General features: G+C 38.3%; 1 protein-coding gene across 1 annotated transcript; it reads left to right on the forward strand.

The window, feature by feature from the left end:
* Positions 1 to 741: 741 nt before the first annotated feature.
* Positions 742 to 25572, forward strand: Slc36a3 (solute carrier family 36 member 3). Its single transcript, XM_015492709.2, has 10 exons — positions 742 to 1382; positions 4745 to 4835; positions 6824 to 6912; positions 9004 to 9099; positions 11675 to 11759; positions 12806 to 13024; positions 15327 to 15425; positions 16004 to 16170; positions 18952 to 19121; positions 25149 to 25572. The coding sequence occupies exons 1-10, from the start codon at positions 1231 to 1233 to the stop codon at positions 25436 to 25438; spliced, it is 1458 nt and encodes a 485-aa protein (XP_015348195.1). The 5' UTR covers positions 742 to 1230; the 3' UTR covers positions 25439 to 25572.
* The last annotated feature ends 25019 nt before the right edge of the window (positions 25573 to 50591 follow it).

Below are 50591 nucleotides of genomic sequence, written 5' to 3' on the forward strand. Positions count from 1 at the left end.
AACAACCCTGCCTCTCAGTACCCATTTTTTCTGTGTTAGCATTTCATTGCTGTGACAAAAATACCTGAGATAATCAACCTAAAAAGAGGAAAGATTTTATTTTAACTCACAGTTTCAGAGTGCCATGGTTAGTTGGCTCTGTCATTTTGGGCCTGAGGTGAGGCACGATTTGGGGGCCTGTGGTAGGAACACATGGTACAGCAAAGCTGCTCTCTTTGGGACAGAAAGAGAGGGGGAGGGCACACCCTCCCTTTCAAAGGTGCCCCTGTGACCTCACTTCCTTTTACCAGGCCCAACCTCTCAAAGGCTCCACTAGCTCCCAATGGAACATCAGCTGGGGACCAGGCTTTGGGGGACATTTAAGATTTGAAGCATACCACTACCCAGTCTAAAATTGCAACCCTCCCCCTACTCCTCATTCAGCTTTTCTGCATAATTTTTCTTTTAGCAGCTAACATATTCTCGACATGCTTTTCTGTTTATTGACTGTCTCTCCCAGTCTCATGTGAAAAAACTGTTGTAGGTTTTCTACCCAGTTACTAGTATATATTAGGTACTCAATAAATATTTTTGGAATAAATAATTTTTTAAAAGTTGATTTACACTTCCTTCCAGATAGGTGGAAGTCCATACATTCCTCCTGTTTAGAAATTCTGAGCAACTGCCATTTGATTGGACCTTATAAGCCACTCTTCATTTTTACCCAGAGAAGGTGGTCTTAGATGATGCTATACAGGACCATCCTGCATCCTGGGATTCTGCAGCAGCTTATTGGCCAGACAGCCTCCATTGTGAGGTAACTCTGTTTTCTTCCTAGCCAGAGAGCTATGCACTGAGTCTGGGTCCACGTCCAGGCACCAGAACCTCCAGTCAAATTGTACCTTCTTCCTCCTTGTCACCTTGTTCACTTTGCCCGACAGCCGTGAGGGCTAAACTGGGAGAGGCCAAAAGCCCAGGCAAGATTCCTGGCAGGTATCCAAGCAACTGCAAGAGGACTGAGCATCATCCCGAGATGGGGCTCTTATAAATCTCCCAAGAGCCAGGTGGGGCTTCTCTGCCACTGCTTCCCTGACTCACACGCTCAGTCTTTAGCCAGGGCCAGGCTCCCTTGGGAATTGGGAGCCAGCATCTCAGGTCTGTAGCTATGGCTTCTCCAGAGAAAGACCCATCAGAGGCCTATTCAAGACTGTACTAGGACTAGACCCCCTGAGGCTCTGCCACCTAGCCACCATGTTGAAGAAGTCACTGCTTGGAAAGGACTATAACAATGAGCTGAACTTGGACAATGGGTCTAAGTCCCCCTCGAAGAGCAGCAGCAGCAACAGCAGCAGCAGCTTGACCCCAGAAAATGCCCCTCCTGCTGAGGAAGACAACGCTCTATCGTAAGTGGCCACACCCCCTTCCAGACCTTAGGGCAATGCTGCTTTTTGGCAGCTCTGGACCAAATTCTCCTACTTTTCTCTCCTTTACACACCCATGCTCCTGGAACAGGGGTGTCTAGGTGAAAGAGGAAACCTGTAGAACCTAAGAAAGCTGACCCCATAGTTCTGGGGATCACGCCAACTTCCCAATCTTTGCAAAAGAATCCAGATAGAAGAGCCATCCCCAAGGTGAACTGCTGGATTCCAGGAACAATTTCCTGTCTTGGGCTGGAGGCTCTTTTTTCTTCTCCAGTTCAAGGTTGCTTTCCTCTCCTCAAAATCCCTGCCATCTCTCTCTCTTTCTCTCTCCCCTGCCCCCTAGATCTCACAGTAAATATGTCCTACCTCAAACTCAGACACAGGGAATTTTTCTCTAAGACTTTTATTGCTAATCAGACTATTATCTTGTAACCAGATCAGATAATAACCATGAGCTATAATGATACTGTTAAGTGATAAGAACCAGCATTGATTAGAATACCATGTCTTTTAGGGAGAATTAAATTGGTGCTTTTTTAGATGGCAATGTTTTATGTTAGATTTTAAAATGCTATTTGTATAAAATACACAAGTACTTTCTTGACATATCCCGTCTTTGAAAGTACACACATGTGACTACACACATGTACACACATAACTGGCAGCAGTAGCTGTCTCTGAGGAAGAGAATCGGGAGACTGAGAGACAGAGATAGGAGAGCGCTTCATATTTATTATACAGGTTTTTATTGTAATTTATTTTGTTTTAACTTTTGAATTACTTTTTGGGTTACTACCTAGCTTTTTCATAAATATAATTAATCGACAATATCACTTCTAGAATTTTTTTCTAATGAAATCACAGACAGTATTCATGACCATTTTTATTGAAGCAATGATTACAATATTGAAAATCCAGAAACAATAAGAATGGTTAAAATGCCAGGCAAGGTGGTGCATGCCTATAATCCCAGTGACTTGGGAGGCAGGGGCAGGAGAATCATGAGTTCAAATCCAGCCTCAGCAACAGCGAGGTACTAAGCAACTCAGTGAGACCCTGTCTCTAAATAAAAAGTACAAAAATAGGACTGGGGATGGGGGCTCAGTGTTCCAGTGCCCCCAAGTTAAATCCCCGGTATATCAAAAAAATGGTTAAAGTATGGTGTAAACATATAATAGAATATAATACAGTCATTACAAGTTATGGAGGAGATCTCTAGACATGAAAAAATGTGTAGCATGTAATATTCACAGAGAAAAGTATTTTAGGATCCAGTAAGTTCTCCTTGTAAAAATCTGTGTACTTTGAAGCAAGTAGGGGTGCCTAGAGGAAGGCTCATCATTATGAAAGGTTATTTTCAATTGGTGGGATTTGGGAAGTTCCTTTTATAATGGCAAGACATTATTTTTCAATAAAACATATAAAGTGTATTTTTAAAAAAATGTTCCAGGGAAGCTTCCAACCCGACCCAAGTTTACTCTCCAAAGTCTTGATGTGTACTGCTGTTGGCTAAGGTGCAATGGTTTCTCCAAAATGTCTCACCTTTCCCAGGTTTAAGTGGGGCAAGATGCCATCTGTCACAGGAACAGGGAAGAGATGGAGGGAGGAGGGCAGGAACTGGGAGAAAGTGCACATATTTTGGAAAATTTACAATGGAATTGACAAAAGAGAAAAAAACTATATACAGCTTTGACATATTTTCCAATAATCGCTGTTATGGAGAAATAAAAGTTACCTCTTGGAGTGAAGGGACGAGATGACCCTGTTCTTAGGTACACAGACTGATTAACAAAAATGCAGGAAGTCAGAGAGGCTCTGTTCTCACCCCACCCCCTCCCAGGTTGGTATGGCAAACCTGTACAGAGACCTCATAGCCCTTTGCCTGGGCTCCCTAATAGATGGGACAGAATCCAGGAATCATGAGCACTGTGTGACCTTGGGTGGTTTCTCTCTGCTCTTCTGATGGCCTCCTCCAGGTGCCCTCTCATACCAGGTCAAAGGGACACCTCTGTCTGCTTAAAACAGACCTGTTTTCTTTTTCCTATTAGCCCAGCTCTGCTTCCTCTTGAAGGAGGCCCTTGCTGACAAGTAAGCACTGTCCAGGGTGGTGGCGGTCACCCCTGTAAAGCACTTCAGGATTCCAAGATCCATCAGGTCACTCTTCTGGTTCTTACAGCGCTCCTGGCACATAGGCAGATAAGAAAACAGGGGATTTCTGCAGCTAAGGGGCTTCCAAACTAGTAACTAAACACAGTAGGTGGACGTCACAGCAGAACTCAGAGCCCAGGCCTCCTGCCTCTCAATTCAGTGCTCTTGTACTCATTTCCCACTTTTTTTTTTTTTTTTTTTTGCATCAAGGATTAAACTCTGGGGCTCTTAATCATTGAGACACATACACAGCCCTTTTTATGTTTTATTTTGAGACAGGGTCTCCCTGAGTTGCTTGGGGCCTTGCTAAGTTGCTAAAGCTGGTCTCAAACTTCTGATCCTTCTGCCTCAGCCTCCCCAGTCTCTGGGATTACAAGAATGTGCCATCATACCTGGCACTCACTTCCTACTTAAGTTTGGTTTTGATTCCGTTCTCATGTTCCTCTTCCCACCTCTACCCTGATCCATATTAGGATTGGAGCTGCCTGGGCAGGAGCCCTGAGCACAGATGTCAAGAACATTTACAACCTTGGCGCCTTGCTAGCACCTGGTAAATACTCTGTAAGCACAGTAGTAATTGATATTAAAGTTTATCCACATCTGTACTGGGAGTTCAGTGGTTAAGGGCTCGCCTAGCAAGTGCAAGGCCCTGGGTTTGATTCCTAGCACCACAAAAACAAAATTATCCATATCCAATATGTAGCATGGATGTATTATGTAGCAATATGTGGATATATAAATTTCAATTAATTTTAACAGTGAATATTAGTTGACTCAATGGATCAAGGAATGAACAAACTAGAATCAGTTTACAGGTGGTGGCAGTCACCCCTATGTGCTTAGAGAATTATTGTGCTTTTTTTCTAGTAAATGAGTTAAAAATTACCTGGTGCAATAAATATTCTGTAAATAGAGGCCGTTTTTACGAATTCTTGTCTGTCTAGGTGCTAGATGTATAGTAGATCTCAATAACAGAATGTTCTCCAGAATGACAGCAATTTGGGGTCATTTTTTTCTTTAAAGCCTAGTGTGTGTTGAGCCACCTGAGCTAGCACCAGCTCTGGATCTGAGATATCACTGAGCTGTGGGTTGTCCTCTTCTCAACTGGCACCCCAGGAATGCTGGGCAGAGGCTGATCTGGGCCACCCTTCCCTTCCCCTGACACTCTCTCTTTTCTCCCTCCTTCCCCACCACAGGCTGTTGCAAACCTTGGTCCACCTGTTGAAATGCAATGTTGGCACTGGGCTCCTGGGGCTTCCCCTGGCCATAAAAAATGCCGGCTTACTGGTAAGAGACATCGTTGGTCCCTGGGGGCAAAGGGGACATGTACCTCTAAGGCTACTGCACAGTTCATCAGTGAATGATCTGGGGGTGTGCTCTATAACAGGAAATGCACCTATCAATCTCCTGGAGCCAAACTGAGCATCCCTGGAGGGGAAGGAACGCTACTCATAAGGTGCTGCCACACTCATTCAGACCCCACATTGCCCCTGTCTTCCCAGTTCCCAGGAGTATATCTCACCAGCAGCCAGGGCCCTGCAGGCATCTGAGTGTGTGACTTCTGTTTCAAACCATTTGAATGGTATAGGAGAAAGTGGCTTGGCCATGAGGGCAAGGATGTCTCCCACTGCCCACACTGCCTTGCACTCCTTGACCTCTTGTTTCTGACTTTGGAAATTTGCCTCCTTTCTAAAACTGTCCTGTTTACATGAATATTAATACAGTCCTCATGAATATTAATACTTTCCTTATGAATATTAATGATGCTCTCCTGAATATCAATACTGCCTTACCTCCTTTCCTGCTACACATGTATCTGCCTCACCTGGAATTTTTAAAGGTGAGACATATTTATTTATTTATTTATTTTTATTGGTCGTTCAAAACATTACAAAGCTCTTGACATATCATATTTCATACATTAGGACATATTTATTTTTTAATAGACCTATCTCCTGCACCTAACGGAAGGCTCTGAGGGCAAGAACTGTCTGATTTCCCTTTAGACCTTCTCTCAGGCCCCACTGTAGAGACTGTCACACAGGAAGCCCCGATTAATGCCTATTGAATTGAATTGATACCAAATAGGTCATATCCATTTAGTTTCAGGGAGATTTCCCTTCTCTCCAGGCCTGGTAAGTGGCCTCATGGCTGAAGAAGGCACAGTGAGACCCTTACTTCCTCATATAACTTCTGATATGTAGGGGTTCCAACTCAGAGGTGGAACTCTCCCCCTTGGGATCCTCTGGCTTCTCAGTCATCTGCAGAAGAGTAGCAGGACCACAGAACCTTCAGCAAAAGTGTCCTTGCCAGTGTGGTATATGCTTTTTAAGATGGCTCTTTTATATTGTTGAGTTTTGCCTACTAAGAAGAGTTGGATGATTTCTTTATTCTCTGTCTCCCTGCCCAGAACTCCTTACCAGGATCCAGTTGAGAAATGTTTATTGAGAGCTACTATGTGTATTCTTAGGCCCCAGGAATACAAAAATGAACAAGACAAGAAAGTTTCTGCCACATTCAGGCTACATTCTGCTGTAGACTAGTGATGCTCTTTACCCCTCACTTGTTTCTTTATGACAGATAATGTTATCTCATCAATAAAGGCAGGAGTATCCAGAATAAAGGAGGTGAGAGAGTCCTTCATTACCTTCTGCCCTTCTGATCAGATCTGGAAGATTATGATCTTCCATCTGGAATATTGACAAATTAGACACAGTAGAGCAACAATTTTCAAATGGGGATATTTTGTGCACCCCCACCCTCATATTTGTCACCTAGACATTTTTGGTTGTTACAACCTGTAACTGTCACTGACACCTAATGGGTAGAGGCTCAGGATGCTGGTCAATATCCTACAATGCACTGGACAGATCCTTAAAACAGTCATCTGCCCCCAAATGTCAATAGGGCCCTTGTTGATAACCTCTCTACTAGAGGAAAAGAATTAAGTCACAAAAGGAACTTGTGAGGGCTAGGCTGTGTAAAAGGTTGAAATCATCGTAAGAGACTACAGCAGGGTGAAACTGGAGGCAGATGAGAAAGGCCTGGGGTGTATGGAGAGTGGTGAGATCTGGGTCACAGGTAGAATCCTAGCAGCCACTTTGTAGCGGTACCAGGAGGGACATTCAAAGCACAGCATCCAGGGGACAAGGACATCCATGCACTGTCTCCCACCCTGGCAAGGAGCCCTAGTGCCCAAACTGAGAGAGGGCCAGGGTGTGGGCGTGGCCAGTTTGCCCATCAATCACCACCCGGGGCCTCTCCTCTCCCTTCAGGTTGGGCCCATCAGCCTGCTGGCCATCGGAATCCTCACAGTGCACTGCATGGTCATCTTGCTGAACTGCGCTCACCACCTCTCTCAAAGGTGGGTGCTGCTCCTCTCTCACCCCAGCACCAGGCCCCATCCACTGGGGAGTTGAGTTTCCTTTGATCACTGAACCAATAATTAGGCCACTTCTCCAGGCCACCAAGCTGCTCTGGATCCAACAGAAGTGGTGGAGGGTGGGAAAGAATCCAAAGAAGAGACCCAACTATGCTGCCGGCTAGCTGGAAGGCTTGGTCAGTTTCCTGTACCCCTCTGAGCCCAAATCCCCTCACCTGGGAACATTAAAAGTGATAAAAGATGGTAGAGCACTTGACAACAACCACGTGAGGCAAGACACACCGACGTCTTTCTGTTCCTTTTAATCTCCCCACCCCAATACTAAACCCTCATCAGGGTAATTTGTTCCAGGAGAACCCCTGTAAAGACAAGCCAGTAGACGCAAAGACCTAATTAGCCACGGAATGCAAAGGGTACAACAACTTCAGTTATTGAAAGCACATAGTGTGTCAAGGTGTATGTGTTTGAAATGAATGCAAAAACGACTTCAGAAAGAAAAGACAATAGTCACGAAAAAAAAAATAATGCTGAGATCTGCAGAGTGTTCAAATCCAAAGCTTTGCTTCTTATAGTAAATCTCTAGAGTAGGCCTTATTTTTCAATTCAGACAGGGATTAGTGATTCGGTAGATGAATTGATTTATTCCCATTTTATGGATAAGTAAATTGAGGCTTAGATGCCTTGCCCAGGGCCGCACAACCAGCGGGTAGCAGAGCCAGTGTTGGAAGGCCTGTCTGACTCCATTCTTAACCATGTGGTCTTGAGCTTCCTGGGTCATTATGTCCCCAGGTAGGCTTCTGACTTTTTCTCGATGATGTCTCTTCCATTTTTCTTTAATGCAGAGGCCCCCAGAAGGGTGGCCTAAGTGCTAGCTGTAGCCTTCAGATATATTTTTGGGGTGCTTTCACAGTTTTTCTTTTCTAAGCCAATGTTTAAAAATTTAGAGATTTCATATTTAAGAAAAAAAATAACAAGAAACTCATCTGCTTTCTTCTCATTAGTCAGATGACCTGGTACTTCCGGGACTTCATTCCTTCCTTGTCCTTCTGGAGTCGAGTCCCAGTTGATCCTGTTGAGAACTTGCCGTGTAGCCACTGACCTCACTACTCCCTATTCTTACATCCTATGTCATCTACCGAATCACTAATCCCTGTCTGATCCCCAACCTTCAGACTCATATTTAACAGACCTGTGCAAACTGAACCCATTTGTGCATGAATGCCAATCTCACTAAATATCAGAAATAACAATATCTGATAATAACAATAAATAATAAAAGTGTGTTTCCAACATATCCTGATAGCCATCTCTCACTGTCTCCTGCTCAAAGCCTAGTCTGCATGTGGAAAAGCTGAACCCCAGAAGTCAGAAGAGATTAGACTTGCTCAAGGTCTCCAGCTCATGAGGGAATGGCATTTGCCCCATTTCCTGTTAAGCCTAGAGCCCTGTCTCTGTCCTAGCAGTCCTGAAATGAATGCTGTGTATCCAGGATCTCAGCAACCTGCTGCTGCTCCCACCTGCTCCTCTCCAGGACCAGGACAGTCCTACAGCAGGGCCTGTCCCACCCTGAGAAAGGGAGAGAGACAGGGAAAAGGGACAGGCTGGAACCTGGCCATCACATCCTCCTGCTGAGCAGGAGCCTGAGGGTGGTGTGTGCATGGGACTCTGTCCATGTAGGCGTCTCAAATGTCCTGATAACTGGGCAATGAGAAGGACCAGAATAGTCGAGAAAGGACGCATCCCTGGCTGGCCACACCTGCTCTGCCTCCTTCCCCATCTCCTCCCCTGACCATGTCCCCTCTCTCCCGCATGGCAGACCTAAATCAACCACTGTTTATTCAAAACAAAGAAATCCATTAGGATCCACTTAAGGATCTGTTCTTAAAAAGATAACTGCCAAAAGGAAAAAAGAATAAAAAGCAAATCTCTGAAAGTTGTATAAAATATATGATTATCAGAAAATTAACAGAGCGCTCTATGCTGACATACAAATAGATCATAATTACTCACTCGAGGAGCAAATTGTAACTCCAACAGAAACATTCTAAGTTACACATTGTCCTTTCCTCCTAGATTGCAGACGACTTTTGTGAACTATGGGGAGGCCACAATGTACAGCCTGGAAACCTGCCCCAGCCCCTGGCTGAGGTCCCATTCGGTGTGGGGAAGGTAGTAGTTGTGGATGTAGAAGTAACTGTGAGATGACAATCATCACAAGCCTCATCTTTTTGTTCTTTATTTCTCTTTAAAGTTTTAAGTGAATATGTTCTTAGCCGGGCATGGTGGCACACACCTGTATAACCAGTGGCTTGGGAGGCTGAGGCAGGAGGATCACAAGTTCAAAGCCAGCCTCAGCAACTAAGCAAGGCCCTAAGCAACTTAGTGAGACCCTCACTTAAAATAAAACATAAAAAGAGCTAGGGATGTGACTCAGTGGTTAAGCACCCCCAGGTTCAATCCCTGGTACAAAAATAAAATAAATGAACATGTTCTTTTGGGAAACTACCAATAGAAAATATCTTCAATAGCTCCATTCCCTACCCGATTCTTTACTCAAGAGGTAGTCCCTGAGATCTAGTTAGTAAACATTCCCTTTGACTTTTTCTTTCTCTAGGTTTACATCAATATATGTATGTGAATGGGCATATTAATTTGCACATTACTTGGAATCTTTTCTGGAAATTTGCTTTTTCATCTAATAGTATGTCTGTATTTATTTCTCATTGGAACATATAGATCCACCTCATAATTTTTTAGGGCTCCCAAATGTGGATATATACCATAGTTTCATTTGATCATTCCCCTAATGGTGAATATTTAGGTTGTCCCCTTGCTTGATAAAAAAGTTAGAATGGTTTTCTGATCATCCCAACAACCTTGGTGAGGTAGACAGGGTCCCGGAAAAATGAAGTGACCAAAGCTCATAGAGATAAAATAGCATATTCAAAGGCACAACCATGAGTAATGGTGGAGTAGGGACTTGAAAACCTCACACTGCAACCTTTTCCAGAAAAGTCCTTTGGGAGGTAGTGGGGTCAATATTGTGGCTGCCACCATCCCAGGAGGTCACTGACCTCCCCTAAAATAATCACTCTGATTTTCAGAAAGGTGAGGTCATGATCAGTTTTTGATGACACCCTCAATGATAGTTAGGGCAGGAATGGCCCTTAGAGATCACTAGATTCACACCTGTTAAGACAGAGAATAAAGGAGCTCAGAGAGGGACAATAAAGTTGCTCAGGATCACACAGGAAATTAGTAGCAGAGCAAGGACTAGAATCCAGAATATCTAGCCTCGCACTCATCTAGTTTCCATGTACTATTTCTTTGGAAATCCAGTGATCCAGAAGGAGTTGGAAACATTTGGGAAAATATTAGTTCAACCAATAATTCATAATTTTTAGTGTACTAGGAGATACCTAGGGAGCTTGATTAAAAACTGCCCATACTGTGTAGACAATCATTAATGGATGCTCAAGCCATTCAGGTAAAAAGTCAGTTGGGAATTTTATACAAGAAGAAGGCACAGATGCCACCTACCCCAAGTACTGAACACTCAGCTCCTGTGTGGATGTGGGACAGTCAGACACGATGTCTCATCATGGATCACAGCGAGGTGTACGGGGCACTGCATGTATATTCTTGCCAGAAAAATAAATTAAGGAGCTTCATCTGATTGAGTCACTGGATCTGGTATCAGTTTATAGGAAGCACAGGGGATAGAGAAACCAGATAAATGTCACGAGGAAGTCCTCAGCCGAGTCTAGAAGACAGATCTACTACAGGACACAGGGTCTGACATCAAACAACCAAAAAATGAACAGCTGCAGGAGAAAGGAAAAGCAGGATAGGAAGAATAGAGCAATTTTACAAACTTCAGAAGAGTTTTAATAAAATGCAATGTATAGGGCCAGGGATGTAGTTCAGTGGTAGAGCAATTGCCTAGCATGTGTGAGGTGCTGGGTTTGCACTATGAAAAAAATAAATAAAAATAAAAATAAAACAGCCATAAAAGATATTTTGGAGAGAATTGTGATATCTAAAATAGGGACTATGTATTTGAAGATATTAAAATTCATTTTCAGGATATCAGTCTTAAAGAAAATATGCTGAGGTGTGTAGGGTCAAAATGTTATGGCATCTGCAAATGACTTTCAAATGATTCTGAAAAAAAATCAGGTATGTGTGTGTATGTGTATGTGTGCACGCACACACGCGCATGTGTGCATGCATATATTTGCGTGCAGATGAGTATGTACACATATGAAAAGATTTGGGGCCAAAACTTAACAATTGATATATTTAGCCAACATATATATGGATGCTAATTATATTCTTCTATGAACTTTTCCTGAGGGCTTGAAATTTTTCAAAACAAGAAAAATTGGGAAAAAAATCTAAATCCACAAAAATAATTATTTCACCAAATAAACACTTTAAAAATAATTTTAGGCCAAGCACAGTGGTGCATGCCTGTAATCCCAGTGACTCCGAAGGCTGAGGCAAGAGGATTGCAAATTCAAAACCAGCCTCAGCAACTTAGCAAGGCCCTAAGCACTTAGTGAGACACTGTGTCAAAATAAATAAATAAATAAATAAATAAATAAATAAATAAATAAATAAAAGCGCTGGGGATGTGGCTCAGTGGTAGAACATCCCTGGGTTCAACCACCAGTTCCGAAATAAATAAATAATAACTTGAATGTTTGTTTTCTCACTCTATCTCCCTCTTTTTCTTTCCCAGGTACACTGTCAGCTTCTTAGTGATCATCACCCAGCTGGGCTTCTGCAGTGTTTATTTTATGTTTATGGCAGACAATTTACAACAGGTAAAGAAGCCTCTTCTGGGCAAAGGGAGAGAAAAGCAGACCTGCTGCTGCTAGGGCTACATTAGCAAAAGCAGAGTATTTAAGTCATGGGAAGAGACAGCTTCATTTCCACTCCTGGATTAGATCATGACTGGGAATTCTTTCAGTCCTGAGAATCATATTCTAAAAGGATCATAAAGAAGCCAAAGCAACTTGAAAAAATTTTTAGCCTGAAAAGTATGGGTAAAGTATGGGTACATTAGGTACCATCTCAGGTTGTCATGTAAAAAAAATGACTAACTGAAAATAAGGAAAACCAGTGGCTAACTTCCTGTTATTGCCTACCTAAGACATATTGTAAGTCAATCTCAGCCTCTTGTGGAATAGAGGAAGTGTACCTAACAGCCCAAAGAACTGTGGCAAGTCCTATAGACAGACTCTGCAAGCAGATAGGCTTTGCTCAATATCCAGAGCTTCCTGACTTGTAGGGCTCTCTAAGGTTGAGGAGGATGTGCTTGTGTGATAAATTTTCTTTCTCTGGCTGCATGAAAGAAAGTCATTTGGTGGGAAAGAAGAAGTTGGGCTAGCTGACAAAGTACCCTTCAACCTTGAGGTTTCATGACTCTAAGAGTTCCTGGTTCATGTTGATGGATTTGGTAAATAAAAATACATAACACCCAGTTAAACTAGAATGCATTTTGCACACACACACACACACATATACATGAAAAAATACATGACATTCAGTTAAACTGGAATTTTGGATAAGTAGGGATATATACATTTTATTTACATTTATATATGAACATATATGCAAATAATTAGAATATATAAATAATTTATATATAAATATATATTTCACTACTTATCTGAAATTCCAGTTTAACTGAGTGTCATGTATTTTTTCATGTAGATATTTTACTATATATAGATATAGATATGTCTTATGCGCTATTTGGAATGTATTTATACTAAAACATTATTTGTGATTTTCTGAAATTCCACTGGAGCTGGACATCCTGAGCTTTGTCTTCAACTGCCATACCTTCCACTGTGTTCTCTTTCAGATAGTAGAAGAAGTCCATGTCACCTCCAACACCTGCCAGCCCAGGAAGTTCCTGGTGCTGACCCCCATCCTGGACATTCGTATCTACATGCTGACAATCCTGCCCTTCCTGATCATGTTGGTGTTTATCCGGAACCTCAAGGTGCTGTCTGTCTTCTCAACAATGGCCAACATCACCACCCTGGGGAGCATGATCCTGATCTTTGAGTATATCATCCAGGTCTGTGCCTGAAATCATGGAAGAAAGGTGTCAGGGTCCAGGGCCTCTGAGACACCTGGGATGGGTTATTGTCATGGTGGGCAGGTGGAGGTGAGAAAGTTCCATCCTCTGCTCTGAGCATCCCCTGCCAAAGTGATATCCAGGAACATTTCTGCCCCACAAACTCTAAAAGCTAATTATCTCTGTTAGCAGCATCCTGTCTTCCTCAACACCAGCATGGATAACATTGAATAACAATGAGTCATTCAACAATTCATAGGTCCTTACTACCTTCTGTGATCCCAGGCATTGTGCAAGGAGCTGGGGACTCAGGGGTAAGTGAAAATAGGCAGATAGGGTGTCTCCTCTCATGGAAGTCACATTCATTCTGGGAGATTAACATTGATTAATAACCAACAAAAACTGTAATCGTGGTAGGTGACAAAGGATGCATGGGTGATAAAGGAATTTGATCTACTTAGTACCATGTACTTTACCTATCTAACTTACTGGATTTCACAATACTATGGTTTTGGAAGTACTGTCTTTATTCCATTTCCAGACGAGGAAACTGGCATTCAGAAAGCAGTCTTTCCACTACCTCCAATCAGTTTGCCTCTGGAGCTCTTGTGCTCTATCCTCATCATAGGTCCTGAAACTCCACCATCCCACCATTGCACTCATTTCTTTGAGTCTAGAGTCTTTGGCGTTGTCTCCTTTTCCTATTGATGCTATAACAAATGACCACAAGTCCAGGGGCTTAAAACATCACAAATTTATTTTACAGCTCTGGAGGTCTCCTGAGCTAAAATCAAGATATCCATGAGTCTGCACCTTTGCTGGAGGGTAGGGGAGAATCCATTTCTTGCTTTTTCTGGTTTTCTTGCCTGCATGCTTTGGCAAGCAAGAAAAATTAAAGCCGGAAAATCAGACCGAGTCTTTCTCATGCTGCAGACTGTCTCCTTTGATTCCCTCTTCCACTTTCTAAGACCCTTGTCCCATCCGGATAGTCCAGAGTAATCTTATTTTAAGATTAGATGATGAGGGCTGGGATTGTGGCTCAGTGGTAGAGCACTCGCCTAGCACGGGCGGGACCCAGGTTCTGTCCTCAGCACCACATAAAAATAAAGGCATTGTGTTTTGTCCATCTACAATATATATATATATATATATATATATATATATATATATATATACACACTTAAAATAAAAGATTAGATAATGAACAGCCTTCATTCAATCTGAAAAGTTAATTCTCCCTTGCCATGTGCCATCACATAGCCACAGGTTCCTGAATATCTTTGGGGAGTGACTGTTCTGCTCACCACAGAAGTCCATTAAAATAATCATTCCCCCTAGACCCTCCATAGCTGCCCTGCTAGCCCGTGGACCACACAGCACTGAGAAGGGATGAGGAGAGGCGATAGAGGGCTGGGACACAGGAGACTAAGCCCTTATCTGAGCTGTCAGTAACTTGCAGAGAAGATTTGCATAATTCCCTTCTTCTCTCCATGTCCTGCCTTTTCCACAGGTAAAGATAAAATGGCTCCTCACAGCCAAAAGTTGGGAAAAACTCAAGTGTTCATTGAATGATGAATTAACAAAGAAAATGTGCTATATAAATATACATGATAGAATATTAGTTAGCCCTAAAAAGGAGTGAGATTCTGAAAGATGCTACAACATGGATGGACCTCAAAGACATTGAGCTAAGTGAAATAAGCCAGACTACCAAAAGACAAATACTATGTGATTCCACTTATATGAAGTAGCCATAATAATCAAATTGATAGAGACAGAGAGTAGAATGTGGGTTACAGGGAGATGGGTTAATGGGGAATTGCTATTTTAATAGATTCCTGTGTTCAGTTTGGGCTGATGAAAAAGGTATGAGGTGGGGAGTAGTGAGGAATATATAACAACACAAATGCACTTAATGCCACTGAGTTAGACACTTAATGGTTAAAATGGTAAATTTTGCTATGTGAATTCACCACAATAAAAATTAAATGAATGAATGAATGAATGAATCATCTTTTTTTTTTTTTTGCTTTGTCTGTGGTACTCTGTGACAAAGATATACAAGTTAGAAAGTATCAGAGTAGACATTTTTATGATTGCAAATATTACAAGGTGGGCCACTAAGTATGTGATTCAAGCATTGAAAGATAAGAAGATGGACCGGGCTCTAGATATCTCATGAGCGCTCCTAACACTGATTATCTCTGTTGTGGTCATGCATGACCCAGCTTCTACCAGGTGATGGTTTGGGATGACTTTGATACCATGGCAAAGCCAATGTCTTTCTTCTACTTCCTTTCAGGACATTCCAGATCCAAGCAACCTGCCCCTGATGGCAAACTGGAAGACCTTCTTGCCGTTCTTTGGTACTGCCATCTTCACATTTGAAGGCGTTGGTATGGTAAGACTGCTGGGTTTGAGTGAATGGTCCCCTAATGTTCTTTAGGGTGGCCAGTTGCAATTCCATGTATCTAAATGAATAGCATTTATAAAAAAGTGCAGAACAGTGATGCATTCAGGGTGCCTACCGCTCCATACACCACACTACGTCTTGAAGACGAGAATTTCCTAATCAGAAAAGATGGAATTGACCTGATATTCCAGTGGCTTGGGAGGCTGAGGCTGGAGGATCGTGAGTTCAAAGCCAGCCTCAGCAAAAGCAAAGCACTAAGCAACTCAGTGAGACCCTGTCTCTAAATAAAATACAAAATAGGGCTGGGGATGTGGCTCAGAGGTCAATTCCCCCTTAGTTCAATCTCTAGTACTCTCCGTATCTCCCCAAAAGAGAAAAGATGGAATTGAGCATTCATGGCAATAGAAAATGAGAGAAAAATGAAAGCAGTGTGGCCATGTGGAGAGGCCCCTTCTGACTCTGGGCCCACCCAGAGAAGGACAGCCATGCTAGCGGGGGAGCCTGAACCTACACCAAGTGCCACATCTCTTTCTACCCTTTGTTTTTCAAACTCTTTTCATCTCCAGGTTCTGCCTCTCAAAAACCAGATGAAGAATCCACAGCATTTCCCCCTTGTTCTGTACGTGGGGATGTCCCTTGTCATCTTTCTCTATTCCTGCCTGGGAATCCTGGGCTACATGAAGTTTGGGTCAGACACCCAGGCCAGCATCACCCTCAACTTGCCCACCTGCTGGTACGTCCCCTGCTGGCCTCAGGTATAGGGAGAAGCATGGGATCTGCACCTTAGCAAGAGATGGGCATTCACTTGGGTTTTCTTTAGCAACAAATATTAACCGTTAATATTACTATTAATTGTAATAATTGGTAAGTTTGATGATCTAGGCACCACGCACTATCTCATTTAATTTCTTATACCCCATGAGTTAGCATTATTATAATTAATTCCATTTAATAGATAAGGAATTTGATATTTGGAGAGGCCCTAAGTAATTTTCCTAGCTCGCATTGTGAGAAGCAGAAGCTTGAATCTAATCTCTCTGACCCTAAAGTGCAAAGACTCTAGAACAGAAATGATCTAGGAATGTTAAAGAAACCAAAACAGAACAACAAAAAGTATAACTCAAAGTAAAGATTGAAGTCCCACAGAGGGATTGCTACTCAGATCCCAAGTTTCAGATACAGACCACACCACTATTGCTGTGTCCCAGTTGGAACTTGGTCTGGAGTTCTTGTATTCAATCATTCATTCATCCAGAAAATATTCTGGAGGCTGGCACATGGTATGACATGGTATGCAAACATTCCACCTTAGCTGTTATAGTGGCAGTATTGGATACATAGTGGCCAAGCCGTCAAGACAGCCAGTGTTTAAGAGCACATGTTCTAAAGGTATCTAATTGACCTTGGGCAAGACACCTGATCTTTGACTCCCAATTCCTGTGCTCAGTAAAATGAGGATCATACTTATGCCTGTTTATATCAGTCAGGATAGAGTAAGTTTTGCTCCAATAATAATCTCAGTGGCTGAACACACCAATGCTTAATTGCATGTTCATGCTGCATGTACATTATGGGATGGTTAAGGCTCTTGCTGTCGGAACAGCCACTCTACAAAGTGTGGCTGGTGGCCATGGCAGAGAGCACGGGGAATCACACACTGTGCACAAGGCTGGCAAAACTTCACCTGGAATGGCAGGTATCTCTCCTGCTCACACCGCCCCACTCTGGGTACTCCAAGGAGGCAGGGATGTACCTGAAAGTCTTTAGTGAGTACCATAAATGACCACGACACTCTCTCACAGGGAGAGTCTGAGCATTAATTGGTTTGATATAGAAAATGCTTAGCACATAGTAAGTCCTTGTGGAGGGTTAGGTCTTATCATTGCTGTGCACCACAGCTTTGGTCTCCCTGAGACAATTAGGGTGATAGGGAATCGATTCCCCATAAAGCCAGGGTTGTAAACTGAGGAAAAGGCCACCAGACCCACGACCTCCCTGTGTTGTGAAGACTAGATGATATAATCAATGTGGGACTTACTTGACATTGTGCTTTATGTTATGTAAGTAAGATATCCTGTACTTGGGAGACTGAGACAGAAGGATCACAAGTTTGGGGACAGCCTGGAACTTAGTGATACCCTGGCTAAACATTTAAAAAAAATTTTTTTTTAAAGATCAGGTGTGTAGCTCAGTGATAGAAATTTTATCAAGCATGTGTGAGGCCCTGGGCTCAATCCCCAATAATGGGGGGCAGGGGATAAGAAATTCTAATAACCATGTAGGCAGGACTCTTTCTTTCCGAGGACCACAGCCAAACATGGGCTTTGACCTCCACCAAGGCTTTGTGCCTGTAGTGTGATCCTGGCTGATCTTCATGTTTTCCAGGGGAGCCTTAAACAAATTTCCCTTTCCAATAGGAGAAACACCAACGACTCAAGAAAAAAAAAATGGGCAGAGGGTATGAACAAACAGTTCACAAGCAAATAAGAAATGACCATTTTATATTTGAAATGATGCTCAAAGCAGATAATAGAAATGCTAGTTAAACGAGACACACACACATAATGTCATAGACTGTCATGTACTCACACACACTTTTGACAAGCTGGGACTTCAACACAGTAGGACAAGTGGGCACTCTTACCCATCATCCTTATTGGTGGAATTACATATTATGTTCATGTAGAAAAGCAAACAAAGATTTTTTTTTTTGCAGCATTGTGGCAAAAGGACCATTATTCTCAAAAGAATAATTCAAATATTTATTAATTAGTGACTAGTTTTAAAAAAGTATTATATCCGGCAATCAGAATGCCAAATTGTTATTAAATGGAAGGGCCAGATCTATGTGTATCGACAGGGAGCAATCTCCAAGAAATATTTGGTAATGAAAAAGTAAGGAGATCCACTGCATGTAGAGAAATGTGTGCAGCATGTTCCTCTGTGGGTGGGTGTGAGGCCCCACATGGTGTGGAAGGTTATATATACGCAGCGTATTTCTTGGAAGCACAAGACAATTCTGAATGGTTGCCTAAGGAAAGGGGAACTGGAGACTGGGAATCAAGGGCAGAGATGCTTTTCACTGTAGATCTATTACACTTGAATTTTACTCTATGCATACGTTTTAAATAATTAAAAGGAGGGGGTTCCTGGGTCATGGGCTTGTTGCCTCGTCATCTCCAGGAATGTGCACTTTTTAAATATTTATTATTTTAGTTGTAGTTGGACACAATATCTTTATTTTATTTATTTTATGTGGTGCTGTGGATTGAACTCAAGGCCTCGCACATGCTAGGTGAGTGCTCTACCTCTGAGCCACAACCCCAGCCCAGGAATGTGTACTTTTAATGAGTTGCCAAGGAGGGTCCTGACAGCCAGTCTGACCCAAGTCATTGGATATTAGCCAATTTTGTAACTCAATGACAGGTACCAGTTTCTGAACAGTAAGTGAGTCCCAAACAGCCCTTCCTGGGGACCAAATTGCATTTCACATCCTCTTGATGATTGTCTGCAGGTTGTACCAGTCGGTCAAGCTGATGTACTCCGTGGGCATCTTCTTCACCTACGCCCTCCAGTTCCACGTCCCAGCTGAGATCATCATCCCGTTTGCCGTCTCTCAGGTGCCAGAGAACTGGGCACTGTTTGTAGACCTGTCTGTCCGCACAGCCTTGGTCTGTCTCACCTGTGAGTAGGATGAAAGGCACTAGGGCAAGGAGCCACTCGGGTGCCTACCCCACCGTCACTGGCTCTGCCATTTGCTTTCTTTGTGACTTAGGGCAAGATAATTAATCTCCCTGGGTCTCAACTTTTCCACCTGAAAAAAATGGGCTTAAAAGAACTGTCACATAGTAAATGTTACCATAATCTCTACTGACTACCTATGGAAAATATAAGCTGATTTTATGAAGGAAAGAAGTATCATTCATTCACCCGCTCTCCTATGTGCCTGGTACTGACCTGCTTGTTTTGAGGTGTTTGGAGTTCCCAGTCTGTACCCAGAGTCAGAAACCTGGATATGTGTTGTTCTGAGATTGTTCCCATTCTCAGGAGTGTAAGTTGAAGAGAAAAATGGAGTTCAGGCAACTCTGGATCATGGAAAGTACAGGTAGAGACATGGTCTTCTGATGACATATTCTGCTTCTAGCATACACTAAATGGCCATTTTTTCCTTTTTTATTCATTCATCCATCATTCATTCATTTAAGTATTGTTTGTTGAGCACCTCCTATATGCCTGACATTGTGCTGGACACTAGGGACTCAATCACTAATAATGGGACTAGGGATTTAGCTTAGCATATACAAAGTCCTGGGTTCAATACCCAGTACCACTCATCCTCCTCCTCCTTCTCATCGCCATCATAAAAAATAGTGAGGATGTAGCTCCAGCTATCATAGGATTTACAAGATGAGCTGCAGCTCACTGCAAGGAAATAATGGCAGCACTTTGTGATAAATGTTAAGATGGCACAAGATGAAGCACCCGCGTGACAGTTAAAACTCAGTAGCAGACACCCTGTATACTTAACAGGATCCTGTTCCTCATCCTGGGCAGGTCAGGGGATCAGTCCTCTCCAGTGGAGATATGTTGGCTAAGACCTAGGAGAGCAGAGGTAGATCACATATAGGGAGTAGGCTGTGCACAAATCCGAGGCCAGTACTTGCCTGTGACCCACTGGAGAAAAGCAGTTGGGCACAATCAGAGAGTAGGTCCAAACATACGGAAGGACCCAAATCCTGAACTCACAGCTCTCTCAATCAGTGCTGAGGAGTTTGGGCAACAGGGAGCCCTGGGAGGGCTCTGAGGAGTGGGTTGCTTTGACCAGAGCTGAGCCTCTTGAAGGATGGCTTCTGTTCACCTTGCAGTGCAGCTCTCTTTGAACACATCTCCTCTGTCCCCTTCAGGGTGAGCTCTCCTGGGGAAAGATGCTGATTTTTCTCTGTACCTCCACTGGTAATGAGCTTATCATGCATCTGATGAAGGAAAACTATGGACAGGGAGCACACTATAAAGGGATGATGGGCTTCCAACTCTGAGACCCTGAGTCCGTCTTATGCTCAATATGTTGGAGCAATTTCAGAAAGAGGTGATGGTTTTCTTAAAGGTCCAGCAAGCTGAGTCTAGAAGTTCAGATCAATGGTAGAGTGCTTGCCTAGCACATGCAAAGCCCTGGGTTCCATCCCCAGCACCAGGAAAAAGAAATATACAGCAAGCTTAGATGCTTTCCAAAACAATTTTTCTCTAATTTGTTCATAGATAAATTATATGGGCATATGAAATTAAATCATATAAGTTGCATATTCCCTCATTCAAATATTATCAAAATTGGACTCTGTTGGCAAATCCATGGTATGCATTTATTGTATGTATATGAGATGGAGATTTAAGAATGTTTATAGAAGAAGAGAGATGGAGAATGGGCAGCTAATGCTGTCTTCATGTTTTATGTTCTGCTTAATTACCAGAATTCTTTTATGAATGGGAAAATAAGTGGTTGAGAATTGTATACAATAGAACCATCTTTCTTTTTTAATCCATCCTTTGTTCTATACAGAAGTTGCATGATGTAGATGGTACAATTTGTTTCAGTGTTTATATAAGAGTCAAACCCTTATGAGCACCTACTGTGTGCCAAGTAGGCAGCATAGTAAAGTGGAAAGAACTTTATTTTTTTTTTGTTGTTGTTTGTAGATTTTTATTTTTTAAATTGATAGATAAAAAACTATGTGTGTTTATGGTATCCAACATATTTTGATAGATGCATACACTGTGGTATAACTGAACTAAGGTAATTAACATACCTACTAGCTCAAATATTTATCATTATTTTAGTGAAAATATTTAAACAGTACTATCTTGTCAATTTTCAAGTATACAATACATTGTTATTAGCTACAGTCACCACGTCATAAACAGATCTTTTGAACTTGATCCTCCTTTCTAACTGCAATTTGTCCTGTGTCTTTTGGTCAATACCTCCCCAGTTCTCATACCCCTACCCTCTACCATCTCACTCTGTCCTTGTATGAGATTAATTTGCTAGATTCCATCTATAAATCAGAATAGGGATGTGTCTTTCTGTACTGGGCTTATTTCATTTCACATACTGTTTCCCAGGTTCATCCATGTTGTTACAAATGACAGGATTTTCCTTTTTATTTTTAAGGTTGAATAGTATTTTGTTGTGTATATATGCAATATTTTCTTTATTCCATGGCATGGTTATTGTGATAAACATTGCAATGAACATGATAGTTCAGATATTCCTTTGACATATTGATTTCAATTACTCATATATATGCCAAGAATTGACATTGTGGGGTTATATAATTATATGTTTATATTTATAAAAATTTATATTTTTATATTCATATAATTATGATACATTTTAAATTCTTTTAAAGAAACTTGGTACTAAGTTCCCTAGTGACTATTCTAATTTGCAACAGTACATAGAAATTCCCTTTTCTCCACCTCCACACCAACACTGGTTGTCTGTTGTTTTTTCAACAATGGCCACCCTAACAAATGTGAGGTGATATCTCATTGTGGTGTTTTTTTGTTTGTTTGTTTGTTTGTTTTTTATTGGTTCTGCATCCTGGTACTTGTTGCTGAATTTTTGTTAAGTGCCATTCTGATTGGAATGAGATGAAATCTCAGTGTAGTTTTAATTTGATTTCTCTAATTGCTAGATTTCTCTAATTATTGACCATTCTTATGTCTTCTTTTGACTAGTGTTCATTTAGTTCCTTTGCCCATTTATTGGCTGAATTATTTGGGGATTTTTTTGGTGTTATTATTTTTTGAGTTCTTTGTGAATCCTGGTTATTAATATCCTACTGAGGGGCAGGTAGCAAAGATTTTTCTTCCATTCTGTGGGCTCTCTCTTCACACTCTTGTTTCCTTCGCTATGAAGAAGGTTTTAATTTGATACCATATTTATTGACTTTTAATTTTGTTTCTGGCCCTTTAGGAATCTTGTTAAGGAAGTCAGTTCCTAAGCCGACATATTGGATTTGGGCCTGCATTTTCTCCCAGCAGGTACAGGGTTTCTGGTCTAATTCCTAGGTCTTTGGTCCATTGTGAGTTGAGTTTTCTGCAGGGTGAGAGATAGGGGTTAATTTTCTTTTTACTACATTGGATTTCCAGTTTTCCCAGCGTCATTTTGTTGAAGAGGACTATAGCTCTGTAGTATAATTTGATGTTCAGTATTTTTAATGCTTTCTGCTTTGCTTTTCTCACTAAGGATTGCTTTGGCTGTTCTGGGTCTCTTATTTTTCCAAATGAATTTCATGACTGCTTTTTCTATTTCTGTAAAGAATGTCATTGGAATTTTGATGGGAATTGCATTTAATCTGTATTTTGCTTTTGGTGGTATGGTCATTTTGGCAATATTAATTCTGTCTATCCAAGAACATGGATGGTCTTTCCAGCTTCTAAGGTCTTCTTCAATTTTTTTCTTTAATATTCTAACATTTCATTGTGGAGGTCCTTTTTTTGTTAGATTGATTCCCGAGTTGTTGTTGTTTGTTTGTTGTTTTTTTTGTTTTGTTTTATTTCAGGGTATTGTGAATGAGATAGTTTTCCTATTTTCTTCCTCAGCAGATTCATCATTGGATTATAGTGTTATAGGGACAGACGAGGCAAGGCACTGAAGATAGCAGGAAACAGTGTTATTTGGCTGCAGCCAGGTTCAGAGGGCACAGCTTTTGCTGTAATCAATCAATCCCCTGAACCCCAAATTCAGGTAGTTTCAGGGTTTTATACCCAGCATGTAAGGAGGGGATTAGAAGTTCACATAAAAGCAGCTTTTCCCCCCCACTGTTCTGGGCAAGTTAACCCTTCAAGGACAGCACCTGAGAAGGGGAGAGCTTCTTCTCCCCTTTCTTTCCTCCCCCTGCCAGCTGTTACCATGGAGCCCAATAGGTAACTTATCTTAAAAATGTAGACATCTCTGTGAAGCCCAGATCAAGGCCAGAGGACTTGTTTGCACATTTCTACAAACTACTATACTGGATACATTTGTGAAAAACTAGTAACTGGGTGTCCAGAATCTGGAGTGCTGATTTCTTCCCGGCCATGGCCAAGTAAGATAGGGCAACATGAAAATGGGAATTATCTACATTGAACTCTTTTGCAAAGACTCTTTTGCTGACAGTCCCAAAATTAGCCATGGTAAAGATTTCTAGAGAAGCCCAGTTAGGACTGTTTTGTGGAGAAAGGGGGTGCCACTACAATAGGAAAATTATTGTTATATGGGTATTGATTTTGTATCCTTCTACTTTTCTGAATTCATTTATGATCTAGCTCTATAAGTCTTCGGGTAGAGTTTTTTTGGGGTACTCTAAATATGGGATCATATCACTGGCAAGCAGAGGTAATTTGAGCTCTTCCTTTCCTATTCATACCCCTTTAATTTTCCCCTCTCACCTAATTGCTCTGGCTGGAGCTTCAAGGATTATGTTGGATAGGGGTGGTAAAAATGGGCATTCTTGTCAATTACTGATTTTAGAGGAAATTCTTTTAGTTTTTCTCCACTCAGAATAATGTTGGCCTTGGGTTTGTCCTATATAGCCTTTACAATGTCAAAGTAAGTTCCTTTTAAACGTGAATGCCTGCTATATTTTCAGTGTTTTAAACGTGAATGCCTGCTGTATTTTGTCGAATGCTTTTTCTGCATCTATTGACATACTCATGTGATTCCTGTCCTTAATTTTGTTTAAGTGGTGAATTACATTTATTTATTTGCATATTTGAATGAACTTTGCATTCCTGGAATGAAACCCACTTGATTATGGTGCACTAACTTTTTAATATGCTTTTGTGTACAGCTTGCCAATATTTTATGGAGAATTTTTGCATCTATGTTCATCAAGGATATTGGTCTGAAGTTTTATTTCTGGATGTGTCTTTGTATTGTTTTGGTATCAGGGTGATAGTGGCTCCATAGAATGAGTTTGGCAGTGTTCTGTCCTTTTCTGTTTCTTGAAATAACTTGAGGAAGGTTGGTATTAGTTTTTTAAAGTTCTGGTTGAACTCTGGTAGAATCCATCCAGTACTGGGATTTTATCTGTTTGAAGGCTTTTGATGGCTGCTTCAAGTTTATTACTTGATGTTGATCTATTTAAATTTTCTATATCTTCCTGGTTCAACTTGGATAAGTCAGATATCTCTAGGAATTTGTCCATACCCAAGATTTTCTAGTTTGTTGCAGTATAAAATTTTAAAATAGTCCCTGAAAACCCTCTGGATTTCAATAGTATCTATGGTGATATTTGTTTTTTATCTTGGATTTTAATGATTTGAGTTTTTTCCCCTCTATAAAGGACTTCAGGTGAGGCATCCCGTGGATTCTCATCTTAGCTCTGTGTGACCTTAAGCAAGCCCTGTTCCTTTTAGAGCTTTGGATCTCCCCATCTCTATAATGAAGGAGGTTATAATAGCTAAGTGTAGAGTAAATCTCCAATAAAGATTATGTATGAAAAATCAAATAGATAAAATAGAAAAGGGGCATGTGTGTCAGCAGTAAAGATAAGAGAGGGAGTCAGGAGTTGTGGTGCCTGACCTGTGTGTAAACCACAGTGGGCTCCTGCCCACCTCTCCAAACAGCTTCTCATTCATCTGTGAAGCTCTTGGGCTCCAAAGCAATGGTTTGGTTTTGAGCTTATGGCAGAAACATTTAGTGATTCTAAATTTTTCTTCTTGCTGCAGGTGTCTCAGCCATCCTCATCCCCCACTTGGACCTGGTCATCTCCCTAGTGGGCTCTGTGTGCAGCAGTGCCCTGGCCCTCATCATCCCACCCCTCCTGGAGATCATCACCTTTTACTCTGAGGACATAAGCTGTGCCACCATTGCAAAGGACATCATGATCAGCATCCTGGGCTTTTTGGGGTGTATTTTTGGAACATACCAAGCCTTCTATGAGTTGACCCAACCCATTAACCATTCCATGGCCAACTCTACAGGTGTCTATATGCATCATTTTTTATTTTTATTCTAATAGCTTCCCCTTCCTCCTACCCCCATTTTGATTTCCATGCAGATGTTATATATATTCATCAAACCCCAACATCTCTATATTAATTAGTGGCTTCTTTATCTTTCCGAAAGAAATGTAGATAACACAGGTTAGTATTGATACCTCTCAGGCTACCCCTTTTTTGATTTTGGATTTCTTTGGCAATCTTTTGTACCTCAGAACCAATATCACATTCAGACATTCATATTATTAACATCATTTGATGGAAACAGAGATAACATTCACTTCTAATAAGCCTGGAAACAAGAGACCAAGCTTAAATGCAAAAGAAAGTTTTTTTGTCTATACCATAGAAACTTCCCTAGAAACATCAAATTTTTAAAAGTATATATCTGTAGAAGGGAATTTTCTATATAGATATTCCAAGTGAAAAGAGTGACAGAATAACAATAGAACTTAGCCATAATTTTTTCACTGATTTATTTATTTATTTTTTTAATTTTTTTAAATTGGGGATTGAACCCAGGGGCACTTAACCACTGTGCCACATCCCCAGCCTTTTTAATTTTTTAATTTTGAGACAGGGTCTCAACAAGTTGCTTAAGACCTCACTAAATTACTGAGGCTGGCTTTGAACTTGTGATCCTCCTGCCTCAGCCTCCTGAGCCAATGGAATTACAGGTGTGCACCGCTGCACCTGGCTCTGCCACTGATTTCCTATGGGACCTTGGGCAAGTTCCTCCCCTTCTCTTAGTCTGTGAAATGAAGGGTGAGACTAATTGATTGTTGAGGGCTCTTTCAACTTTGACCTTCTAAAAGTAAAAAGGGAAATTTATAGTTTATTATTCATCCTCCAATCACATGTGTGACAATTGTTTCCCATGAGCTAATGAACCTATTGCTGGGAGATATGAGTAGGTTAAGAGATGAAAACATATTTTGTTACATATTATTTTATTTACATATAAATAAAACATATTTCATTCCATTTCTGTCTTTCAGCAGAACTTACATTCCTGTTAATACCTCAAAGGTGTGGTTTCCCTAACTAGGGATCCCTTTCCTTCCTTCCATTTTCTTTCTCTGATCTCTTAAAGCCACTTAGTGCTCATTTAGGCTGATGGGGATGAGCAGTTTCCATAGAGAAAAGGAGGTTCATGTACTGGAGACTTGAACCCCAGTGTGGCAGTATTGGGAGGTTGTGGGACCTTTCAGAGGAGGGGCCTCATGGGAGATACTTAGGTGAAAGAGAGTGCTGCCCTTGGAAGGGAATACTGCTTTCCTGGAGTGAGTTCTCACAAGACGAAATGGTTATCAAAGCCTGATTAAGACCCTTGTGTCACTCTCTGACATCTGTTTCCAGATATAATCCCTTCCTCCAACATGTTCTCCTGCCCTTGCCATTCACCCCAAGGTTACGTGGTCAAAAGGGGGAACTTGACAGAACCTGTTCCATGTGGTTAGGACTTTCAGCATCAAAAACTTTGAGCTATGCCGCAGTCTGGCTGAGCACAAAATCACGAGCCACTCACAGCCTTGTAGATTCAAACAGCATTTCTTTATTCCCGAACTCACACCGGGAACTCTACAAACACGTTCTGGGGAAAATCCACACCTCCACTGGGCTCTGCATCCCAACATACTCTCTGAATCCCGCGAGAACTCAACGGGAACTCAAGGAGCCGGCGCCTGGAGGCAGCAGGATACGCCCTATTCCCAGCAGGATACACCTTAAACCTGGAACTGCCCTAAACCCAAGGAGCGCCCTAAACCCCCATCCCAAACCCTGATCCGCCCTAAACCCTGATCCGCCCTAAACCCTGATCCACCCTAAACCCGGATCCGCCCTGGTCCAGAGCTAAATAGTCCTCTTTACTTTATAAAGTTAACTGGTCTCAGGTATTATTATAGCATCAAAAAGCTGACCAGTAATGGGGAAAGAGTGGATGGTTTCCCTGCAAGATCAGAAACAAGACAAGGATGACCAGTCTCAGCACTTCTGTTCAAGATTGTACCAGACATTAAAGACGGTACAGTCAGACAAGAAACATGAAGTAAAAGGTGTCCATATTGGAAAGGAAAAATTAAAACTCTATTTGATGACATGGTCATTCATGTAGAAAATTCAGTGCAATCTATACAAAAGTACATCCAGTTTACAAAGCTTCAGTATATGAGATCCATATACAAAATCCAATTTGCACTTCTGCATACTAGCTGAGAATAATTAGAAACTAGAAATTTCAAATTAAATTTATAATAGCATCAAAAACATGCAATAAATGAGAATAAATCTGTTGAAAAATATGAATGACATATATGCAGAAATATATATGGACATACCTTGAAGGCATTGCAGATTTGAGTCTAGATCACCACAATAAAGGAAATATCACAATAAAGCAAATCACACGAGTGCTTTAATTTTCCAGTGCACATAAAAATCATATTTACACTATATTATAGCTTATTAGGTGTGCAATAGCATTATATCTAAAAAAAATGTGTTTTTTAAATTTTAAAATATTTTCTTGCTAAAAATCATAACAGTATTCTGAGCCTTCAACAAGTTAGTCTTTTTTGCTATTGCAGAGTGTTGCCTTGATGTTGATGGCAGCTGACAGCTTAGGGAGGTATATGCTGAAGGCTGAGATGGCTGTGGTAACTTCCTAAATAAGACAATAATGAAGTTTGCTGTGTAGATTGACTCTTTTATAAAATGTTGTTTGATGGCATTTTTACCCAGAGTCAAAATTGGGATTTAATCCTCTGAAACTCTGCTGATGCTGTATCAACCAAGTTCATGTAATATCATGTAATAGTCACAATCTTTTACTGGCATTTCAACTATGTTGAGGGCATCTTTACCAATAGCAGATTCTATCTCAAGAAACCAGTTTCTTTGCTTATCTACAAAAAGCACCTCTTCATCTGCTAAAGTTTTATCATGAGATTGCAATTCAGTCACATTTTCAGGCTTCACTTTTAATTTTCTTGCTATTTCCACCACATCTTCAGTTTCTTCCTCCAGCAAAGTCTTAAATACCTCAAAACCATCTGTGAGAGTTAGAATCAACTTCTCTCAAATTCCTATTAACATTAATACTTATACCTTCTCCCTTGAATCAAAGATATTATTAATGGCATCTAGAATTATGAGTTCTTTCCAGAAGATTTCAAATTTACTTTGTCCAGATCTATCAGAGGAATCATTATCTATAGCAACTGCAGTCTTACAGAACATAATTCTTAAATAATAAGGCTTGAGTGTACTTCTGAAATCCTACCTACTTAGGAGGCCAAGGCAGGGGGATCACAAGTTCAAGACCATCCTGGGAAACTTAGCAAGACCTTGTCTCAGAATTTTAAAAAACAGGCTGGAGATAAAGCTCAGTGGTGGAGTATTTGCCTAGCATGTGCAAGGCCCTGGGCTCAATCTCCAGTATCACAAAATAGAAAAAAAAATACTTAAATGTCCAAATTATTCCTTATCCACAGGCTGCAAAATGGATGTTAGCAGGCATGAAAAAAAAAAAAAAAGAATCTCACTGTACATCTTCATCAATGTTTTTGGGTGACCAAACACATTGTCAATGTTTAAAGTACTTTGCAAGGGACCTTATATTATCTAAGTGATAGGTATCAACATGAGGCTTAAAATATTCAGAAAGCTGTGCTGTAAAAATACACTGTCCCTCAGGCCTTCTTGCTCCATTTTTAGAGCACAGCAGAGTCAATTTAGTATGATTCTTAAAAGCCCTAGGATTTTTAGAGTGAAGATGAGCCCTGGCTTCGGCTTTCAGTCATCAGCTAACTACACGAGTCCCTACAAGACAGGCCTGTCCTTTGAAGCTTTGAAGCTAGACATTGACCTCTGTCTAGCTTTGAAAATCCATCTTTTTCCAAATAAGGCAGCTGTTTTATCTACACTGAAAATGTGCTATTGAAGCTACTCCTTCGCAATCCCAGCTAGATCTTCTGGATAACCTGCAGTGGCTTCTATACCAGCACCTGGTGCCTCATCTTGCATCATATGCATGTATTACAGAAAGAGTTGGCTGATAATCTCAGAGTTTACAATGTTTAAAGTTTGTTTAATCTTGCAGAGTGCACAAAATGAATCTTCTAAATTTGGAAGGCTTAGAACATTTCACACAATAGTGGAGATATTCTGAACTATCTTAGTTATTTTTATAGAAAGATAACCTGTTTCTAAATAAAAAATTCCTTAAATCCAACAATTCGCCTTTCCTGTTTTTTGAAAAGTGTTGTGCTGCTCAAAAGTCCCCATTAGCAATGAAGCTTACATCTTAATTTTAGCACTAGATTATCAAAAGGTATTTATCCTACTTTAAGCCTCTTTGAAATTAAAGCTAAAACTTTGCACATAAAATAGGCCTTTGAGTTCTTCACACTTCCTCTCTTCTAACATTTTTGACATGCAGGTAATAAAAAGCCTCTGAATTAATAAGATTTGTGGAAAAGAAGATGAAAGTTAGATTGTATCGGTTGAGAACAGAAATGAATATTAATTAATGCCTAGCAGGAGGACAGTTTGAACTTATCTTAGCATGAGAAAATTGTAGAAGGTCTTTTCCCCAAAAAAGATGGGGTGCACTGAAGCAGATGGCTTCCATACCTGAGAAGGAGTTTGTAATGCCTGTTCAGTTCCCTTGGGGCTGCATATGCCAGCAAATAATCCAATTGTTTACAGCTGGCATCTGTTCTGATTGGCCAATGCCCATAAAACAGTAATTATTAGGTTGTTAAATGTCTTGCTAATCATTCCAGGATTTCAAGAATGACTGAAGGGATAGGGACCCATAAATAGAGTGAGGATATTCTTAAGAAATTTTACTTTCTCTATTTATCTTATTTGAAGGAAAATGTATCTCTTAATCAAACATGTCAAACATCACATTTCTTTAGTACCCCAACAAGAAATTATTTCAAGAAATGTGAAAAGAATGGATGCATTGAAGATTAATGTGTGTGGTGCTTCTCATGAACAGTGGGAAAATATTAAACTTCTTTAATCAGAAGTGTGCTTTGAGTCAATATTGTTGTGGGTTATTAAAAAATCAAATTGATATTCAAGTCAATCTTGAAGTTACACATAGTGAGACTGCAGATGAACAATATAATTTTATGTTTTCTATTATAATTCTTAATATAATTACTCCAAAAGAAACCAATGCAGTGTGGTCTTTTCATCTCCAGGGTACTAGATTTTGAGGCATGAATGTTGCTTTCTCATCACCAAACATGCTCATGAGGGAGATACAGAAGGGCTTAGGCAGCCAGGGCAAGATGGTGAGTGCGGAAGTCAGGGGCAGGGCCAGAACAAAGGAGCATGGAGAGGATCTTCTGATGAGTTCAACTTCCTGCTTCATGAAAGTGCTGGTGGACACAAGTGGGAGGCCCAATCAGACCCTTCCACTTCCATACTTGTGCTTCTAATCAGGGGATCCAAAAGAAAAACTAAAACAGCGCCATGGACAAAAGAGGCACCAATCAATAATAATGAGAAGTGTGGGGACAGGGGAGGAGACAAGTAAGGAAGAAATTACAGAGACCACAAAAAGAAAGGCCAAAACTCCCCCACTGGATTCCTGGCTCTGGGGCTCCTTCTCTTTGGAGAAGTCTATCTTTTTATCTCTGTTGCTTTTGCAATAAACTTACTTCTTGCTTGCTATCTCTGAGTCCTGTTCAATTATTTGCTGAATAGAGACAATGAACCCAGCACCTCTGTATGGTAACCCTCAAGGAGAGACATTCTCTCATAAAACAAATCTAGTGAGTTTTATACTTTTTTCCACTTTGCCAGAGGAAAGACCACTTTTTCAATGTTGGGAAACAGAAAAAGCTCCTCCCTCAAGGAATCTGAATGCAATCTACAATATGAATAGGAATGAATTTGAAAGGATCTCTAAACTCATTTTTAAGGGAAGTTAGCAGAGTGGTTGTAAGTTTAACTTAAAAAAAATCAAGTATGTTTTATGCAAGACTGTTACCATTGGGATGTCCAACTGAAGTCCAGGTCTTTGATGTCCTAAACAAAGAATTGAGCAAGACACACGGAAGTAACAGGCAAAGTACAGATTTATTCAAGGTGAAGGTAGAACTCTGTTAGATAGAGCACAGTGGGGAGAGGGTGGGAGGGAGGGAGGGGATGAGAGGATCCAGGTCCTAACATTTAGAAATTAGGGTCTTGTATGCTGAGCTGTAGGCATTATCTCCTGTATACAGAACAAATTGAAGACTTTATCCCATTTGCTCCATTGGTTAACTTGTGCTACTGATTTGAATATTTTCCAATTTTTCTCCCATTGGTTGCCTTAGAAAACCTAATTAGAATATTTCCCACTTTACCCCCATTGGTCACTTAAAAATATGCAATCTTAGGCTGGGGATGTGGCTCAAGTGGTAGCGCGCTCGCCTGGCAAGCGCGGGGCACTGGGTTTGATCCTCAGCACCACATAAAGATGTTGTGTCTGCCAAAAAATAAATTTAAAATAACAAAATAAATAAAAAAGATGTTGTGTCCACTGAAAACTAAAAAAATAAATATTAAAAATTCTCTCTCTCTCTTCAAAAAAAATGCAATCTGTGTGACAGGAGTTATCATGGTGATAAATCCTCAGTGGCAGGAGTTGTTACAGTAATGAAACATATTGTAAACATGAATATGACTGGTCTTCTTGTCTTGTTCTCCACTGGCTACTTTCTTATACCCTGTCTCTGCCATCATGGTGTCCCTGAACTCCTACCTGACAGTACTGTTTTAGCCAGTTTTTTCGCTGCTGTAACTACATGACCCCACCAGCACAACTGTAGAGGAGAAGTTTATTTGAGGGTTCACAGTTTTAGAGGTCTTAGTCCATAGAAGGCTGGCTCCACTCCTCGGGGCTCGAGGTAAGGCTGAACATTAAGGCAGGAGAGTGTGGCAGAGGGAAGAAGTTCATATTGTGATCATGAAGCAGAGAGAGTTTCTACTTTGCAGACACAAATATATACCCAAAGCCACACCTCAATTTCCACCTCCTCCAGTCACACCCTATCACTTCAGTTGCCACAGTTAATCCCTATCATGGGGTTAAATCACTGATTGGGTTAAGACTCTTACATCCCAATCATTTCTCCTCTGAACCTTCTTGTGCTATCTCACACATGAGCTTTTGGGGAACACCTCACATCCAAGCCATAACAAGTACTAAACAATGAAAAGAGCAAATTAATTAACTAACACTGTTTACAATGCTATCAGAGAGAAAAAAAAAGATTAGCTATCTTGGAATGAATCAAAGTATAAACTATTCTACAGGTAAATTTCTAAGTCTTAATTACAACATATTGGAGAAGACCTACATGAAGTGATATGCTACACTCACAGAATATATCACAAATATGCCAACTACCACAAAACTAATTTACATACTTAACAAAATTTCAATAACAATCTCAAGATTTACATAGAATGTTACCATTTCTAACACTTCAGTGGAGGATTAAAGAGTCAAGATTAAAGAGAATAATTTTAAAGAAGAAAGATTGCGATGCTACATCATGTACAACCAGAGAAATGAAAAGTTGTGCTGCATTTATGTACAATGAATCAAAATGCATTCTGCTGTCAAATATACCTAATTAGAATAAATAAATTAATTAATTAACTAAAAAAGATTAAGATGAGATGTCTCATTACAAATGATTTCACTTTAGAAGGAACTGAAATTAACACAAGGGAGAGAAATTCATCAGTGGAGCAGAAGAAAATGTACAAAAACAGAATCAGGTATTAATGGAACAGATGACACCAGAATAAAGCTTTGAGAAAATAAAGCACTATTAAGTAATCAGAGCTCTTAAAATGATAATTCATATGGCAAAGCAGCCATTAAAAAAGATACTACATTCACAATTTAAATTTAGATCAATTAAGAATTTTACTGTCAAAAATAAAATTTTTTAAATTTTAGTAGAAAATTTAGGTTCATATACTTTGGGCTTTGTTGAAGAGTAAGCAACATATTTTTTTAGCCAGATTCAATTAATATTGTCCAAAAATATTAATATATTTACCATGTTAAAATTAAGAACACTTTTCAACAAAAGAAATATTTAAAAAAGAATAAAAGACAAATTACAAGTGGGAGAAGATATTCAGAATCCCAACTAGTACAAAGTAATATCAGAAGACATAAAAATTAAAGTCAAATCAGTAGGAATGCAAGACTGACTCAACTTAAAAGTTGTGGCCAGTATATCTAATGCATTATATCGAGCAAGAAGATAAGAATAAAATTATTAGAAATCAGCAAAAATATAAATCAATATGACACAAATACCATTTTACCTTCATTCTTTTGACGAAAACTGCTTAGCAATACCAATTGTTAGGATGTGGCCACTGAGAAGCTCTTATATATAAGAGTATAAATAAGTGCAAATATTTTCACAAGTTTAACATTATCAGCTGATATCAGACATCACATATCTTACAAGGAAATAAGTACACTGTCAAATTTATATTCAGGAGAAACTCTTGCTCATGTACAATAGAAGACATATACAAAAATGTTCAAGGAATATTGTTCACATTCATCAGAAACCATCTATTATGGTTTAGATATGATGTATCCCCTAATAGCTCACGTGAGAGACAATGCAAGAGAGTTAGAGGTAAAATAATGGCATTATGAGATTCTTATCAGAGCATTAATTCCCTGATAGGACTTAACTTGGTGGTAACTGTAGGTAAGTCTGGGTGTCACCAAAGAAGGTGGGTAATTGGGGTCTTTTATCTATGGAGAGAGGAGAAGTCTCTCTCTCTGTTTCTTGGTGGCTGTTTCCTAAGTGGCTTTCCTCCAACACATCATTTCTCTGCCATAATGTTCTGCCACACCTGGGCTCAGAGCAATGGAGCTGGCCCTCTGTGGACTAAGACTTCTAAAAGTATGACCTCCCCAATAAACTTTTCCTTCTCAATATTCTTGTCAGGTCTTTGGTCACAGTGACAAAAAATCTGACTAAAATACAATCCAAATATTCATGTTGAAGAAAATTCAAAAAACGTTGTGGTATCTTAGCACAGGAGAATGTTATGAAATGATCAAAATGAATAAGCTGTCATGAAGCAATGTGTATGCGTCTTGGAAAAATAATATTTACTGCAAAAATTCAACTCATTTAACTATTTGAAGCAGGAAAGCTTTTAGGAAAAGAAAAAATAACTCAAGTTATAAATATATTTCTTTGAAAATATTCAGATGTATACAATATATAGAAGAAAGCATGTGAATGATTGACACGAGCTTTAGAAAAATAAAGTAAATGAAAAAAAAGTAATGGGATGAACCATATGTGTAGACACAGGTTAAATTATTATCTGGTTATTACACAAATATAAATGTTTAATTAAATATATATATATATTTAATTAAACATTATATATATATATATATAAAATAAATGAAGTCACACCATGTTGAGATCAGCAGTGAAAGTGAACCAAGTTTTATGATTAACCTAATTCCATGCTTACAAGAGAAAGGAATTCTAAGGAATTTTAATTAATAATTATAGATGGAAAATGAGCAATTTACCCCCAAATGACTTGATACAGAGAATAAATGGGTAGACTAGTGAGAGAGGCAAGATAGATTCTCACTCATTTATTCCATTTTCCTGTAAAATTTAATATTATGGTAATGCTTTGGAAAGAATTTTGATTGCACTGTGCTTCTCCTATTTTGCATCTCTGTTTTGAACTCTGATTTTATTTTTATTTTCCAGCAGAAATACCAACACAGGATTTTAGGCATGATTTCCTCTACAGATCCATGAGACTCCACCAGGCTGAGCAGTTTTAGGGTTTGGTATGAGATGCCCCCCAAATCTCCTGTTAACATGGGAATGTTCAGAGGTGAAGTGATTAGATTATGAGAACTGTAACCCAATTAGCCCATCCTCCTGAGGACTGACTGGATGGTAACTGTAGGCAGGTGGGGAATGGCTGCAGGAGGTGTGTCTCTGGGGGCATGCCCTGGCAGGGTGCATCTTCTCTGTGGTCCCTTCCCTCTCTCCCTCTTGCTTCCTGACCCACCAGGAGCTGAGCAGCTTCCACAGTTGGTATCTTCCCTTTGATGTGTTGCTTCACCTTGGACCCAGAGCTATGGAGTCGATCATCTTAGACTGAGATCTCTGAAACTCCCAAATAAACTTTCCCCCCTTTAAGTTGTTCTTGTCTGGTATTTTGATTACAGAGATGAAAAAGCTAATTAAAATAGGCAGTATGATTATATTTTAGTGTTGTCTTTGCATAGGGAGCACTTGAGGGTTAATGACATTTAATTTGATAAAAATGTTCATAACCCAATGATTAATGAATTTTTGTTAAAAAACTATAAAATGATTTTTTTAGAAACCTCTAATGTATTTTAAACTGTATTAAATGTTGTGTTAAATACTTGACATTATTTTTACCAGTCAATGAGTAAAAGATAATACTATGACATACATATTCATACATAATACCGTGTTGCCACATGCCGTCAGTGGGGGTATGTGGACTACAGTAGCATAGTAGCCTCCTGAGGGGATAAGTCTGGCATTGGGAACTTCCCATGGCACTACTTCACACACAGGAATTGGCCACCTGATGCAGGTAAACTCCCCCCTAAAGCTTTGCCAGATTCCACACAGCCACTGAATTGGGTGTGACCTGCCAAGATGTCAATCAACCTGCTGACTGCAAGACTCCACCCTTGAAACCTTAGCCCCCCTTTTGATGTACACCCTTAAATAAACCACTGGAGCCATCTTTTCTTTGTCTAATTCCAGTGCCCATGTGGACTAGATCTATCAGGGGCTTTGTGTTTGTAAATATATTTCTAAATATTGGTCTTTTGTTATTCACTAATTATTTGAGACTTTAAGTTTTAGGGTGGCTTAAATTCTCCTGGGCAGGCAGAAGAACCCTGCAATGAGATGCTGGCCATCGCCCCCATTACTGTGTAATACGAAATTCAGAGTCTGTGTACTCCTTCATACAGTGGATTGTGCAACCAAAGCAGCACTCTTCTTTTAAATCACATAAACAAAAGCCATAAGTATCTAAAATATTTTCATGATTCCTTCAGAGTAATTATAAGCAATTTCACTGTAAGAGTTCTTTAATGCTTTACATGAATTTCATAATACAGTCCTTGTTCTAAAGAAGATTAATCATAAAATTAAAAAAAAAATGCATTTTCTGAAAGAAAAAAACAGCCATCATAGAAAGTGGTGAAATATTTCATTTCATCCCTGCAGAAGATCCTAAAACTTAGAATTTACTTTTCTTCTTTAAAACTCACAAATTTACTCAAAACAACTTTCCAATGAACATAAAGATTATATTTCCACAAAGAGAAGGCACGGAGCTTCACAAGTTGAGAACAAACATTATGATGACTTAAGAGGGATGTTAGGCCTTGATGGGTAACTTGGTTTTTGGACTGAGTTCTGTAATTTGTTAGAAGAGTTTGACACCAATAGGAATTGATGCCTTTTGATTGTTTTCAACATTGTCACACCTGAAGTATATGAAGTATACAGGGGACCGACCAAGATGTGATTGATGAAAGCAAACGTCATCCCATCTTGCCTGTCAGACCATCTTGTTTTCATCCCGTCAGGTAACCCAAATCTCTTCTTCACTGTGAAGCCTTCTAGGATCTGGGCATCTTTCTTACATTCTCCTTCATCTGTACCTTCAAAAGCACTGTACATATAACTCTTAGATCTTGTCAATGCCTTTAAATGCACTATGTATACATAACTCTTACATCTTATCAAGTATGTGTTTGCATGCTTCTTCCTTTGTGTTTATTGAAAGGATCTTTGTACATATAAGTCACTGCAAAGTTCTAATACAACGAATAGAAAGATAAGTGAATGGTGTCTTTTGTTGTGTTGTGATCTGTCAAATAAGGTGCACAGAGTCCAGGCATGTTAAATACCATAAAACCATGAAGGAGTGGTATTTTACCTTGTAATGGATATCAATTACAAGGGGGCTTTATTCTCCAAATCTAGAATATAAAGGTTATTTTTGATGAAAATATAAAAAATAAGTAGAGTCAGACAAAGGCAAAATCATAAAAGATCATTTGATTTCATCAGCTGGTGCAGAAGCAAAGGATCAGAAATTAAAAGACTCTTGGAAAGAATGTAGAAAACCCTTTTTTTTTTTTTATTTACAGACAGGGTCTCACTAAGTTGCTTAGGATCTCACTAAGTTGCTGAGGCTGACTTTGAACTTGCAATCCTCCTGCCTCAGCCTCCTGAACCACTGTGATTACAGGTGTGTGCCACTTTGCCTAGTAAATGATTATTTTCTTAAATGAGGTACTGTTTATATTTGTAATTATAAAACTCCCACCTTTGCAAATACTGTTTTCACTAGTCTTGGCACTCAGTTATATCTGATTTCTCATAATCTTCTCCCAGTCTGAATGACAGTTACCTCTCTTAATGTAAACGGTAAAGCAGTATTTGATTTTCTTTACCATTCCCAAGAATTTCACCTCTGAATATTCCCACATTAACAGTATTTTTGGGAGGATCTCATACAAAACTGTAAAACTGCATATTATTGTTGTTGATACTAAGGTTATTTTCCTGATGTTTGATAGCTTTTAAAATGCATTTACTTCATCTATGTATGCATTTGATAATATTTTGATAACATTTATCATATATAATTGTGATGCAATGTATCAATTAAAAAATAAATTATTGACAACACAATTAATGGGGAATCTTGGGTCTCCTGGGGATAAAGATCTGATTGTCTCACAAGACTGATAACTACAGTGTTGCCTTGTAAATGTGCCATAATTTTAGTTCTGGCTCAAAGAACATATCTATTTGCAAACTGAGGAACAGTATTTTCTCAGAGGTGTGGCCCTATTAACCAAGTTCTCAAGAATGGTGAAGAAAAATCAAATACTGCTTTAGCATTTACAGTAAGAGAGATAATTGTCATTCAGACTGGGAGAAGATTATGAGAAGTCAGATATAACTGAGTGCCAAACCAAGTGAAAACAGTATCTCTACATGTGGGAGTTTTATATTTACAAATTTAAACAGTACCTCATTTAAGAAAGTAATCATTTATGGGGCATGGTGGCATACACCTGCAATCCCAGCAGCTCAGGAGGCTGAGGCAGGAGGATTGCAAGTTCAAAGCCAGCATCAGCAACTTAGTGAGGCCCTAAGTAACTTAGCAAGACCCTGTCTCTAAATAAACAATAAAAGAGGGCTAGGGATGTGGCTCAGTGGTTAATTGCACCTGGGTTCAATCCCTGGTACTCCCCCAAAAAGAAAGTAATCATTTTCTCCTTTCACCTAGGATAATCAATAACGTGACTTCTAAGAGCACAGCTGGATATTACCTGGTTTTGTACATCATATAAATGCACTCTTGCAGAAGTAAAAATGTAAGAAAGTAATCATTTTGCCAAGGAGACAAAATATTCAGTGTTCATTGTCTAAAGTCCCCTCCCTTCTAGATTGTGACTCAGTAGACACTGCCACTGTTTGCTTAGGCACTCAGCTCTTTTTAATATCCCTTAGCCAATCACGTCTTTTGCTGTTTCCAACCTCAAAGAATGCAGTCCTTTCTTTAGACCTTAAATGCATACAGTTTGGTTATAAATAGAAACTCTCAGTCCTTTAACATGGCTTGGGGTTTGTCACTGGATTTATCACTTAAATTACTGTGTGATTTTCAAAGTTTAAATATACCAGGGAGTCTTGTTCTGGCTATGACCTAGTAGTTTGCATGCAGGAACAACATTGCTCATAGACGGCAGGGTAAAACCCAGTAAGGACTTCCAGTTAGTTTGCTTCCTTCCCCCCCCCCCCAATTTGGAGATAAATAAAACACTGATAAAACAGTATATAAGAAAAAGCCAAATGAGCATCTGAAATTATTAGAAATGCATCCTACATTTTCACTATTTTCTAACACAGTTGCTTGCCTGATGCCTTCAGAAAAAAAAGAGAATGCTCGTGAAAAAACAATCTCAATGGATGATGTTTTAAAATATAAAATTATGAACTTTCATATTAAGTGAAAAACCAGAATGATTATAGTTATTTCTGATATTTTCACTTTTGTGTGTTAGATGGAGGAAAATCTCTTCTGTGTTTGACTATGTATAAAAATGTGTGTGTGTTTGTGTGTGTGTGTGTTTGGCCACATACAAACATACACAAATACATACAAACATACACAAATGTAAAAAATATACAAAATGTAAAGCCTTGGTTCAATTTAGAGCTCTTATTTAAAATTTATTTTTTATAAAGCTGTGGATAGACTGAATGAGGTTTCTATAATTTTGATACTGCTCAAATTTTTCCACATGTAGAAGTACCATAATAGAGTTTTCAGCTAAAATTATTTATTGTATATTTGTAATAGTTTTACTTGCAAAGGAAAAAAAAACCTGACCAACCACCTAGGCAAGACCCTAAACCTAGACCAAGGTATGGATCCTGTGGATCCTATGGATCCTACACTCTGTTTCATATTCCTCTATACATTTCTTTTATTATTTAAATAATTAAAAGAGCTATTTTTAAATTGAAACCTATATTTGGTAGTTGAAATATTTAAAATCATTAGCAACTTTGTCAGGTGAATTTATTTATTAGAATAACTTTAGTTTTAAATTACCGTTTGACAGCTTAGATTTTACATAACCAATCTGTTTTGATAAAAAGTGAATAAATACTTTAAATAATTATCTGCTGTGAGAAATAGGGTGGCAAAAAAGGACACGTATCACTTGGTGTAGACAAATTCCAAGAGACACCACAGCATCATAAGTAAGCTAATTGTTATAATACTAATAGGTAATTTCATTAGTATGTTCTATGTACCAGTCACTCTTCTAAGAATTTTTTTTTGCATGTAATAAATTATTTATTTTTACCAATGACCATATGACAAAAGATGTGCTATAATTCTTGTTTATACATGAAGAATCCAAGGCACAGAAGAGTTCTGCCATTTGCTTCTGTTTACCCAGTACTATTGCAGAATATTGAGCATGTCTCTATGGAGACATCTGTTTTATGAAATCACATTCGTATTTGCTGTGTTATGATGCCTTTCATAGCAGTGAAAAAAATAAAGGGAAAAGAGAATGAAATGTTTGGAGGCCTCCCCAGTGCCAGTGCCCGAGACACGCATTGCAATTGTGTTCACCTGTGATCCTGATTTCAAGTCTTTAAACTCTTTGCTCTCTCATTTATACCCAGAGATCCCTAGAAAATTCCTAATTTTCATCATCTGACAGTGGAAGGACACCAGTGAACTTAGTTAATGGGACCAGACCTCTGAAAAAATGCTGTTTCTCGGTTTGCAAATATATACATGCTTTGAGCCAGAACTAAAATTATGGCACATTCACCATGGCAACTCCATAGGATCTGTCTAGTGAGACAGCTCTTCATCCCAGGTGACCCAACATTTCCCATTAATTGTGTTGTCAATTATTATGATGAATGTCACACACTAAATTAATAATAACAATAATAATAAACAGTTGCACATGTACTAAGGGCTTTGCAGGGATTAGTTATTTAATCCTCATAACAGTTTTATGAGAAAAGTATTATTATTATCTTTACTTTTTTTTTTAGAGAGAGAGAGAGAGAGAGAGAGAGAGAGAGAGAGAATTTTAATATTTATTTTTTAGTTCTTGGCGGACACAACATCTTTGTTCGTATGTGGTGCTGAGGATGGAACACAGGCTGCACACATGCCAGGTGAGCGCGCTACCGCTTGAGCCACATCCCCAGCCCTTTTATCTTTACTTTTTGAATGAGAAAATAATGATACAAAAGAGATATAAATTTATTTGTCCAAAGTTAAACAGATAAATGAGTGAGTTCAGACCTGATACCAGCCAGTCTGACTTAAGGGTGTGCTCTGAGTCACCAATTGTAAAAGACTTATTTTGTTTGCTAAGAAGCATTTAAGAAAATGTCATACTCATTTTATTCAGCGCCTATCATAGAACCTTCTGTCTAGAAATTCACAAAGATTTGTTGGGCTGAAACGGAAATCATTCATGATCATTAGATCTATGGTCTCTGAATCGAGATAGCTGACTAAACAAAAAACACTTTAAGTAAAAATAAAAACAAATTTCAATAAGTTATTTTTTTCCCATTACTGGGGATTGAACTCAGGAGCACTCTATACTTTCGAGGAATGGCCTCAGATTAGCACAAAGTTTTTTCAGCCACTTGAAACATTATTTAAACTAATTGCACTTTCCTGGTATGCTCCTGGGCCATGCTGAAGGTCAGAGGAAGAAAATTTCCCCATGAAATTATTATCCTACATGAATACTGTCCTCAATTTCACTTCCACATATTTTGTTCATAAAAATTTTTAGGATAAGTTTCCTTCATTCTTAGACTAAGAGATACTAGTATTTTGAGCAATTGTTTTGTTTATATCTTAAATATAAACAAAATGAATCATATCCCTGGATAGGTCTCTCCCCCCACCCCCATTGTTGTTGTTGTTGTTGGTCACCTGTGAGAATGGAAGAGCCTAACTCTTTAACACACATCAAAGTGTATGGGTCATTATGGCATTTTTTATGCATTACTCAGGACATTCATTTTTAAAAAATTAAATGTTAAACTTTTTAGATGTTTCAATTTTAAATATTTAAAAAAATTCCTAATGTTATCTTGCAGAGATTATTCACCCTTCTAAAGTTACATTTTTTTTTTCCCTGAAAATGGATATAGGCTGTAAATAAAGTCAAGTGTCTCAATGATCTTATTTTTAATCCACAAAATTATTTAACCAAAAGATTCTCATCAATCTAAACTTCCAAATTATATTCTCCAATAGCTATACATTCTTTTCCAAGGTATCCTAACAGGTTTCCATGGTGATTTCTGAAATTATTACTAAAAAGTGAAAAGATTCACCATCTTTTTAGTTTATCACTTGCAATCAGAGACATATTTCTAAGACATCTTGGTAAACTAAGCACACCATGATCAGGCTAAAAACTATAGTGTGGATAAATCTGAAATACAAGCAAAGTTCTCCATGGTTTGATGACAAGTGCTCAACAGTACTCACACACAAGCTTGAGAAGTTCATGACAGGTGTTTAAAGCACCTTTGATTTCGCAATCGTGCATTTTATTATGATGGCAATGCTATCTTCAAAATTAATAAATGTGAAGAAAAATCAAATATACAAAATGCATCTGCCATTTCTTTCTTTCTCTCTTTCTTTCTCTCTTTCTTTCTCTCTTTCTTTCTCTCTCTCTCTTTCTTTCTTTCTTTCTTTCTTTCTTTCTTTCTTTCTTTCTTTCTTTCTCTCTTTCTTTCTTATTTTTTCTTAACTAGGAATGGAACCCAGGGGAACTTTACTACTACTGAACTACATCCCCAGATCTTTTTATTTTATTTTTTAAAAAAATTTGAGACAAGGTCTTACTAAGTTATTAGGGTCTTGCTAAGTTGCTGAGGCTAGCCTGGAACTTGTGAGCCTCCTGCCAAGTTGCCTGGATTATGGGTGAGCATCAGTTCCTGTCTTGTATCTGCTATTTTTAAACTCATAGTCATAGAACTGAAAAGTGGGTCCCGGGAAGAGATTCCCACAGGGGCCAGCAAGGGAATGAAATCAGCAAACTTGGTAGAGTTTTGCTGCAGTTAAATGCAAATTATGTAAATTCTCTTTATTTTAGGATGATTGATGTTGTCAGGAAATAAAGAGTTCTGGTAGCTGCCAAAAATATCCATACTTTTAAAATAAATCAAATAATTTAAAAAGTGTATTAAATATTAAAATGCCAGGCTGGCCAAAGAAAATAGCTTGCCTGTTTATGAATTTTAAAATGTATATAAATACTTCAAAAGGCAGTTTGTGTCTTTTAAAAGAAATCCAGAATGTTGTGAAAATAGTACTTGGATTTAAATTATATAAAAAAAATCATGAACTGTTTAAAATATTTGTGTTTGTGGGACCATTCATAGATTCAGTAATTCTTTGGTTTTACAAAACTGCAATTTTGGAGCAAAGACTGGTAATCAAGTATTCGAGAGTACTAAAAAATTTTGTGGTAATTATGATGACATGAAAGTTTATGTTACCGAAGACATTTAACCTAGTTTAGCGCATAGATATTGAATGATGATTAAATATTGGTTTTGAGTGAGACATGCATGTATCACTCAGAAAAACTCTAGTTTGGGATCAGGTGGTATAATTTGTGGTGTCATTTATTTCCCACTTTTTTTTATATTGGTACATGATAGTTGTTTGTTGTTTTTTTATTGGTGCATGATAGTTGTTTGTTTTTGCATGTTTGTACACGCACACAATATAATATTATAATATGGCCAATATTACTACCCAGGACTTCCCACCTACCTCCCTATGACCTGCCCCTTGGTCCATTTCCTTTGCTGATCTCCCTTTGAATTTTAGGAGATTCACCCCACCTTTTCTAACTTTTCCTTTTTCCTCTCTAGCTTTCACATCTGAGAGAAAACTTACAGATCCTTAGCCTTTTGAGTTTTACTTATTTAGCTTAACATGATAGTTGCAATGGCCATAACTTTGTTTTTCTTTATGGCTGAATGTGTGTATGTATGTGTGTGTGTGAATATATATATATATATATATATATATATATATATATATATATATATGCCAAATTTTTTTAATCCATTCATCCATTAATGGACACTTAGGCTGGTTCCATACTTTGGCTATTGTGAATTGTGCTGTTATATATCACTATAGTTAGATGACATTAATTCTTTAGGTAAATTGTTGTGTCATTTTTTGCACACATTAAATTCCACATGACTAATAATTCTATCTTAAAACAACCAGAAGAACATTTTTTATATCTTATTTTACCATTCTGACTTTGTTGAAAATTAAGTTATGCTTTGATTATTCTATCTCCTGATCAAGAATCTGCTGCATACCACATAACATTGGACAAATCAGCCAACATTTGGATGATATTTAATGAAAATATGAACATTATGAGAATGGTCTTATTTATAACTGCTATTTAATTCATTCACAATGATTCATTATTTTTAAACCCCACATCATTTTGAGAAAGTAAATATAAATAGCATATCCTGGTAAAAATATACTTTAAATGAGTAAGAAAATTTATTTAAAATGACAGAAATGTTTAGAAAGTAATGTGAATCTAGGCATGTAGTAGGTATGAGCATACACACACACACACACACACACACACACACACACTCTCAAGGAAAAGGCTGAGAAAATAAAATCCAGGTAGTGAGCATCCACATACAACAATCACATATCTTTAACCTCTCCTCCAATAGTTGGTCCATATTTGGTTCTAAACTTGCTAATAGACAAGTGGTGAATATGATTAATTATAGGGATTTTTATCAAATAAAAGGAAATCTATGCCTTGACTTTAAGAGAAATGAAGAGAAACTTCTACAATTTCTCAAAGAGTTAATATTAGGCAAAACATCTATTTTATAAGAAATATAGAGATGAATTGCAGTTTCCTGTAGTATTCATTCAGATAGTTCGAAGATATCATATCAGAATAAAAAAAATTGGTTGAGCAATAAAATATAATAAATACTGTAATATGCACAGGTTATTCACATTCCTAATGTCACAGCTTCACTGCATGAAGTTTACAGAGTTATTAAAGCAGGATTTCTCAACCTCTGCACTATTAACATTTTGCCCTGACATTTGTTCTCTGTGTGCTCTGACCTCTTCCCACTAGAGGGCAGTAGCCTCACTCTTCCAGTTATGATAATGCCATAAGTCCCCTGTGGGATAGCAAAACTGCCACTTATTGAGAAGCAGCATCCTACGGAATGGAAAGGCTACACAAAATCCTCCCAAAACAGCATTCTTTCAGCTGGAGGTTGTAAAAACTATTAAGTAACTGTCAATTGAAATTTAGCTTGTCTCAGAAGTATCCAGAGTGCAGGTGTTTGTCAGAGAGAATGGTATCATAAATTCATGGATTTAGACTTAGAAAATTAGCATAATGACTGTGGCTGTGGGGGGGGTGGAGCTTCTCACCATTTACCAAAAACTCATACACATACCCCTTCTCTCTTGCCTGGGCACACATAATTGCAAGGCACTTTGAAACACCCTTGTTGGATGAGTCTGCCATGCGGCTGAGTTCTAGCCAGTAGAATGGGAGTAGACATGATAAGCCTCATTTCTGGAAAAGACTTAGAAAAAACATGTCTGAGCCCTGTTTTCTCTTTTCACTCATATTCTTGGTATGTGCAGAAAATGATCACCTGGGACATGATGAATCATAAAATGGTTCTTTCATTACAAGAGGAGAAAAGCTAGCCCTCAGGAGCTAGCTTTTTGTGCTCAACCGTTTTGCATAAACATCATTTTTTTTTTTCCCTCAGAGGACTTATTGTGAAGTGAATATGACACAGCCAGACAAAACAAGCCATGAACTCAGGAGAATAAAATAGTAAATGAACTAAGAACCAAATAGATTATCCAGCACAGAAATTCTGAAGAAAATGGTTATGATACTGACTTCCATTATTATTACCACTTACAACAAAGGAATGAATGGAGTTAAAGCAATTAGCTTTTAATTCTCAGGTCACATTTCCTTTATAAAACCTCTACAAATCAATCCCTCTGCCCATGTCAGTTACTGTTATTTTTATTAACCATGTATCAATTGCTACTTTGTGTTTTTAGTTACCTCTCATCTCCCAAGACCACAAAAAAGACTTAGACCTCTGTAGCCAGTGTCATAAGGATCTTTTTTTTTTATCTGATAGCACTGAGTATATTGTCTGTGATTTAGTAAATGATCAGTAAATATCTGGCCATGGTTACAATAATATTTTTCCAAATCTTCCACAAATTGTAAATATAAAAATGAACATTTTTATAGGCTTGCAGGGAAATTTTTATGATAAGCCACTTCCAAGTTGGTTTCTCAATTAGTATTATAATTTATCTAAAATATAAAAAATAAAAATTTATTAGACACCAGAACCAAAGGGCTTTTTAAAACAACTTTTTAATGTTAGGAAAATTTAAATACTATATTTTTCTTCCTGATTATGGAAGGCATTATCTGCATTAATTAGCAAAAACATTTAATTTTTAAATTTGAAAGCTATTTCTTCTTTCAAGTTAAGATATTGTTTTGCATTAAAACAAAATATTAAACCCATAGCACACTATTAGGGTTTGTTGGAGTCTTTTTGTTGTTGCTGCTGTTGTTAAAAAGGAATTATAATATTTGTGAAATTAAAGTACTCTAAAATAATGGGATTAAAGCAAATGCATATTTTTTCACTCTGACATAACTTACAAGAAAATGATGACAACATAGTAAGTTTTCATTGTGATAAACAAAAGGAAGATTGTTGAGAAAGGTGAGGATTTAGGATTTGAGACTTAAGAGTCTAAATGTGGGTCATGTTGTGGGGGCAGATGGTCTCTAAAGAAAGTAACATTCATTCTTGCATGTGGGAAGTAGATTTAAGCAGAAGAATGCATTTCAATAATAAATTTAAATTTGTATAAAAATATTTTCATATGGATGCCAAACCTATAATGATCTTTAGAAGTGAATCTATTTGAAGTGAATCTATAATTTGAAATTAATATTGTGATGTCTCCAGCATTGCTCTGTATGCTAAGAATTGCTTTGGCTATTCTGGGCGTTTTATTCTTTCAAATGAATTTTAGGACATTTTTATATAATTCTGTTAATAATGTCATTGGTATTTTGATGGGTGTTGCATTAAACCTACAGATTGTTTTTGTAATAGGACCATTTTAACATTACTTCTTATTATCCATGAAAATGGGAAGTTTTCCCATCTTCTAGTGTCTATTCCAGTTTATTTCTTCAGAGTTCTAGATTTTTCCATTATAAACGTCTTTTGAAATCTTTTGAAAATATTAAAAAATTGAAATAATCTCTCTCATTTTTTTCAGATTATAAAAGAATGAAAAGTCAAAAAGAAAAATGACATAAACTATACAGATTCAGGGAGATTGAAAAATTCACTTTTGATGAGTGGGTCATTGAAGAAATTAATGGAGAAATTAAAAAACACCTAGAATCAAATGAAGATGGAAACACAACCTACCAAAATCTGTGGGATTCAGTAAAGGATGTACAAAAAATAATTTTTTAAACGAATAAGATTGATAAACTCTTAGCCAAAGAGAATAAGAGAAGATTGATAAACTCCTAGCCAAAAGAGAGAGAGAAGGCCCAAATTAATAAAAATTTGGAATGGAACAGAAATAGACACAACTGAAACCCAGAGGGTTATTAGAAAATATTTTAAAAACTTGTATTCCAATAATTTGGAAAAACTAGGAAAAAATATGGACAAATTTCTAGACACATACCACACACCAAAACTGAATCAAGAGGAGATTTTAAAAATCTAAACAGATCAATATCAAGCAAAGAAATTGAAGCTGTAATAAAAAGCTTCACAACAAAGAATTCCCAGACCTACAGATTTACAGCTGATTTTTACCAGAACTTTAGATAATAATTAGTGCTGGTACCCCTCAAATTATTCCAAGAAATTGAAAGAAAGGAAACACTTCTAAACTAATTCCCTGATACCAAAACCTGATAAGGACACTTCAAGGAAATAAAACTCAAGAGCTATATCATTGATGAATATAGATGCAAATATCCTCAATAAAATATTAGGAAATAGAATTCAGCTACATGTTCAAGAGATCACACACCATGGTCAAGTTGGTTTCATTCCAGGGATGCAAGGATGTTGCAAAACATGCAAATCAATTAATGTAACACATCACATAAATAAACCAAGGACAAAAATCACATGATCATATAAACAGATGCAGAAAAGGCCTTCATCTAAATTCAACACCCCTTCATGATAGAAAGAAAGAAAGAAAGAAAGAAAGAAAGAAAGAAAGAAAGAAAGAAAGAAAGAAACCTTGAATAAAACTCAGGATAGAAAGAACTTCCCTCAACATATTTAAGGCTATCTGTGACAAAACCAAAGCCAACATCATATTGAATGGGGAAGAATGAAAGTATTTCCTCTAAGAAACAAGTAAAGTATGTCCCCTCTCACAAGAAAGAGAAAGAAATAAAAGTGATGCAAATAAGAAAAGAAGTCAAATTATACCTATTTGTAGATGATATTATCCAACACTTAAAAGACCTTAATTGTTCCACTAGAAGACTTCTAAAGATGATTAAATTCAGCAAAGTAGCAGGATATAAATTCACCATACAAAATCAATAATTTCTTTTTAAATGCCAATAATGAATCCACTGCCCATAAAATCAGGAAAACAATTCCATTCACAATGGCTTCAAAAATGATAAGATTAATTTTTTAAATTAATTGCAATATATTTATGAGAACATGAAATTCCAGCATATTTGGTAAAATTAAAGGAAATTTAAAAATAAAGGAAAGAATAGTTACTCAAAATAAAATATTCAGCTTTCCTTTCCAACTGAGTTCATTTTCTTAGGCAAAACAAAAATAGCTTTCCCAAAAAAATCTTTGTGATATGTAGCAAATTTACAAAATCCTTCTTAAAACCAAACATTTAAACAATTAAGCACCAAATACAAGACATTTTAAAACTAGATACTTTATGAAAAGCACCAAAATGCACTCTTCAGATTATTCATATTCACTTTTCTTGCATACTCTATTTTAAATGAATAAAAAGAGGACTGAGAAATTAGAGTAAGGAATGCTCATTGTCCCACATTATATGCAAATTTCTCTGGACTTTCACCTTGAATACTTCTGTTAGCCTCAGATACAGATGAATCTGTTCTTACAATCAGTGATCTGTGAGAGCTGGTTTCCATCCACCTGTAAGAAGCAAGGGTTCTTTTTAGTTTATAAATGACAATACAGTCCATTTGACATAATTATAAAAGCATAGAATATAACTTGTTCTAGTTTAGTCTCCAGTATATCCTCTTCTCCTCGCTTCTCCCCCTGTTCCCTTCTCTCTACTGATCTTTCTGCTATTTGCCCATAGTTATGGATTTAATGGTTTCTTATGAATATGAACAATGTTGCAATTCACTGTGGTATATTCCTATATGCACATAGGAATGTTATGTCAGATTCATCATCCTTCCTCCCTTCCCTTTGTCTACTTCACTGATCTTTCTACTATTCTTTTTTTTTAATCCCTCAACCCCCCATATTGGATTAACTTCCATGTATCAGAGAAAACATTTGACCTTTGGGTTTTGGGGACTGGTTTATTTCAATTAGCTTGATAGTGCCAGACCCATCCATTTATTGGCAAATGTCATGAAGTTATTTATTAAAGTTCCTTAATTTTTTATAAAATGAGAATTAAGCCACTAGTAGTTTGAAATAGCTATAGTGAGTTTATTGGTTAGTTTTTCATTACTACAGTGCAATACCTGAGACAGCTAACTTTATAAGTAGACAGTTTTATTTAGCTTACAGTTTTGGAGGAAAAGGGCAGATGCCTGCATCAGTTCACTTCTGGTGAGAATGTAGTCACATTATGGTGGATAGCAATGGCAGAAGCATGTGCTTGATTTAGCAAGAAAGTAATTACGTTTTATTTTTAATATTTTTAATTAGTCATAGATGAACATAATACCAATACCTTTATTTTATATATTTATTTTTTTAATGTGGTGCTAAGAATCAAACCCAGTGTTTCACATGTTCTAGGCAAGTGCTCTATCACTGAGCCCCATTCCCAGCCCAGTGATTACATCTTGAACCAAGAGGATGGTGACAGAGACTGGTGTTCCACAACCACTCCTGAGGCCACTCCCCCAGTTACTAAAGGACCGCCTATTAGGCCCCACCTCTTTTGGCCCCTCCTCTTTTTGGCCCCACCTCTTTTTTGGCCCCACCTCTTAATGGCCAATACCAGGGTTTAATTTCTAGAAATCTGGACTGGAAACAGAAGCAGCAGTTTGTATAATCCCAAGAACTTGCTTATGCCAGGAAGCTGTAAGGGCAACATGAATATCATTGAGGAGATCTAACATGGCAGCGGGTGGGGAGAGATCAAGTCTCCGACCTCTTCAACTGC

Source organism: Marmota marmota, unplaced genomic scaffold, assembly GCF_001458135.2.
Source record: "Marmota marmota marmota unplaced genomic scaffold, marMar, whole genome shotgun sequence".
Lineage (NCBI taxonomy): Eukaryota > Metazoa > Chordata > Mammalia > Rodentia > Sciuridae > Marmota > Marmota marmota.

Excerpts from the sequence above, each read along its gene's own strand:
- Slc36a3 (XM_015492709.2), top strand. The coding sequence starts at position 1,231 with ATGTTGAAGAAGTCACTGCTTGGAAAGGACTATAACAATGAGCTGAAC. Across the intron at positions 13,025-15,326 it reads TCTTTGAGTATATCATCCAG|GACATTCCAGATCCAAGCAA; the intron begins GTCTGTGCCTGA and ends ACTTCCTTTCAG. Across the intron at positions 19,122-25,148 it reads AGCCTTGGTCTGTCTCACCT|GTGTCTCAGCCATCCTCATC; the intron begins GTGAGTAGGATG and ends TTCTTGCTGCAG.